Here is a 72089-nt window from a genome sequence, read left to right on the forward strand (position 1 = left end):
CTTTTCTGTTCAGTCCATCAATTCCCTAAGAGCCACATGGAGACTTCCTATTTATTATGAAGCTTAGCAGATAGTTTAGACTTGTTTATAACTAGTTTTTACATCTTAAGTAATATTTTTTAATCTATGTTCTTCTATGTGACTTGATTACCTTTATTTTGAAAAGCCCATGCTGCTTGTTTTGAGTCCCTAGTGTCTCCTCACAACTTCACCCTTCTCCTTTCCAACATCCTCTTTGTCTAGAGATCCAGCCTAGCTATTGGCTATTTAGCTCTTTATTGAACTGAAACAAGTAGCATGGTTTTATAGTACACAAAAATATTATTCCACAACACAGGTCAAAGAGTGGGAATAATCAGAATATATCATTCTGATTAATAAATTAATAAATCAGAATATTTTATAGGCAAATTTTATATCACTTATAGCTACTTTAAATTTTCAGAGATAACAATACATGCAAATTTAAACTAGTAATCATTAACTGTAAGTTTAAAGAGTATTTTATTTAAATAATATTAAACACAAGGCCTTTATATCTGACAGCATTTACATAAGAGCCTTTAATAACATCAAGATAATAATAAAATTGTGTTCTTAAATAATGGGGTAAACGTCAAGTCAGGATATCAGACAATAAAAACTAAATAAAGTTACTTCCCAACTGAGATGCTGATATACATATTAGTATGCTTTCGGAAGAGGAACAGAGTCTCAGAGAAATCAATGTAAACCTGGTTCCATATTTTAGCCATCATTTCCTATCTTAGGAAATAACCTACATCTATTCATTAAAACCTCCATCAGGACAGTGTTGACACATGCCTTTAATACCAACAATCAGGAAGCAGAGGTCAATAAATCTCTGTGAGATAAAGGTCAGCCTGGTCTATAGAGCAAGTTCCGGGACAGGAGATAAAGGCAAATCCTGTCTCAAACAAAAAAGCAAATAACTCCCTTAATTTTTTTTTTTTTTTTTTTTTTACTGGTTTTGGATTCACTTCTCCCGATCTTTGTCTACATCTCCAACATTCTGGATACCCCCTTAGACGGCTTATGTATCTAGGGTTCAACTCTAGGGTACAAGAATTTTAGTGGACTCCACTTGTGTTCCATGACTATCCAGAGACATTCTTTTTTTTCTTTCTTTTTTTAATTGAGAAAAGGAGAAAAAAAAAAAAAACAAGTTTCCACCTCCTCCCAGCCTCCCATTTCCTTTCCCCTCCTCCCACCCTTCTCCCCCTCCTCCCTCCCACTCTTCTCCCCCTCCCCCCAATCCTTTCCCCCTTCCTCTCCAGTTCAAGGAGCAGTCAGGGTTCCCTGCCCTGTGGTAAGTCCTAGGTCCTCCCACCTCCGTCCATATCTAGGAAGGTGAACATCCAAACTGGCTAGGCTCCCACAAAGCCAGCACATTACTACGCTGTGGTAAAAAACAATGACTTCTCGAATTTTGCATGCAAATGGATGGAAATAGAAAACACTATCCTGAGTGAGGCAACCCAGACCCAAAAAGATGAATATGGGATGTACTCACTCATAATTGGTTTCTAGCCATAAATAAGGGACACGGAGTCTACAATTGGTGATCCTAAAGAAGCTAAGTAAGAAGGTGAACCAAAGGAAAAACATATAGTTATCCTCTTGGCTATGGGAAGTAGACAAAGTTGCCGGGGAGAAAATTGAGATCTTGGGGGTGGGGTGGGATGGGGGTAAGGGGAGATGGGGAGAGAAAAGGGAGAAGGGGAGGATGTGGGGAACTTGGGGAAAAAGGAGGATTGGGATAAAGGAAGGTTGGATAGGGGAGGACGGAAGCACAATTCTTAATTAAGGGAGCCACCTTCGGGTTGGCAAGAGACTTGAACCTAGAGTGGCTCCCAGGTGCCCAAGCCGAGGTCCCCAGTTAGTACCTTGGGCAGCTGAGGGTAGGGAACCTGAAATGACCCTATCCTAGAGCAATACTGACGAATATCTTGCATATCATCATAGAACCTTCATTTGGTGATGGATGGAGATAGAGACAGAGACCCACACTGGAGCACTGGACTGAGCTACCAAGGGCCCAATGAGGCGCAGGAGGGAGAACATGAGCAAAGAAGTCGGGACCACGAGGGGTGCGCCCACCCACTGAGACAGTGGAGCTGATCTATTGGGAGCTCACTAAGGCCAGCTGGACTGTGACTGAAAAAGCATGGGATAAAACTGGACTCTCTGAACATGGCGAACAATGAGGGCTGATGAGAAGCCAAGGACAATGGCACGGGGTTTTGATCCAGAGACATTCTTACGACATCTAGTAAATATAAACAAGAAACTGACATTCAGTGCATGAAACTCAGACTTGTGAGTAGTTTAAAAATTAGCAAACATTATTAGTGATTAAGAGCTTACTTACAATATTATATTTAAAATAATTTTCTAAAATTTCTCAATAATTTTAAATCTCTTAAATCATAATGGAAATTTACATCATTACTTTGTAGATGAGAAATTTGACACAGGTTTTATATATCAAACTGAAATGTGTAGGCCACTGTAAAGTGTGATAACAAACAATTTGTCATCTAGTAAACCATAATAAATAAAAATAAGGTTTTATAAACATAAGAGATATAAGCACAAAGTTATATACCAGTATTTACATGCACACATTTATGTACATAAGCATATAAATACTTACTTCGCATGGGCATGTTTATATGTAAAAATAAAATTGCTAGTTACTGAAGAATATATTAATAAGCTTTAATTTAAAATTAAAAAATAATTGATAGCAAAATTCTCCTTATAAACTATATAACAAGTTTATTTAGACTTGGTAAATAGTAATTCTGGATATGAATACATGAGCCTTATGTAAACTCACAAGAAACCATGTGAACAACTGAACAGGGTCTTGAGTGCTCCAACAAAACTTGATACACATCTCACCCCTGTACATGATGAATGGCACATACACATGCATAAACATACAAGCACAAACCCACATAAAAATACAAACAAAATAAAACATAAATATAGAACCAAAAACATAACATTGAATAAGATGAGAACAATTTAATATACTTATACATACTCATACACACAGAGATATGCAAATGGATAAAATACTTAAGAAAATGACCTGTGTCATTTTCATATGAGCAGTGGAAATGTATATTGAAATCACATTAATGTACTACTACTTGACCATCAGAGTGGTTAATCATAAAAATATAAACAAACCAGGGGTTTCAGGTTGCTTCAAAACAGTTACAGTCCTAGTATATTGCTGGCATAAATATAAATTTGTGCAACTAATTTGGAAAGCATTTTGACAGTTTCCTAAATATGTAAATATACACTTACCATATGCTACAGCATTACATTCATAAATATTTAAGCACGATAAATGAAAACAGATGTAAACAAAAACCTGAACAGGCCTGAAGTTTTAAATTTTCTGATTTAAAACACTGTAAATACTCATAATAAGAGAACAAATTGACCTAAATATACATTCCAAAAGGAAATAATTGAAAGGCTTAATTATGAAAGGTAGCTATTGATTTCACAGTGATATAAACTTATATCTAAGCTATGATATTATTCTTTAATTAGACAATTAGATTTATTAATTTCTGAAATAAAGTGAAATGGGTCATGAAATCAAATCAGTGGTTTTCTGAGATAAGGAATGGGGAAACAGCATAAAACAGTCTCTTGGAAGGATAAAAAAAACTCAGTGTCTTAATATTCATATATTTTGCCTGGGTTTATAAAACCATTGATATTCTTGGGTACAACAGTATGCATTATATCAAAGAAATTTAATATTTCATTAAATCATTTTTATGAAAATTAATGACTTGCAACTATGTTGAGATGGAATAAATATCAGTTGAACTTTGTTTACATTGCTTATAAATCAATTGGTTCAGTATGGAAACAAATGTTTGGCGTTTTAAAAAACTAATTTTTGTGAGATCAATGAACAAAAAATATTTTATTTAGTATTTGATTATGAATGTGAAAGAATGCCTATACATTACTACATATAACAATAATGCGTGAATTTAATGTAAAAGAGTATACAAAAATAAAAATAACTAGATGTTATAAGCATATGCACAAACTTATATCAAAATAAGAATAATAGAAAATAATAAAAAAATTATCACCGTGTGTTTTTTAAAATTAATGTGCAAAGAACCTAGAAGCTTAAAATTTTTTGGTACTGAAAAGAATAATTCATCCCACAAAACTATGCTATTAAAACAAATTTTTACTTGTGCATGTTTCATTTTTAGGTATATGATTTTAGGATTGTTAACTTGATGTTGAATATGTAACTGGGGGCTATTTCCTGGGAAAGGTATTAGCATTACTCTTACTCTTCCTTAGTTCTCTGTCTAGGATGCAGGATCCTCGGAGAATGTCTGTTGCTACTGCCTTACTCACCATTTATTAAGGTGGCCATGTTGATGAGAGTCCACGACTTCAGTTTCTCTGAAAATTTTAATATAAAACAATTTTATATCAAACTTACGGTTCCTCTCACTTTGCAGCTGTCTGGCCCTGTCCCAAGATGTTTCTTGACTCTTGTGTTGTAGATATCAGTGTAAGTTGCGTAGTGTCAGGGTCATTTACTATCTGCAGTTTGGTCAGATGGTGGTGTTTTACATATTAAGTTTATATATTTAGGTATGTGTGTATATTTATGTAAATATATTTCAACAACTCATGAAATGAGGCCATAATATTGAGAGAGAGCTGGAGAAGATGTATAAGTGCTTGGAGCGAGTAAATGGATAGGGGAATATGATTTAATTTAATTTCAAAAGCTAAAATGTAAAAAAAAAAGTAAAAATATAAGTAAAAAATATTTTTCAATGAAGATAACAGTTTTCTTCTTCTTCTTTTTTTTTTTGTTTAAAACTATATCAAATCAAGCCTGGAGTACTGTCTCAAGACCCTGTAATACCACTTTTGGGCATATACCCAAACGATGCTTAACCATACGACAGAGACGTGTTCAGCTAAGTTCATAGCAGATTATTTGGCATAAGCAGAACCTGGAAACAACCCAAATGCAACTCTGCTAAAGAATGGATAAGGAAAATGTGGTACATTTAAGTAATGGAGTACTACACAGCAGAAAAAAATGACATCTTGACATTTATGGGCAAATGGATGGATCTACAAAATATCATATTGAGTGAGGTAACCCAGATCTAGAAAGGTAAATATCATATCTACTCAATCATAAGTGGCTTTTAGATATAAGGCACAGAAAAACTAGTCAACAATTCACAATCTCAGAGAACCTAGACAACAAAGAGGACCGTAAGAGAGACATACATTGATTTAACCTATATGGGAAGTAGAAAAAGACAAGATCTCCTGAGTAAATTGGGATCATGGGGACCTTGCGAGACGATAGAAGGGGAGACGAGAAGATGGGAGGGGAGAGGAGAAAAATATATTGCTCAATAAAAATAATTTAAAAAATAATTACACATATATGCTACCAGAAGAGGCACAGATGAATATAAAAGCATATGGATGGTTAAAAATAAAGAGAAGAATATTGGCTGTTCTTTCAGTGTACCAGTCTTTGTTTTCCTCTACTCAACAAGCATCTATAACCCCAGTTCTAGTAATATAGTTATTTTATTTTGTTCATTGTGTACCAGGCTTCCAAGTGGTGCAGACAAAACCTCTCAACCTACAAGGAGCAATAGTGACTGGCAGGAAAGACATTTCCAGAGGTGAAGAAGAGCTTTGGAGAACAAGGGGTAACCTACCATTTTCCCATTGTGTTTAGGCCCTGCTCTAAGATGAAATCTATAATTTGTACCACTATCCATCCAAAAATCTATGATTATCAGGTCCTAGATCCTAGGTGATATCCTATTACTATTTTACTGCTAAATATCTTAGTATAAAACAGACCTTTCATGACTGATTTTTATACTCATCCTTTATTGCTTCTCTTAACTTTTGTCTATTTGTAGTATATGCTAATTAACAAAGATGCCAACAACTCCTCAAGATGCAGAGAAGAAAGACTACCAACTACTTAGATCTAAGTGAAATATACATAATTCATTCTACCCTTCAAAAACTCTGGTATCATTCTTTTTTCTAAAACATTTTTATTGATTTTATTGGGAGGCATAAGAGCCAAAGGCTGTGGAAGTCTATGAGGAAATAATAGGAGTGGATGCAGCAGGACATATTAATCTGCAGTGGTCTTTCAGCATCTACAAGGTCTTTCAGATTGAAGCCAGACCATATGCCAGCATGAGAGGACAGTTGGTAAAGAAATCCCACCCTTGTTCATTTGGAAAGACTAAAATAATCATAAATGATCAATATATGCTCTTCCATGGCAACATGATTTTAGTTCATATGACAGTGGAAGCTCCTCAAATTTTCCATTACAATTCTTTATTACATTTTGATATTTGGAGATGCAGAGGACTAGAGGATGAAATGTGGAGATCATAGGATAACTGTACAACTCTGTGTTCTTTTTCTTGTCTTTGGTTACGGGGGATCTAACAGCAGCTCATCAAGCCAATCAGCAAAGTCCCTTTACCCACTGAGCCATCTTGGTATCCAAGTCTCAATATGTAGATACAACGTTTTATGTCGTTCCAAACCCCTGAACTCAGATGTTAAAGTATTGAATGGTGCTGAGTCACTGTTGAAAGCTGGTAACCCTTTAACAAAGCAACTTAATACTTTAAAAAAAAATGTCAAATTAGTTTTGAAAAATCTTAAAAATCTGGATTATAGAGATTGGTACAATATAATAAACATGTTTCAGAGAGAAAACGTTAAAAAATACTTAAATGCATCTCCAATTTCTTTAGATAATCACACCTGTTTTCTAAACGTATGCCTCTATGACTTTCCTCTCTGATTTCTTTCCTCATCCTTTCTGCTCCAATATTGCAGCTCTTACATGAGTGATGCTTGTTTGTTTTTTTTGTTATCATGTATCACTTGTTTTAAACTTGTGCTAATCTTGGCAAATACAAATGAGGGTGGCTAGTGATACACAAAATCAAAGTTACTTTATTATAGTAGACACTAAATCATCCAAAAGAAAGGTGATATACAGTCTTTCTTGCCCTTAGAAGGTAATGTCTCATATGGTGTCCACAATAATAACTGTTTATATATACACACAAATAAAAAATGACCTTTCTTTTTATCATTTGACAGATAAAAATAATATTCGCTATACTATTGAAAAGTGATGGCTCTTATATCCCAGAGAATTTTAAGTCTAGGGAACCTACAGTCAAATTACAAATGAACTCTGTTACGCTTTACAACACTTGAAAGCAGCATTTGGAAATTTTATTATTTTGTTGTTAGTGTTGATATTATCATAGAAACAGGTAATTCTACCATTCACTGATGAGTTTTCATCAATTACATTTTAAGTTCTGTCACTACAATTAAATTTATGCTTAAATTTGGTTTTACCTGGCAGAATTCACAAGCAATATGTGCTTACCCTATATCCTTTATAAGATAAAAAGAAATTAAAAATATCAGTCAAAATGAAACAAAAATTAATTTTATTGAATTGGTCACCAAATATATTTTTAAATTAGACTATTCTGGATTCACAATGGTGGCTGATTGTTTAAAGATGAGGGTCATTTAAGGACCATCTTAACATTTGTAAACCTAAAATCCTTCCATCATATAACCTGCCAGTCTCAGTTCGTTTGACAATGAACTGCCATATACATAAAGTGTGATATAATCTGTTTTCTTTTTCAATTGCTTGCACACATAAAAACCTTTCAAAAATGATCCAATCCAATGAAATGACACAAGAAACAAGTGTACAAGAAACCAAAACCAGAATAAAAATGGGCAAGGAATCAAGTACACCATTGCAGTGATTCAATTATACTCTGATTATAAAACTATTCCTTGCACTGTTCATAGTATATTCATTCTTTTTGTTAAGAATAATCCAAAATCGATCCTGAACTTAAATGCGTTAAAGTGGCAGTTGATGGGAATTACATTTTTGCCTAATTGAAACTCAAGAAGTCAAACTGAACATGTTATAAAACTTTAAAAAGATCAGGATCTATTATCAATGACTGTTCTTAACTGGATCTTTCTCACCATGACATACCCATCTCAGATAAGTCTGAACCATTTTATAAGTAAGATTTCCTTGGATGACAGTTTCAAAGACTTGTTTTTTTTTTTTTTTCATTACAATGCCTTGTATTAAAAACTGTACATAGAAAAGTAGGCAGAAAACTGTAAAAGCCAGAGATGGTAAAAAAAAAAAATCAAGAAAATAGCATTTTCCAGATACAACAAAATGGTTACACGTCTGAATTCTCAGAGATTATGATAGTATGTGTAGGACTTGTACAAGTTCAAATCAAACAAGACCTTAGCTGTACAAAAGAAAGCAAAACACAACAACAAGAACAACAAACCTCACTCCTAAACAAGAAGTTATTTGATATTGATATAAGCCAAGAGGGGAAAGGCCAGTTTTCTGCAGTGGCATATTAAGCACCCTCAGGCAGGCCTTATATTTGGGAGTAGTTTGGCAAATACAAACAGACTTTGCTTTGCTTTGTTCCCTCCATTACCATCCTGTCAGTGAGGGCAAAAGTTCATGCTTTCGCTTAGGTAAGTAGGATTATGAAGGTATTATAATGCATTACTAATTGACTATACTTTCCCTCTGGAGTCATTCAACAAAAAGCAAATCCAGATTTTAAATATCTACATTGTTTTCTCTGTCTTCCAGTCTCTTCTAGTCTGTTGCACAAATCCAAATCTGTATGCGACTAAGGCTGTCTTGTTTGTCGGTCTGTCCCTTTGTTTCTCTACTACAAATACTAAGTAGATAACAATGTGCGTCATTATGTCAGCAACCTGTCAGAGGTGTCTGTCTGGCCCTCACATAAAACTTCATTCTGTATTTCATGAACAGAACAGGAAGCTTCATACGAGGTAAGAAATGAGTATATTACTTTATCTTAATATAGTGTAGTCTATCTCCAGCTGATTCAAACTGGCTAAATTGACAAATATCATTGTTTGTCAACCAATATTCATAGATGATTGCCTTTAACCTGCTTTATGTTAGATTTTAGGAAGTCATTTTCAACTTATCTATTTGCTGCTTTCAGAAAAATCATTTACATGCATTATCTGGACCATGGGCTTAGAAGGAAACATAGCTTAAACTTGCAGCTTTGCACTATCTTAATGTGATTATTTAGGAAACCAAAGACAAGTGATAGTGATTGTTAAATTGTTATCTTAAAGGCACGTAGTGCAAACAGTTTAAGTACACAGAAGACTGGCAGTTTTAACTTTAAAGTAATTTTAATATATACTATAAACTCTGACTTTGAGGTCCAGCCAAAAGTTCTGGTCTCTTAAAATGTAAGGGATATTTTCCGAATAATGCTTTGCATGGGGTCAGAGTCTATGGAGAGAGTTGGTGGATGGAAAATATGAAAAATAATTTCTTGAATAAAAAATTAAAAATAAACCGAAACAATTATACCTTAATATACACACATATACATATAAACATACACATAATACATGCACACACATATATATACCTCTCCAAGCAAAGAGAGGTGCCATTGCACATCTCCTAAAAATCTATGCACACTCACAGACTGTTTCTCTGTCCATTGTAATGGAGAAAATAACAAAACACATAAAATTGCATCTCTAAACTAATGGCAAGAAAATCACTGTACTGTAATTTTGCTTTCAATGCACAACCTCTCTTCAATCAAAACGAAATATACAATCATAGTAAAAGAGATGGCTCTGAATATGTTTATGGTAACAATTTTAAGTTTAAAAGAAACAAATATATGGAAAATTTGATTCATATAAACATTATAATAATGTCATTGGGAAAGTTATCAAGGTGTGTGACTCTCTTCATTCGCTTACAAAGGTACGTTTGTCTCACTGCTGTTGTTGGAGAAGATAATCCTCTGCTGAGCTTGCCAAATCACCATGAGCACAATTAGAAAAAGTCAAAGAATTTGTTCCAGAATTTTACCTTGTGAATTATTAGTTATTACTCTTGGTAAACTACATTCATTTGCTACAATTTGTTAATACAAAGAATAAAACCTAGTTACAGTTTCTTACAACAAACTTAAAGAACAGCTATATAAATGTTGTGCACTGCAATTACACAATAAAGGAATCTTGTAGCCCCACACTCTCTTGAGCAAAGGGACTGGCTTCAGTAACTGTGCAGTATGTCAAATCTTAGGAAATTATGAAACTGAAAATCTATATGAAAGCAACAATGGAGTGCCAAAGATGTGAACATTTAAAATGCCCCTGTCTAGAATCTCAAGAAACGTCATATTTCAAAATGTGCACATGGAACAGTGTGATCCATAATGTATTGAAGTCTCTAAATACAATTCTTAAGACCTATAATCAAGTGTTAATAACTACACTATAATCAATGTACCCCTGAGCAGTATTTCCTAAAGTGAAAATCTGGCAGCTTTCCAAGGCCTATACAAAAGGTCACAGTCACAGACATAAGAGAGCTTTGTGCTAGCATTCAGAGAAGACAAATCACAGAACCCAGCTCTTCAAAGTACAGCCATTAGTCATACCATTCTTTCCTCCCTCCCAGGGAGTGATGGGGGGAGAGAGAGAGAGAGAGAGAGAGAGAGAGAGAGAGAGAGAGAGAGAGAGAGAGAGAGAGAGAGTTTTGGTAAGCAAGCTACAAACTAAACTCTCTACATACATAGTCATTTGATAAGAATCTTTAAATAAACTATGGGACTTCTTAATTAGACAATGACCCAAAAACTTGTTTCTAACGAAGAAAATGTAATGATATCAAAATAGTGTTCAGTTTAGTTTGACCATTTGGTAATCAGTGTTTAAGAGGGCAGTTTGTTCTCTATTTTGTTTAAACCTATCTAACTTGTCATCTAAACCAGACTTCTCCAGACAAATCAAAACCCTTATTAGCAAAGTCATTTATAACAGATTTTAACCCTGATGCCATGCTTCCATGGCATTCTATTGCCATACATTATTCATTATCCATGCTTGTCAATTTGAGTCATCAGTGTCTTTTATAGAGGACAAGAGAAAAATAATTGTAGAGAGAAGTAGATGGGAAGTAGTTACTCAAAAAAAAAAAATCAGGTCTGTGGAGTTTTTTCCTTCTTCAGTACTTGATAATTATACATAGAATTGTGTCTTTGAATAGAATAAGATAAATACTCAAACAAAAGTTACCAATGGTGATGAATGTAGCAGTCAAGATAGATAATGGCAAATTGAGTTTCAGAAAGGAAGAGTTTGGGTAATTTAGCAGAAGGGGAAGATATGAAACCTTTAACTGATAGATAAATGAGACACTAGGAAGCGAAAATATAGAATTCATCCTATTTTGAGAAGGTTGGATGAAAACCAAAACAGCTTGAGCAGCTGGAGCAACCATGAGTCACAGAGATGGATCTTTGACTTACATTTCAGTTTTGGAAAGAAAGAGAGTTTCATAGTGGAACAGTGGCTATGAGTTGATTAATTCAAGAGGATGTCAGGGCACTGTGGGTGGACAAGGCATTTTAAGAATGGAGGAAGAAAGCCAGATGGTGGTGGCACATGCCTTTAATCCTAGAATTTGGGAGGCATTGACAGATGGATTTGTATATGAGTTTGAGGCCATCCTGGTCTGGAGAGTACATTCTAGGGTTGGCTCCAATGCTACAGAGAAACCCTGTCTTGAACTCCCCTCCAAAAAAGAAAATGAGAAAAGAATGGAAGAAAATATGATACATTTAGACAAAGGAGTTTACTCAGCTGGTAAAATGAATACACCATGCAATTTTCAGGCAACTGGACACAATTAGAGAAAAATACCCTTACTGATGTAATCCACAAGAAGACAAACACTGTATGTATTCGCTTATAAGTGAATATTAGCTATTAAGTAAATAAAAATCAAGCTACAGTCCTCAGCATTAGATGTTCACTAGGCAAGCGTTTTGTGGTTTTGTGTAGTCAGAAAGTAAGCAAAATTTACCTCCTAAGTTTTTCTCTTACATCACCCATGAAGTGACTTTCAATTGTAGTGATTTGTGCTGTCTGTTGGGATTCCCATTAGTAATTCACACTCAGAGTTCTTCTGCAAATTTTGAGTAGTGATATTATTTATTATTCTTTCTTTTGGGTAAATGTAGAATGCATTCATCGTTTGTTAAAAATTTGTTTAATTTTATAACTAAAATGAAAATATAGACAGAGTTCTTCATTAATCTGGTACCAGGGACAAATGCTAATAAACAGAATTATACCAAACTAAGGTTCTTCAGTGTCTGAAGGGAAAGAATAATGTATACAAATGACTTATTGACTAGAATATATATGCAAAGTACATCAGACAACACACTAACACCCATAATATGAAATACTACATAATAGCAAGAAAACAAATAAATTGATTTTAAAGTTGACTAAATGACTTTAGTTTTGTTGAAAAAGAAACATACAGATGGCAGGAAGAAATATTTAAAAATTATCCACTATACTCTTCATTAAGGTAGTGATGGAAAACCAAAGGAGATATCAATTTACCTCTCAGAGAACGTTTGTTACAAACTTGGCACACAACTCATAGTAAAGCTGTGGAGAAAAGGATCTCTCAAATACTGCCGAGAGAGATGTAAATTGGTAATTCAGTATCCACAACACCTTAGAGGTTCATAAAAAAGACATTTCTTTTCTAGATATTCAAAGTAAATAAAATAAGTATGACTAAAGATATCTGTAGAAAATGTATATGACTGAGTTATTCCCACATCAAGACCTAGTATCTATCTTAGCATGCACACCAGTGAATGAATAAAGGAAATGTACATTACATATTGAAAGATGAGTCAGCTATTAAAAGAGGAAAAACCTTTCAGTTGTCAAAACTTGGGTAAGTAGGGAACATTCAGTGGAACAAATCAAGAATTGAGAGATACACGTCATATAATCTTACTTACTCATCTGTGGAAATGTTGAACACTTCTGACACAGAAGCTGGAAGTATAATGGGTTTTACTCAGGGCTGAATGCCTGGGTGTGGATGGTATTCCAAAGGTATAAAATTTCATTTTGGCGAAATAAGTTCAAAATATACATTGGTTAAACTCATCTAAATGACTCTAGGATTTAAATAACTTTTTTGTATTATATTCTTGAAAATGCTGCAAGTTGATGTAAGGTTTCCCTACCACAAATGAGTTAATTGAGGCAATGTTTATATTAGTTAGTCATATTTGTTCACTTCATAATCAATGTATATTTCAAAATGCTCTATTTTATGTATCAGCTTAGGATGCAGAAAGGAAAGTAGGAAAGGATTGTAGAATAGTAGGGAAGAAAGTAGGGTATGACAGAAGAAAAAAAAAGAAGTTCTTGCTAGTAAATGTATATTTTTAAACATTGTTGCAAATTAATTTCCACAATAGTCAGTTTGTGTGGTAATATTGAGAAAAATATTTTTCCAAGCCTTTAGTTTATTTTTTTATCATTTAAATAGTAAACAAATAAATAAGCTCTTCCTATAATATATGCTACAAAATTTTACAACATATTTGGTTTTATTGTAAAGATATTCATTTGTAAAATATAAGTCATTTTAATATATCACACTGAGATATCCTTCATAAGGAACGATGCTCAGAAGATATTGAAAAGAATTTGTGGTAATCACACATAGGTTACTTATTTAATTCTACGTTCAGTTTGTTACGGGGGAGACCTCTTAATTACATGAAATAATTCAGAAAGAGGCAAAAGCCATTCTTTCAAATTCTAAATGGCCTCACAAAGGAAATTTGAAAGCATTTGTTAAACTAATAAGAAAATTATGTATCTTTAGTGTATGATTTTAATTTCTACATTTTACTTTAATTGTGGTACATTGTTGTGTTTACCTTGTTCAAGTTTATTTCATAGTCTACCACACAGATTATTTCTGCAATCAGTCCTTGATTCTTATCTACAGAACACAATTATCACACAGTAGTTCTTGGTGAGTATAAAATGTTTCATAAAATAAGGAAGAAGCAATGTTCTACAGGAACCAAGTACTGTCTAATAATTTTGCTATTATAAGTTAACCACTTTCAGAATTATTTTTTCTTTTCTCATGGCAGACATACAATTGCTACACAAAAATTTATATGAAATTGTATTAAGTAAAATATATATTATGCTTCAATTTGATATACTTATTCTCCAAATCTCAAAATATATACCTTATAGGAACACAGTTTAACTCATAGCATGATAGTTGAATAAAATATTTATCGCTATATATGTTTAAAGTATAAAATTAAAATCTAAGTCATAAAATGAACTTCCTACTATGGTATATTTTAAAGAGAAAAACATGGGTATTACACTCTGATTTGCAGCATTTTGTCAAGAAATATTCATTTCACCCCTAAAGTTAAGCCCAAGGCTTCAGAATTTGATGTGCAAAGATCCCTGGGTACAAACAAACATTTCCTAGCTCATTCCCATTCTAGATAAGGGAAACGAGCTAAGGATTCCTAGGTCATGTGATTCATAGAGTGACATATTAGGAAGCTAAGTAAGGATCAGATGAAAAGTTACCTCTGCACATTCTCCTGGTGGTAGGTTTTTAATGAACAGCAGGAAAGACAACCTAAATTAATGTAATGAACAAACAGGTGAGCAGCACTCTCTGAAAAAATCCTTTAATCTAGTTTCCAAAGAGATGACAATTAGGTAACAAGCTGCAGCGTGTGAGCAGAGTTACACAAACCCCCCGCCTAGTGAACTGACTGAGCTTAATCAGGCATGATTTCTTGCATAATAATAGGAACTAGGAATGTGTTATAGATGGGCATACAATCTCATGGAAATATCCTAAAAGCCGAAAGATAAATTCCAGACACAGTTCCTTATTATATAGACTGACTATTCAGAAAAATCTTGTGGGTGATTTAAAAAGCAGATTAGGAAAATCCTTGCTTATCAAGTTACCTTTATTTTTGAGAAAAAAAAAAAAAAACAACCTCTGTGGTATCTTCTAATGAAGACTAAAGATAATGAGGTCTATTCACAAGTGCTGATAATCTCTATTCTTTATTTTTAAAATATGGAAAACAGTATTTACTCCATTACTTACAAGGATACTTAGGAAGTAAACAGAACTGACATTACATTTGATTTTGCCAGCTTCTCTAAACACATCCCGAACAGCAGGCCAAGACATTTCCAATTAGGAAAAATGAACCTTTATTAATAAAATAATGTTATCATCGCAGATGCAGGCACGGTAGGAAGACAATAAACCTAGAATCTATCCCCCGTCACACCTGGGAGTCTCTATGAAACATGATGTAGTTTTTCTAATGCCACTTTGTATTTGTAGAATAATTTGTCTTCACAACGTATTTTAAATTAATCTTAATCCGTTTGGTTTTTGTTTTATATCTGAATACTTAATGTGTAACTAAGAATTACAAATGTGCACAAATAGTCTATAGAAGCATATTTCTGGAGAATTACCCTTTAATGTGGTTTATTTCCATTTTAATATATTATCACACAAAAGATATTTATCAAATACGTAAACTATGTGTAGTACTCTGAGATAAATACTATTAATATACAAGAGATTACAAATGAGCATTTTAATCTTCAGTTTTAAATATGCTGTATTTTACAATTTAGCATTAAATATCGATAGCTCATCATTAGATGAAACATATTTCCAAAAATTAATCTTATATGGATAAACACCAACATATTTAAATGAGTACAGTATCAAATAACCCCTGTATTTATTTCTATATTTTCTTTTAAAATACATAGAAAGACAGTTTTGCGTTTTGTCTATCTTCCACTTAAAGGTTATGAAAATACTAAATATCAATTCTACATGATTGTGCACTATGTGAATATCTGTATTGACACAAAATTTTAGTATAACTGAGTACCACTGCTGCAAGATTTCAAATGGCTGCATTAAAACGTCATAAGAAATGGCCAAATAACTTAAAATTCTTATGCAATTATTATTCAATTTTGTTGCCCCTCTTTCTTGCCAGTTTTTATGAATTCAGCCATTCTACTAGTCTAGGGGTGGCATTTCATCTTTTTATTTGTCATGTCTTTTTTCCTATCATTCATCATGATCAGTTCTTGGGGAAATATAAAATTGGATCATTTTCTATGGAGTTATTTTCTATCTAGATAATCTGTTTGGCAAAATGTCTATTTATTTTAATACTTAGTAGAAAATTTTGGGGCTTATTCTCTTATTTTGAGATGTCAGAGGTCTTTTTTCCGTATTAAGTATTAGCACTTTTAAAGTGTACAGTGAAATCCATGTTTTGTTACAATGTGCTGTAGTTATTTTTACATCTATTTAACCGTGCATTTTATACACCAAAATCATGTTCTTACCTTTCAAATAGAGCTACAGTTGAAGCTAAGACTAAACAGAAATTTGTCATTCTCTGCCTCAGTCACCCAGATGTTGACATTAGAATTGTGTGCCACTATCCCTTTCTCAAATACATTTAGTTTTGCAGACACCAGTGAATTGTTCCATTTATCGAAATTTTGAATTTCTATCTAAATATTTGTTACTGAGTATAAAGTGGTTGGATTTCCACTTTAATTATTTCTGTTTTATAATCCTAAATTAAGATTCAGCAGATTATATTTTTCTTTCCGATTTTTAAAACAACAGGCACTTTTTAAATTCCCTATATGTATTTGCATCAATTTCCCTGTTCTTTTTCGTAACTCTTCTGGTATATCTTTGCTTCCTCACTATCCACAATCTCATTTTCTTTAATTATTACTGGTATACATACATATAAATATGAATACATATATAACTACAACCTAGTAAATTCATTAAGTAAGCTCATATGAATTTGGTTTCGGACTGAGCAATTGATATTGGTTAGCCCAATTATGTGTTGCTCATGCCCAGAAATAACTAATTCATCTCTCTCAGTAGTGACTAGTTGTTTATGGCTCTTTATATACAAGCAGGACCTTCTGAGATTTAATCCACCCAAATTTTTCTGTCAATTAGTGTTGTCATTGTTCAGATCTTGTGTGGGTAACTATATTGTTGACATTTTATGTGTACAGCTCTCCGATCAGATATTGAAGGCACAATATCCAAGCCGATGTCCTGATCCTCTGACTGAGGATTCTTCCCACATGCTCTTCCTTGAGCTGTAGGTATAGGGGTTGAGTGGCAGCCTTATCAATTGCATATAGACACTAGATCACCAGTTCTCTACATTTTACCAGTTGTAGCATAACTCTAAGATTTAAAAGTGTTTTTAACCTTTTCCTGGCAATAAAATAATGTCACTTTTACCCATTATGCAATAAATTAATTTCATAAAGACAATTATATGGGTTTTATTTTTGCTCTAGTATTTCAAATGTAGCTCAAATTATATTTACCAAGTGCTTTAAAACACAGTCTTTCTGAGGGAAGATCCCCAAGATTAGTTATGCAACACCAAGAGGTCAGTGAAAGCATATAAAATAAAAGTAATTTTGTATAAGCAGAGTAGGGTATGTATGTATACATGTGTTTAATAGTTAACAATTTATATATTATATATGTAGAGAGAGAGTTAGGTTTAGAGCTAGGGTTAGGATTTTTATATATTTACATAAATATATAATGAATATATCTATAGTTATCGGCAACAATTTTAAAACACAAGTCACGAATTTGATATATAGGAAGAGTTGAAGAGAAGAAAGGAAAGGAGAAATGATATTTTAATTAAAAATATTCCAAAAGCCACCATGAAAGCTGTTTAAGCCCAGCATATTTGTTACAACTTCTTGTTTTGCAATGTTGTATGAAACATAATATATTTATATAAATAAGGAAATTGTTGTGTTCAGCAAAATCTTCAAAAATAAAGACTAGTGGTTAGTATAAAATATAAATTAATGATAATTAGTTTGGAATGTTCTGTTAAATAGGCTTTCTTCATTGGTAGAAATATTCTATATGCTTTTAACTCCACAAAAGAAGGCTTATTTGAATATTGAATACTATACATATATAACACCAATGATAAGTGATATTTCAAATTTTGTTTTAGTCAAAACCTAAAAACCTAATGTTAATGTCTATCTAAACTATAGAATTCATTCAGACATGAAAATTGTTAGTGAAGAAATGATTTTTAAGCAAAATGATTTCTACTGTTTCTGGTTTAAAGTTTGCTATCTTCTTTCTTCACATTATAAGTATGTTCATTTATGAAATATTAAATTATACCTTTTATGAAAACTTTATGATTTGTGAACAATCCTAACCAATGCCAAGGTAAATTGGATATGTGTATAGAATCAACTCAATCCAGAGTCTAGTCTTTAATTTTAAAGTTTAATTCTGACTCCCTGAATCAAATGGAAAACAAATAATTTAACAAACTAGAAAAGCTTCTTTAAAAAAAGAAATAATACAATTAAAGAACTGTATGTCTTGGGAAGGAAAAAAAATAGGAACGCCATGCTAATTCATGGAACTCATTATGGACAAGCAATATTAATAAGTGATATCAGAAAAATGCATTGCTTTTTTGATATAATTAGTGACTAGCATTGATTCATTTGATATAATGTAAGTTGACTATAATAAAGCAGTTGACACCAGGTCTCAAATATCTTACTAATACGCTAATTAGAATTGGCTTGGATATGAACACTGTCGTGGGGACTGAAACTGACTAACAGACCATACACAAAAACTAACTGTAAGTGGCAATGCATGAAGGAGAAGTGAGTAGTGTTTCCTTCTTAGAAAAATTAACATCTTTATGATACAATGAAAACTGCAGCTTTAACAGTGTGAAGTATAATTGAGGTTTTCCAAGAAAATAAACAAAGCCAAATTACTTCAAATATTCTTTACATCATTTAATTATTGCTCAATTTGTTTTTGGATGTTTAAGAAGAAATGTTGTGATTATATCATAATATGTTAAAATATTTTTTTAAGGTAGCTAGAATAAAAAGATGGCACATATCGTTTTTCTTTTTCTATAGTTTTGAACCTTCCTGCAAAGGTTAGGCTTGTGTATTCATGGTTTAGAAGATATTTTCCTTAAGTGTCTTTTCTTTTGTAAGTCAAAGTGTCAATGCCTTTGAATAAAGGGGTTATTCAAACTGTCAAATTTCTGTACCTGGGATTGTTTTCATTAAATTTCCTTTTACATTTCGATTGCAGTTCCTGCCATATCCTCTGGTTATATAGCATGAGCTTAATGTTTATTGGCTACTTTGATAAACATGCCAAAAATCGCTTGGAACAGAAATTAAGAGACAACCTCTGCATTCTTGAAGCAACACATACCGTGGGAAACTCTTTCTTTAATAAATCTGTCCTTGAAACCTCTCCTTAAGGTAAAATCAAATAAAGTATGAAAGCAAAGAACAAATAAAAAAAAAAAAGAAAAAGTAAAGTAAAAAAGAAAAAAAATCTCATCATGGAAGCTGTAGTGTGATTCAGTGTGTCACACAGTAAACCCTTTAGCCCATTGCAATGAAGCATTGGTTTAGTTTGCTAAAACCTAACCGATTTCTACTACAACATTGACACGGGTCCCTCACTGGAACTACTCTTGGATATCCTATCGTTGTCCCGTGGCACACCTTTGGACCTGAAGGACCAGGCCCTTCATTTGCTCCAGCAGATAATAGATAGGGTAAGCTACCAGATCTCCCCCATTCTCTTCACAAGGGTGAGCTCTCCAACACTGCCCCCCCCCCAACCAGCTTATCCTATGAATGAAGCAGTAAAGAGCAGAGCCAGTTCTCCTCTTCGCAGGGCCTCGGGGCAAGCTTATCCACACCTATACCACCAAGCCCATTTCTACCGTGTTGCCCAGGTGAGGTGCAGAGGTCACTCTCCCGAGTGCTGCAACTGGCGAGAGGCAGGGACAACTCTAGGTCTTGCGGCATAAATACCAACATATGGGAAAGGGGGAGGCGTCTGTACCCAACCTCCATCCACATAATAGCGGGGTAGTGAAGTCAACTCTTGCAACTCATGCCCTTGAGGCAGGCTTACCCGTGCCCTCACCAACAGAATCAGTTCTACTGTGTTGCCAGGCAAGGTGCAAGGGCCACTCTCTTGTGTAGACAGTCAGTTAGGTACCTGGTCAGCTTTGCTGTTCTCGTCACCCACCTCAGGGTCAGCTCTCCGACTTGCCTCAGGCGATGAGGAGTGGGTGAGGAGTGGGTGAGGAGTGGGTGAGGGGTGAGGGCATCTCTTTCTCACTCACACCACCTTATGGTAGATGAGAGGCAGGACTACTCATCAGTACCCATTGCGCCAGGTGAAGTGTATAACCAACTCTTCCAAGTGCTGACTGGATGAGTTTCTGAATCAGCTCTCAAGCTTGCCAGAGGTGGCAAGGTATGAAAAGGAATCATTTCCCTTGCTCATGCCACCACATAGCAAATGGGGATTGGGGGATCGGGACCAGTTCTTTCACTCTTAGACCTTCATAGCCAGCTCACCAATTCTCCTACCATCAGGGTAAGCTTTGCTGTTTTGTCCAGTTGAGGTGTAATGCCAGCTCTACCGAGTGCAGAGGGTGGTAAGGGGTAGAGTCAGCTCTCCCAAGTCTTGCAGCCTTGGGGAGGAGGGTAAGATCCATGCAACTCTATCTGGGAGAAAGAAGGGCAGATTTAGAGAGAACTGCGATGTAGCCCTGCTGGATTGCCGGTAAGCCGCAAGCATGTGGCAATACACAGGTTAATGGAAATAGGTTAAATTAAGATGTAAGAGTTGGCCAATAAAAATCTAGAACTAATGGGCTAAAGAAGTGATTCAATTAATACAGTTTATGTGCGATTATTTTGGTTCTGGCCAGGACAAACACACGGCCTCCTCCTACACCATGCCAGTAAGAAGAACAGCTCACCACTGGATCAAAGGTCATGCCAACCACCAGAATTCCAGGCCACAAAGACCAAAGATACAGAGACAATGGAATAAAACAGCCATCCAGCTAAGAAAAATATAAGAAATCAGCACTCATACCTATAATCATTCCAAACCTAGATATCTAACTGCCAGTGTGACAACAGGCAGGGCAATATGGTACCAGCAGAGCCCAGCTAATCTATGACGGCATGATATCAATATACCAACACACATGAAACATTTAAGAAAATGACCTTAAAACCAACTTCATGAAGATGACAGATGTCCTTAAAGAAGAAAAAAAGAAAATCCTTAAAGAAATTGAGGAAAAGACAACATAAAAATTGGAGCAAATCAACAAATACCCTAAAGAATGCCAAGAAAACTGAGAAAAAGAAAAACGAAGCAGGTGAAAGAAACTCTTCAAGACCTGGAAATGAAAATAGAATCAATAAAGAAAATACAAACTGAAAAAATTCTGATTATAGAAAATCTGGGTAAACCAGTAGGAACTACAAAATCTAGCATCACCAACAGAATACATGAAAGAAAGAGAGAATCTCTGGCACTGAAGACTAGGTAGAAGAAATAGATTCGTCAGTCAAAGACAATTTTAAATTTAAAAAGTTCCTGATACAAAATATCCAGGAAATCTAAGATACTGTGAAGAAAGGCCAAATTTAGGACTATTAGGAACAAAAAAATTTAGAAGAATCTCAGCTCAAAAACTCAGAAAATATATTTAACAAAATCATAGTAAAATATCTTCCAGACCTAAAGAAAGCATGCCTATAAAGGTTCAAGAAGCTTACAAAAACCATATTGATTGAACAAGAAAAGAAAGTCCCCCTACTCCATAACCATCAAAACAGTCAACATAAAGAACAAAAACAATAAAAATGTTGTCTAGGTGAGTGGTAGTGGTTCATGCCTTTAATCCCAATACTTGAGAGGAAGAGACGTTTAGAACTATGGGAGTCTGAGGCCTGTTCTACAGAAATAGCTCTAGGACAAGCTCCAAAACTACTCAGAAACATTCGGTCTTGAAATGTCAAAAAAATGTTTTTCTGATGATGTTTTATTTACCTTGGGAAAGTAGTAACAGATACATTGCTCATTAAAAACACTGATATAAACCTCATATATTTGGAGGTGAATTTAAAACTAATAAGTAACTAATAAAATACAAACTTTTAAACTAATGATCAAATCATTTGGGAAAAAATACATTTCAAAATATGAATCATACGTTTTTATTCCAACAGTATAAGATGAGTGAAAATAATGTGCATTAAACTATAAATATGTATAACTGATACACCGATTGTTTTGGAGTATGTATTCAACTGATAAGGATTCTTTGAGAGAATCAGGATTGTGTTTCTTCTATATATTTTCCTTGCTGAATTAATTTTGAATGAGACATGACACTCATATTCCATAGAGGATAATGTGAGTCATTGAACACTTAATTAATTTGAAAATTATATTTTAAAAAGAACCTCACAAACATATGTGAGACATCATGTACTCTACTCCCTATTTTAAATTTCAGTAAGCAATTGCTTTGGTAATTACGAATCTTTTCTATGAAATATTACTTTTTTGATTTTCTTTCCCCACTTGTTTTTTATTTTTTAAACAAACTATTTGTATCCTTTTACATACCAATTCCAGTTTCCACTCCCTCCTCTCCTCCCATTACCTCCACATCCTCTGCACCCCACTCACTAACCATTCCCCATAGATTGCAAGACACACTGCTCCAAGAAAGGACCAAGGCCCTTGCCCACTATATCCAGGCTGAGCAAGGTACCCATCCAAAGAGAATGGCATACAAAAAGTCTGTACGAACAGCAGGGAAAAATCCTAGTGCCAGTGGCCCCGCAGTCTACCCCAGCCACACAACTGTCATCCACATTCGAAGGGTCTAGTTGGTCCTATGCTGGTTCCTTTCCTATCCTGCCAGAGTTGGTTAGATACTACTATCTCAGGTAAGTTGTTTCAGTGGGTGTCCCCATCATGTTCATGACCTCTTTGCTCCTATTCTCCCACTCTTCAACTAGACTTTAGGAGCTCAGCCCAGTGCTCCACTGCGAATATTTGCCCCTGTCCCCATCAGTTGAAGTCTTTCTTTCTTTCTTTCTTTCTTTCTTTCTTTCTTTCTTTCTTTCTTTTTTTCTTTCTTTCTCTCTCTCTCTCTCTCTCTCTCTCTCTCTCTCTCTCTCTCTCTCTCTCTTCTTCTTTTTTTTTTGTTTTTGTTTCTGTTTTTTGAAACAGGGTTTCTCTGTATCTTTTTGAGCCTGTCCTGGAATTAGCTCTTGTTGACCAAGCTGGCCTCGAACTCACAGAGATCCACCTGCCTCTGCCTTCTGGGTGCTGGGATTAAAGGCACGCACCAGCACCACCAGGACTTGGATAAGGGTTTTATGGTGACATTTATGATAGTCATCAATATGACTACAGGGCAAGGCCAGTTCAGGTACTCTCTCCATTAATGTTTGGGTTTTAGCTGAGGTCATCCTTGTGGAATCTGGAATCCTGGAAATTTCTCTAGTATCAGTTAGTTGTTTTTTTGTTTGTTTGTTTGTTTTTGTTTTTGTTTTTGCTAGCCCTATAATGGCTCCCTCAATCAAATTATCACTTCCCTTGCTTTCTATCTCTGTCCTTCCTCCATATTGACTATCCTATTCCCTTCATGTTCTCCTCCCCCTTCCCTTATACCCTCCTCCTCCTCTTCTCTCCTCCCTGTTTCCCCCACCTCCATGCTCCCAATTTTGTTAGGAGATGGTCTGTCTCTATTTCCCTTTCCCAGGAGTATCTTCCGAGCCTGGAAATAACCTAGATCACCCTCAACTGAAGAATGGGTAAAGAAAATGTGGTACATTTACACAATGGAGTATTACTTGGCAGTAAAACCTAAATAAATAAATAAAGATGTCTTCAAATTTGCATACAAATAGATGGAACTAGAAAAAAATCATCTTGAATTAAGTAATTCAGACCCAAAAGGATGAACATGGTATGTACTCATTCATAAGTCAACACTAGCTGTAAAGCAAAGGAAAGAGAACCTATAGTCCATGACCCTAGAAAAGCTAATTAACAAGGTAAACCCTAAGAGGAATATTACTACTATAGAATAATATTTTACGCATATTATTCTCAAGTTATCATTTAGGAGCGACTTCAAATTCCTTTCATTCTAAATCTTAGTAAAGACCCTGATTCAAAGGATTCATATTAAAAGAAAATGCATGATCAAAAAATATACATATGAAAGATCAAGATATCGTACCAATATAGTTTGATAATTAGAAAATTGTTATAGGTTTCCATAATATAGTTTCCTGCTTAATTCATATTTTGTTTAACTATACAAATTGTAACATAAGAGGAAGTCTAAAAAAGTGTTTTACATTATAATAAATATTAGGCTAATAGAATGTTTTATTGTCTTGACCTTTATACAAATAGAGATTAAGTTATCTTTAAGAGATAATTATCACTGTCGCTTCTCCTTGTGTAGTAGCTGTGTGATTTATTTATGTAGAGGTCTCTCTTGGAGCATCAGAATAAGTATACAAATTCCTAAGGAGTCTTATGTAAGCTTCACTTGACATTGTGATGAACTGTGGACATTTTATAGAAGAAAGTATACTTTTAATTCTGCCCTTCTGAGAGAGTGACATTGGAAAATGAGCAAGAAATATCTTGATTTTTATTCTTCATTATATAAGCAAATATTTCCGTAGAGAAGGCAAGCTTGCATTTTACCAGCTTGAGATGTTTCTATATATTTTATCATGAACTGTTCAAAATATTAACACTCTTTGGTATTTCAATATTTTTTCACAATTTAGTCATAAATGAATATATAAAAGTATATATTTTACTTCAAATGCCAAGCTGTAGTAAAGTATATTATACAACATTAGCATAGGTACATGAGTGCATTTTCTCGCAACTTTACATGTAAGTTAAACCACACATTAAAATATGGATGGCACCACATAATACAACATGTATCCTGGCCTCATTTTTCTAGTTCCAACTAGAAATCTAGTCCTGACTAAGTAGGGATGCAATGGTTCTTGCTGTGCCTGTACTGTGGACCACCATGCAGGAGCTGAATAAGGAGGATGGATACCTTTTGATCACCAAGTACACTGTTCTGATCCTATGCAAAAGGAATGAAACAAACAGTAGCAAATAAACAAACAAAACAATCAAGTAAAACTACTATAAAATTCAAACTTTTCCATAAAACATTGTAATATTTTGACGTTTGAGATGGCTGGATCTGGAGAAAAGCCCTTCCTCATGGGTTAGAGTTAGGGTTAAGTTCTTTCTTTTACCCTTATTACATTTCCACAAGGACAACACATGGCTTGCCTTCCTTTACACAACCCTCCAGTTCCAAGAGCAATTGTTGAAGATCTCTGTAATGAAGGCTCTTAAGGTGTGAAAATAAGAACATTTATACAAGCACGAACATGGGTCCTGCTACATTTTCTTCACATGTTGCTGTGGACACCAACACAATGGAAGAGATAAGAGTTCTATAATCTGCTTTGATTTAAAGAGAGAAGACAGGAAACATCCTTTATTAAGGACTGGGCATATGGCTCATTGGCAGAGCATATAACTAATATGTGAGAGACACTGAGTTCAATCCCCATAGGAAGCTGTTACAGAGAAACCTTAGGAATAGAGGGGTGGAGGGGAGGGTCTGTGGAGGGAGAGGGAGGGGACTGGGAGGAGGGGAGGGAATGGAAATTTGGATTTTTATTATGTAATAATAATAAAAAACAGAGAAAAACAAAAAATATATATATAAATAAATGAGAATTAAAAATAAAAGAAAGAAAGAAGACAGGGAATATCCTTTATTGATGAGGGTCTCAAAGATGTATGCCAGTTTTAATTCACTACTACATAGTATCTTTTACAGATTCTACTATCTCGTTCTGCATGAGAGTCGCATCTGTGTGACATAAAAACACCCTTGTAGTTTAGGCCACTGTATTTAGCTATAGCACCTTTGTTATAAAGAATATTTTTGTTATATAAAATTTTAGGGATGCATTATTTCTAGGCGCTATATAGCTTTTTATAGTTTTGAGATGAAATTTCCCCCTTTTCTTTCTCTAAAACATCCCATACAACCTTTTCCTTCAGCTGTTTCAAATCCATAACCTCTTATTTATAAATTGTGTTGTAAAATATATGTTTGTACATATTCATACATATATATGCACACATATTATGTATATGTATATATATGTGTGTGTATGCTTATATACATATAAATATGTGTGTATGAGTACTGATTAGTTTGTGTAGCAACTTGACAATAACTAGAATCATCAGAGAGAAAGGAGCCTCAGTAGAGAAAATGCCTTTATGAGATCATCTGTAAGACATTTCTGAATCTGTGATCAATTTCAAGGGCCTACGCCATTGTGGGTGGTACCATCACTGGCCTGGTGGTCCTGGGTTCTATGAGAAAACAGGCTGTACAAACTATAAAAAGCAAGCTAGTACACAGTTTCCCTACTTGCCCTCTGCAACAGCTCCTGCCTCCAAGTTCAGCCCTGTTTGAGTTCCTGTTGTGAGTTCCTTCAATGATGGACTATGATCTTGAAATGTAAGTCAAATAAACCCTTTTCTACACAATGTGCTTTATGGTCAGGATGTTTCATCACAGTAATAGAAACCCTAACTAAGACCACCTGCATGTGATTGTATGTGTGTGTGATCATATATACATACATATGGTTATATAGAAGCATATACATGCATATACATATATATGAATCTATATAAGAAAATATATATAAGGAAAAATATAAAAATACATATTCAGCCTAATCATTCAATAAAATATTACTTGTATATATAGGTTCTCAGTGATGATTACTTGGTATTGACTAACTAATCTGAACCTTTTTTCCCTTGGAGAAGACTATTTCTTCAAATCTCAGTATTTCTTAGATGACTGTAGTTCTTAGTGTAGGATTGATGCACCATGAAATTTCTCTATTTAGTGTTAGCATGTCTATAACACGTGTTCCTGTTCAGCTCTTGTTTAGGCATCCATCTTGGCAAGAATTTATATGTACACATTCTCTGACATCTAGAGTATTATTATAGCTAAAACACACTTTCTGCTCCTCTTGTTATATGATTCTTCTACTACTTCTTCCCCATTGACTCATAAGACCTAAATATAACTACAGGATGTTTCTTGTAAATTTATTTGTTGGGCTTGAGCACCAAAGCAACAGTTGTTCTTTGTATTTTGATTGATGTCATTTCCAGACAGCTCTCATGACTGTGAAATAAAATGAAGACCACCATGATGTGATAACTCTCAGAGCATGCTACGGCACACAAACTTTCTAATCAACAGGTCTCTAATAGACTTAAAAACTGTTCAACAAAAGAGAAACCATTACTGGTATGGAAACTTAGCCAATTACTCAGGGATAGTGAAGGACTAGCAGTTGGAGAATGTACAAAATATCAATGCAATCTGTAATTGCATTCTCAATCTTTCAGATAAAAATAGATTTTACCTTTCATCAAAGAAACATCCACACTTTTCTCATAAGTAATTATATTTTAATGATCATAGGAAAATGTGTAGAAGCAGTTATGTGAATATATGTTGAATATGTATTTGTGAATGCTTCTTTATCCCAGTACAAATACATGTGAGTTCTATTTATATTTGTTATTATCATTTTGTGAGAATAATGAGACACAGCAGTTGTTCAAGGCATCATCACTGGATTTCTGTAAACAAAAGTCACATACCATGAAACACATCTCCCCAGGTGAGTGAAATGCTCATCCATTTAAAACAATCAGTTATTATGACTGTAATTTGTAATGCATTTTAATTAATCTGCATGTATTTCCATTCATGAGACATTACTTTTGTTCATTGCATGTGATGGAATAAACATTGCAATTCCATAGTTATTTAGTCGCTCATAATGTTTATTCATAAAACATCATATAGAATTTTAGAGACCTCTACATTTATGGATAAAGCACAATTTACCTCTTTATTTCTACATTAAAACACAATTATTGGTGACATATTTATATAATTTTTCTTCTTACATAGAATAAGATCTCTAGTTATGCTTTTGTTCTTATTCATCAGTTAAAATAATTACTATTTTATTACTATAAAACATTTTGTAAGTGTACATACAATTTTTCCAAGTTCTGTTCTAGGTATTGTTTTTAGAAAATATATACCACACAGTGAGATACGTTTGTTCAGATAGCATTCTAGAGATTTGAGTGGGATAATCATGTGTTTGAGGCCACCTTAGGCTACATAGTGAGAACTTGGCCCAAATACAAAATCACAAATATAGAAAATAATGAAAAATGTCTTTGGGTTATATTTTGTTAATTGTTAACTTACTTGTTTATCAAAAGACAACGATTGACTAGTAAATTTTAAAGAAGATAAATAATAGATGATATTTTACATTTATTGAGTAGGACACCAATCTCAAATTTGTTCTTTTACAATGAAATAAAATAATATGTAGAGTGATCAAAGATATGAAAGGAATACAAGCAACTAAATGTAAAGACATTATGTCATGCAAAAGAGTTAAGGACTACACCAAAATACTTTAATAATACATGATTTCAATAAGGTGAAAAAAATTGAAAATTATATTAACACATGTAACATATCTCTAAAGCAATGAAACTCTACAAAATTAAAGGAGAGATTAAAAATTCAAGAGATAATTCTTGTTTAAATCCAAATCTACTTCTACCTATTCAGTCAAATTAAACCATGTTGGTACTTTAAAATATCTGTCCATTGGGAATTTGGACATATTGAGAAATTAACATATTGCCGATGAAAAAGAATATAGCATATATTTTAGAATATTGTGTAAATTATCTACACTTGAAAACTTTTATGATTTATGTTTTTCATTCCATCACATTTAGCTTTTGGCAACTATGACAACAATGCAAACTTCGTTTATCATATAATTTAAGCAAAATTATGCTTTTGAGAAATTTTTAAAATTTGGATTGAAATTACAGTTTTTGTATACTAGTTTCAATTTTTGTGATTTTATTTTATAATTAAATCTATAAATTTATTTACATGTAAATATAGCATTATCATTGTCTGTAAAAGCATGTGATTTGCTGAAATTTTAAAATTGAACTGTGTTGATACTGCTTTTTACAGCTGTTCAATGTGCATTTTGTTTTCAGAGTGATTTAAACTTCAGGTTATTATAACATTCTTTCTCAGAAGCCAATTTATCACTTTGGATCTACAGGACTTATTATTTTAAATTTTCACTGAAATTTTTTGACACATAATGCAATAATCTTACAAAAATGAAACCATACTCATGGTGTCTTATGTTCTAATTTAATTTCATATTGTCATTTTTAATCTTTCATGGTAAAGTGGAAATAGTGCCTTAAGCTATGATAGATTTATAGATGATAACATTTAAAATTGGTTTGTTTTTATAATAATATTAAGATTCTGAGTTTTAAGATCATATTTATACACATCCCTCAAGAAATTCAAGCCTTATACATGTGGGATTTACAGGTTTTGATTAAGAAGATAAATATTTGTGTTGTTGGAAGAAGTATTTTTTAAAAGTAACTGTTCATCACTAGGGTTCTAATTATCTATGTGTGTATGTAAACAAAGTTACAGAGTCTATATAACTTCTTTACTGCTAAATAAAGTCAGAGTATTTGAAATCTGGTAGATCATCAAAGAATTATTTCTTTGTATATGTAATATGTAGTTCTTGCTCTTATAGACCTAAGGAGAATTTCATTACTCAATTTGATGTGTTCATGTTGGCCAACAAATGGCCCCTTTAAGCCTCTATTTGCTGTTTAAAAATTTATATAAAATTATAATGTAATAGCACACGATTATTCAGTGTGACAATCTGATAGTTTTTCTAAAATGTATATACTGTTTAAGTAAAATACTGTATGAAGAAGTGATCTATCACCACAGAATATGCATAGCATGCCAGTCTATCTCTCTTGTCTTCCTTTGAGAAATATATAGCATAGAGGTGGGGAAGTACCAATAGATCTTTACAGTATGCATTACAGATACATGGTATTGTATGAATAACGCAAACTGCACCAGTAATCTTCAGAGCCATATACACAAGCTAAACTCTAAAGAAGTTTATGAATTCAACAAAGGGAGAAATGGATAAAGATATATCTTTTTCTGTGCCTTGTAAAGCCATTAAGAAAACAGACAAATTAGTTAAAAAATGACAAAGAAATTAATTTTCTGAAAGAAATTTTCCTATTATTTACCAGCTTATTATTTTCACAATAAAATATATTAATGATTTTCAATTGTTTCATCACTTCCTACTGGTTAAGTATCTATTTCAACAACCTGTCAAAGAATGTTTTATTATGGCTTTCTTTCTTAGATGTCTAAAGGTTCAGCTGACAAAATAAAATGAAGACTATTTTATATAGTCTACAAATAATTTTATTGAAAACTCTTACAGGAATTTAAAATAATTTCATTTCTTTACTTTAATTGAAATTTATTACAATATTCTATTTTAATTTTTGACCCACTTTTGTTATAGGTATGTATATGTATACATGTGTCTTCAAGTTGTGGTAGGTGTTAGAGGGCTGGTTTTCTCCTTCTGTTATGTGTGTTCCAAGTATTAAACTCAGGTCATCAGACTTAGCAGCAAGTTATCATCCCACTGAGCAACTCACCAGACCCAGTCTTATTTTCATTGCATGTTCTCTAAATTGGATTCTCTTTTCTGATGCATTTTTTTTGTTTTTTGTTTTTCGAGACAGGGTTTCTCTGTGGCTTTGGAGCCTGTCCTGGAACTAGCTCTGTAGAGCAGACAGGTCTCGAACTCACAGAGATCCGCCTGCCTCTGCCTCCCGAGTGCTGGGATATTAAAGGCGTGCGCCATTTTTTACAAACACAAATATTATACATATCAAGTTTTTCACACTCCATATTGTTACATCACCATGTACTATAAGAAATAAATCCACGTAGTCATTCAATTTTATAAACATGTTTTTAGTTCGAATTATTCTTACTTGTATATGATTGTAAGATCACTATCAATTTATCCTAAATACCACAATTAACAACTTCTCTCCCTTTTTTAAAATTTTATTCCTATATTGTAAATATACAATGAATATCAGGAAAATGATCATAGATAAATGACTGATATGAAGAAAGATATATGAAAAATATATAGATGATAGATGACAGATGTTAGATGAAAAAATAGAGTAGGATGATAGATAATAGATAAATAAGAAACTTAGCTATATAATAGATTATAGATGATAGATATTTGAATACATAAATATGTGATTGATAGATTATAAATGGATAAATAGATGAAGATTATGATATAAAGACAATATATAGATGATATACAGATATAGATAGATTACACATCATACATAGATAAATACATAATAGATTAGATAGATAAGTAGATAGGTAAGAAGTTAGATAGATAATAAATAGATAAAAAGATAGATAGATGATAGATAGATAGATAAATGATAAATAGATAATCATTAATACATTTTACATAGATTTTTTTTAGTACACATTGTGTTTATTTTACATGTATGGATAAGAATGTGCATGTATAAGTGTATGGCTTGTGTTTATAAATATATATATGTTGTACAAGTAATCAGGAATGGCACAGAATGCTGTGGAGAGATATGTGTCATGGGAACCAAACTATAGTCTTCTTTTAGAGCAGCAATCACATCGAAGCTATAGCGCCATTAAACTTGTGAATGTTTGTTTATATATATATATAAATATATATAATATATATATATATATATATATATAATAAAAATCTAAAATAAAGTTTGATGTAGACCTATTAAATCATAGAAAAAAAACTAAACATAAATCTGGTTATTTTCCTCTTTACTTAAAAATAAAAGATTTATAACACATAAATTATTTAATACATTAAATTCAATACTCTTAATATGTCTGCAGAGTTTCATGAATACAGAACTTTAAGCTTTGTCAAATGCCATCATAGTGTTACATTTCACTTCTAAACACTATTCAAATGCAAATAGTAATATTTTTGTCTCCATTTGTAATAGTGAACATTTCATACAAATAAAATGACACAATATGCATTATTTTGTGATGGTAGCACTATATTTTCCAAAGTTCATCCATATTGTGACACATACTAGTAAAATTCATGTTTATCAAAGTGCCATTTGGGACATGACTTTTATTAATTAAACCATCAGTTTGTAGTCATCTGATCCCTCTAGTTTTTGGATATGTCTAATTCTACTGTAAACATGATTATACAAGTTTTCGGGTAGACATATGTTTTTATTACTCTTGGATATATACAGAGCAGCAAAATTGCTGGATCATATGGCAGCTTTATATTTTTGAAGAACTGCCAAACCTTTAAAATGTTTCTACAATCTTCCATTCCCATATGCAATCTATAAGAGTTTTAATTTCTCTCCATCGTTGCCAAGCCTGAACACCATCTGTCTTCTTCTTCTTTTACTCTGCATGCCCATGTATGAAAATTGGTATCTCATTATGATTTTGAATTGTGTGTTCCTAATAAATAATTCATTGAATATCTTTTAGGTGCTCTATTAAAAATTGTCATATTTCTTTTAGGGGTTATCTTTCAGATACATTTCACCTTTTTTCATTTTTGTAAAATGTGAATACTTTATTTTGCATTTATTTTTCTGTTATGATTCATCTTCTTTGTGAGTCATATGGGATAAAATAATCATTGTATGCTTTTTAAATTCCAATCATTACATATTTGATTAAATTATTTCCTTATCACAACAATAAAATTTGGTTTATATCTTTTTCTTTTCTTTGTTTGGTTTTGTTTTTATTATCTAAAAAAGTTTTGCCTAGAAGCAAGTGAGGATAGTATCTACTAATTTATCTGAGAATTTTATACTCTTGTCTCTCATATTTTGATTCATGAATTTCATATATGTTCACAGGAAAAGTTCTAATTTTAAAATTTGTAAATACAATTCAGTTTTCTCAGAAACATTTAAAGAAAGGAATGTTCTAATAATTATTTTCAACTAAGCATTTCATGGAAAATTTAATTGATTACAAAGTGATTATCTTTTCTTAGACTGCTCTCTCACCAGCTAAAGATACAATATAGGCACCTGAAATTATTACTTATATGTGTAGTGATTTAAGATTCTCATAATTTTAATAATATGGTGTTACAACCCCTGGGTACCAGGGTGTGTTTATCATATACGCTCACAGGATTTTGTTCAAATTCTGTCACAATCTATGGAGACAATCTTTTTTTATTCTATTTATGTAGAGATTTGGCAGTTTGATTATACTAGTTGATTTTGAATGCTAAAGGATAATTTTCTATGGTGTCAAGATTCTGTGATTAATTGATATTGCTTAATGCTTACATATTCAGTTACCAAAAGAACCATTTGAGAATATTTATTTGTGCGATAATAAGTAAGTCACTAAATGTTACAATCCTTTTCTGGCCATTTATACAGTATGCCTTTCATGCTTCCCTTTTGGTCCTTGTAGTCAATAATGGCCAGAAGATGCAACCTAAAGATATAATTAATGGAAAAATTTAGAAACAAACAATTGTTAATTAAATTTTCTTGCCTCTTGGAACAGTATGCCAACACCAATCAATCGATCCTACTCTATCCTGCTCAAGACCCAGCTCTCAAGCACTTTTATGCTGTGTGTACCACCTGAATTTCATGAGACAGATTTTTTTCTTCATGATAACCCTTTGAAAATTAGTTTCTCCTCCTTATATTATAGAAGAGAGAATACAATTAAACCCTGCTTATTAATTATTCTCTCTCTCTCTGTCTCTCACATGCACGCACACACACACACACACACACACACACACTGATTATGTGCTTTTCCCTTTGCCAGCTTTACCGAAATCCTGCCTATTGGGAATGAGATCATTGTTCTTTGTTGTTAATGTGATTCTGTCGTGTACATTGTGCAGTCCACCTAAATGGGATCTTTTTGTCCCCATTCTATTTTCATGCTTGCATTCTCCCTGTTTTTATTTTAATTCTTATTTTTTCTTAGTATTTAACTTAGTGTAAGTTTGGTCTTTGTTTTCCTTTGTCTATTACTTACTAAAATTAAAAATATATGCTGCCATGCTTGGCTTCATTTAACTTCATCTTGGATTTTTTTTTCATTGTGCAAAATTTTTTGCTATTTTTTTTAAATGTACCAATCAAAATTCCCACTCCCTCCTCTCCTCCCATTCACTCTCACTTCACCCCGCTCTAATCCTATTTATTCATTGTTGCTCTTATTGTCTGTGCTACTGGGGTTATACGTAGGAAGTGGTCTTCTGTGTCCATGCATTGCAGGCTACTTCCCATTTTCTCTTCTATCAGGTTCAGTGTGGTTGATTTATATTGAGGTCTTTAATCCATTTGGACTTGAGTTTTATGCTTGGAGATAAATATGGATCTATTTTCATTCCTCTACAGGTTGACATCCAGTCATGCCAGCACCATTTGTTGAAGATGCTTTTTTTTCCATTGTATAATTTTAGCAACTTTGTCAAAAATCAGGTGTTCATAGGTGTGTGGATTAATATCTGGATTTTCAGTTTGACTCCATTGGCCAACATCTTTGTTTTTATGCCAATACCAAGGTGTTTTCATTACTGTACCTCTGATGTCAGGGATAGTAGTGCCTCCAGCAGTTCCTTTATTGTACAGGATTGTTTTGGCTACTCTGGGTTTTTTGTTTTTCCATATGAAGTTGATTATTTTTCTTTCAAATCTGTGAAGAATTGTGTTGGAATTTTGATGGGGATTACATTGAATCTATAGATTAATTTTGGTAGCTATGTTGATCCTTCCTATCCAAGAGCATGGGAGATCTCTCCATTTTCTAGTAACTTCTTCAATTTCTTTCATAACAACAGATACTGAGGAAATACAGAGAATCATTAGGTCTTACTACAAAAACCTATACCCCACAAAATTGGAAATATAAAAGAAATGGACAATTTGTTAGATAGATACCATATACCAAATTAAATCAAGACAAATGAACAATTAAAATAGACCTATAAGTTGCCAGAAAATAGAAGTTGTCATCAACAACCTCCAAAAAAAAAAAAAAAACAGGCCCAGATGATTTTAGATGATTTTAATGCAGAGAATTCTACCAGAACCTTCAAGAAGAGCTAATACCTATAGTCTTCAAAGTGTTCCACATAATAGAAGCAGAAGGGACATTGCCAAACTCTTTTTATTGAGGTTACAGTTACCCTGATACCAAAACAACACAAAGACTCAACCAAGAAAGAGAATTACAAACCAATCTCACTCATGAACATGGAAGCAAAAATTCTTTTTTTTTGAGACAGGGTTTCTCTGTGGCTTTGGAGCCTGTCCTGGAACTAGCTCTTGTAGACCAGGCTGGTCTCGAACTCACAGAGATCCGCCTGCCTCTGCCTCCCGAGTGCTGGGATTAAAGGCGTGCGCCACCACCGCCCGGCGAAGCAAAAATTCTTAATAAAATACTGGCAAACTGAATCCAAAAACACGTAAAAAAAATCATGATCAAGTAGGCTTAATCCGAGAGATGCAGAGCTGGTTCAACATACGAAAATTTATAATTTAACCCATCATATAAATAAACTGAAAGAAAAAAACCATATGATCATTTCATTGGATGCAGAAAAAGCTTTTGACAAAATTCAATACCCCTTCATGATAAAGGTCTTGGAGAGATCATGGATCCAAGGATCATTTTTAAATATAATAAAAGCAATATACAGCAAGCCGACAGCTTGTAGTTCAATATTTCTGTATGTGTGGCTCTGAAGCCATAGGCCCATCTGAGGTCCTGTAGACCTGCATATAGCCTGTCACTAACCTCAACAATAGCCAGGATGTGCTATTCCTTGTCTTTTGTTATAAATGTAGATCGCCTGGGGAGAGGCATTTGCTGAAGCTGATGACCTAATGGCAGGTGCTGTCCCTAGGCACGTTCTAGAAAGAGAATATTAATGAGGTATCCACCTAGGTTGAGTGAAGAGATGTTGGATAATAAATGCAGGTAGATCTTCAGGAGGGGAGAACCTTGAGATGCCCTTCCATGATGACCATGTAAGCTGTGTCTGGTTATTCCTTGCAGCTCCGTACCTGTCCAGTTAGGAAAAATTGTTATCTATATTGAGGCCTATAGGCTCTAACAACAGCTAACATCCAATCAAATGGAGAAAAACTCAAAGCAATTCCACTTATATCAGGAAGAAGACAAGGCTGTCCACTCCGTCCTCATCTCTTCAACATAGTTCTTGAAGTTTTAGCAATAGCAGTAAGATAACATAAGGAGATCAAGGAGATTCAAATTGGAAAGGAAGAAGTCAAACTTTCATTATTTGCTGATGATATGATAGTGTACATAAGTGACACCAAAAACTCCACCAAAGAACTCCTACAACTGATAAACAGCTTTAGTAATGTGGCAGGATACAAGATCAACTCCAAAAAATCAGTCGCCCTCCTATACACAAAGGATATGGAAGCAGGGAGGGAAATCAGAGAAGCATCACCTTTCACAATAGCCACAAACAGCATAAAATATCTTGGGGTAACTCTAACCAAGGAAGTGAAAGATCTATTTGACAAGAACTTTAAGGAATTGAAGAAAGAAATTGAAGAGGATTTCCTTTTTTCTTTCTTTCTTTCTTTCTTTCTTTCTTTCTTTCTTTCTTTCTTTCTTTTCTTTTTGGGACAGGGTTTCTCTGCAGTTTTGGGATTAAAGGCGTATACAAGAAACAAATATAGATGCAGAGATACACAGGTTCACACACACATACACACACAGAGGAGACTCATAAAGGCAAAAAATGGAAGTCATAATATACACACAAAGGACTTGTAAGTAAAAAGAAAATAAAATGAAAAGAAGAAAAAAAGTAAAGAAGATTCCCTGACATAACATTATGAAACAAAGGTGTTCATGAGATAGCAATGTTCTTACAGAGATAGAAAATAGCACAAAAGAAATAGGTATTTCTTTCTTTGATAATGATAAAACAAACACTTATGTATTTATATATTCTTTAAATTTTTGAATTATATATACATGCATATATAATTTTGAAATACCTTTGCAAAAACATTTCACTAATTTATTTATATTTCCACAAACTCAATTTGAGTAAGTTGATCTTATTATCTATTACCAATGTAGGTACTTTTTAAATGGGCATACTTAAAAGAATAAATAAGAGTTTATCTTTGCTTTTTGTCACATTCTGTGTGGTAGACCCCTTCTATTTCAATTTCAACCACTAACTTCCTTTAATATTTGCCACTTTATGCTCTTAAGGTGCAGGTCAAACACAAGGACTCATTCACACTGGTCCCGATATTTAACACTCAACAAACACCTGAGTCTCAATCATTATCACTTTTCTCAGTGAACAGCACCTACTTTTGAAAACAGTAAACACAAATTTATCTTATTATCTCCATAAATCAACTGAAGTATAAATGCACAGCAATGGTGACATTTTTGGTAAGTCAGTTCTTTGAAATTAAAAAAAAAATGGATACTGTTAATAAAAACTATGATTTAGTAAACTACTAAATTTGTAATTTTTAGAGGTTTAGTATGCAAGTCTCTGAGTTACATATTACAAGTCTCTGACATAATATATAAATTTGGAACAGTAATTAATGACAGATATTTTCTCTGTCTTTAGATTCAGTCATTTCGTTATACCATATTTGATTTCCTGGACTGAAGAAGACTGAGAGAGGATTTTATTTTGTTTCTAAGTTTAGATAGATGAACTTCTACTCACTCCAGGATGACAGAATATAATTGTTCTAATGGAACCGTGCTATGGTTTTTGTTGCTGTGAAGAGATACCATGACCACGCAAATCTATTAAAAGTGGACATTTAATTGGGTAGCTTTATGTTCAGAGGTCCAGTCCATTATCATTGTGGGAAATGGAGTAGAGAGGCAGATACAGTGTTGTGAAAGGATCTAAGACAGTTACATTTTGATATGCAAGTAATTATAAGTGTTCTGAGATATTGGGTATGACTTGGACATATATGAGATGCCAAAGCCCAGCTCCACAGTTGGCACACTTCCTCTAAAAATGCCACACCCCCAACAAAGTCAAACAACAGTGCCACACTTAGTGAACTTATGGGGACAGTTACATTTAAACTACCGCATTCCATATGCTCTCTCACAAAAGCTTTAACAAAAATCATATTGTAAAATGCTTTAAGTTCAACTTGAAATGTCTCCCTAATCTATCACTGTCACACAATGTTTAAAAGTCTAAAGTTCAAAGTCTCTTCTGAGATTCATGCATTTTCTTATTTGTAATAAGACAAACAGACAACATATTTACAATATATACCAATATATAATGGTACAGACTCTACATAACTGTTTTAAAACAAAAGGAAGGGAACACAGTTAAGAAATCCTAAATCAAAGAAAGACTGAAAATCAGATGGGAAAACTTCAAACTATGTATTTCCATGTCCGATGCCAAAATGCTCTTCAGATATCAAACTCCTTCAAGCCTTGTTGAATGCAATATACTTCTTTCTCTTAGACTGGTTCTGCTCCCTGTTCTCACCTTTCCATCCAGGTATCCTACAACTGTGGCATCTCCAACATCATGGAGTTTCCAGGGTAGTCCAGGCTTCAACTTCACAGCCTTACAAAATGACCTCCCTAGGTCTTAATTCAGGGACACCCTTGAGGCATGCCTGGTCCTAGTGTTTTTCCTTAGTCAAGAAGGCAGATTCTGCAAGCCCTTTTTTCTCTCCTTAACCCTAGATCCAGAACCTCATGACAGAAGTTTCTGCTACTTGCTTGGGCTAGAACATGGCTCCTTTGTTCAATAACATCTTCACCAGATTTCTGTTTTTAATGGTTACCATCACTACCTAAATGTGACTATCCTAGAACTTGCTCTTATACCAAGTTGGCCTCAAACTCAAAGATCAACCAGTCTCTGCTTCTGGAGTACTGGGATTAAAGGCATGCACTACCACACTGGGTTCTAATTTTTTTCTTTTTTTCCTTTTCACAAGTTAGAAAATTTAGCTAGGTGGGATCTTGTCCTGATGTGTTCATCCGTTTATCTCAATGAACACAGGATTAGTTCCATTCTAACTACTTGTTCCCCTTTCCTCTCTACTTGCTCTTTTTCATTATAAACCTTCATAAGCACTAGTAATCACATGAAAGAGACTCTAGTAGGCTGTTTTGAGGTTTCCTCTGCCAAAAGAATTAATTCAATTTTCTTCATTTTAGTTACAGACAGACTCTTCAGACAAGATCAAAATGTGGCCACTTTCCCTACCAAAATATCACAAGAATGATCTCTAGGGAAAATACTATAATTCTTCCCTGAAACTTATTGAATCAGCCCCCCCACCCTCACAAACACATTTAATTTGTGGTTTGCAGTTTAGAGGTTCAGTCCATTATCCTCATAGTGGGATATGTTGGCATGCAAAACAGATATGCTATTGTGAAAGGCGCTAAGAGTTTTACATCTTGATATATATGCAACAGAAAGAGATCTGAGACATTGGATATGGCTTGAGCATATACAAGATCTCAAAGTCCTCCTCCACAGTGACACATTTTTTCTAACAAAGCCACACCTTCTAATAGTGCTGCTCCTAATGAGCTCATATGGAAAATTACATTCAGAATACCACAGAACCTCATAATGTAATGAGACATATATTCCAAACTATACTTTTGGAACATAGATGAAATCATATTGCATATAATATCTTCAGTGATTTAAATTCTAGACAAGTTCAATGGAAAATGAAGTTTGCTCTATTACAATGAAGAAATCATAATTACATACACATACATTAGAAATGATTAAATTATATGTCTACATTCATATCTTTTTATATATTTCAAATTGATTTGAATTTCTGGAAAAAATGTGGGTTTTACAAGTTTTTTTCTTAAAAGACCATTTAAACAAAAGGTCCAAATCAAAAGACACTCACTAAAGGCGGTCAATATAAATGCCAACTTTGGGGTCAGGATACATGCCCTTCCTCTTCACTGTATGTAATGGTTTTTTTTCCCATTCAAAGCTAATTTTCTTCACTGTGCAGCTCTACTGAGCTTTGCTATTTAGCAAACTCTCTGATTTTGAGCAGTTTTATTTGCATCCTATTCCAAAATTCTGCTTATTGTATCTAACAGTCAGACGTGCAAGAGCTGCTCGTGACTTTTTCATGGTTTTCTGTCTCCTTCAAATTCACTGTGCTTCACAGCCTCAAGCCTTAGGTCAAAAGTACACATAGAGATTATTTATGTACATAGACTTTATATGTTCCAGAGAGGATATTATTTCTGAAAGTCAATCCCAAAACAAATGAGAATTGTAACACAGAGCACCACTCGACTCTACTGTTAACTGAGATAATGACTACAATGGAGATATTCCAAAGCACTGTGAGATTTCTAAGAAGATACATGGGTGGTTTAGAGTGATTTTTATTTTATTTTATTGCATTTCTTAACAATAAAGAGTCAGCTATAGCAACGTGCTATAAAGAATGGCTTTAATATCATATTTCAAAATATTTGACTTAGGCTCACAAAATAAAACATTTAAAAGTAAGTTATTAATCCTTTATAATTTTGAAGAATGCTAACTTATTATTTCTCTTAGATTCTTTTCTTTTAATGTTGAAACATCATGAGTAAAATTATCTTACTCTGAGTAACCAGTTAAATTTCTTATACTTAAGCAGGTGATATGGGATAGACATTTTCTGAGTGGGTGAGTGTTTTTCATTTGCTTGAGATAACTAATATGAAGAACTCTCAAGAATACAGTCAATATTTTATGAATAAAACATAAATAAATTAAAATAGATGTACCATTTATGTAAAATTATAAAATATAAGAGTCAATTAAGGATGCATTTCTTTCAATCAATACAACTACGTATCTATTCCATTTATTCATAACTTTACATTTCTAGTTTTGTGTTACAATTATAGAACATGACTTTATTCTCTCCCCATATTTATATCATTACTATGAAACACTGAGACTATCTTATCTTAATAAGTATTAAATGGAAGCCAGCAAAAATGATTTGACAAGAAAGTCAATACTGAATATGGTGATGGACAAGTTACTTGTTCAGGTTTATATGTTCAATCATAACTACTTGACAATTAAATTTTCATTTCAGTAGTAATGGATATGATCATCTGAAAGTTTACTGCTCACTATGGGATGGTACAAGGTAACTGTTAATCAAAAATTATGGGATATGAAATGTATTTTCATGAAGAATTAAGTAAATGGCTTTTTAAAAATTTTATGAATCGGTGTATAGTTGATTTAACATATCAATAAGTAATAGTTTATTATGTGCATGAGCTTAAAACAAAAAGTGGACATTACTAGGCTTCTTGTATTTTTCTTTTAAAACAAAACAACAATTTATTCTTATCATATCATCTAACAACCATGCAAAGAATTGCTCTGAATAAGGCATTAGAACACTGGCTACTTTCAGTGTTCATGAAAGATGGGCTTCTTCAGGAGAATGTACTGACACACTAAAAAGGAGGAAGTTACCATTGGTAATAAGACAACAAAACAAAATGTTTATTTAATGCTGCCAGGGAAGATGAGAATTTTGTTTGAATTAGAATATAAGTGAGATGTTGCTCCTGATACAAAAAAAATAATTCCACTGATGTATTCGCCCTAAGTCGCATAGACTAATTTGATATCTGAAAAGGAAAAGATAGACTAATTTGATATCTGAAAAGTAAAAGAGAATTATTTCCCACTTTTTTGTAAGTTAAACATAAGCATTTTCCTTAAGTAATCTACATTTGAAAGTAATGGAGCATAAATAATTATAAAGATTAAAGCAGTATTGATTAGTAATATTTTTAAATTAACTAATATAGAGGAATATAGATAGGCTATGAGACACACAAACACAGAGAAAGAGTCAATGAAGATAACAATGAAATCATACCCAAATATGTTTCAGATAATATTCAGTTGTAGACAAGCCAAGCAAAATCATGAATACGAACATACCTAGAAAAATGGTAAGTATAGAATTCACAAAGTAAGAATTAATTTGAAGCAATCTCCTTTTTATATTTATGAAGCAATCAGTAATAAAAAAGTTTGAAAGTTAGTAAAAACTAAAAAGTTGAAAAGTTTATACTCTCCACTTACAACTCAGCAGTATGTCTTTGACAAATAATTCAATAATAATAGACTTTTAAAATATACAAAATTTTCAATCAATTGTTTTTTTCCCTTTCATTTTGTTTTTGAGATAAAATTTCTCCATTTAGCCCAGGTTGACCTAGAGCTCACTCTGTAGACTAGGCTTGACTAGAATTCAGAGACAGAGAGCACTGGACCTGCCTTTGTCTTTTGAAAACTCAAAGTCCACTCCTAGTGACACACTTTCTGCACCAATGTCACTCCTCTTAATCTTTCAAATTCTATCAAAAAACTTTACTTTCTAGCAACTAAACTTTCAAATATATGAGCTTATGATAAGGGGAACATTCTTATTCAAATCACCATATTGGGCATGTATAAAATGATTCTTCTAACATAATCACTCAAATATATCATTACCAATGAAAATAGCAAGCATAAATGAGGTCTTTATTTCATTAGAAGACCAGAAATAGTACCATTTCTAAAGAATTTGTGGCGCTAAATATTTCAAACTTTTTATTAAATTACTTTCATTAAACTATTGTGATTAAACACACTAGGTAAAACATATAAGGTTTTAGTATTTTTTCTTTTTTACATTAATGTCTAACATTTCCTCTAAGAAGGAAGAAGAAAAACTTTTTTTTTTTTTTTGGTTTTTCTAGACAGGGTTTCTCTGTGGTTTTGGAGCCTCACCTGGAACTAGCTCTTGTAGACCAGGCTGGTCTCGAACTCACAGAGATCCGCCTGCCTCTGCCTCCCGAGTGCTGGGATTAAAGGCGTACGCCACCACCGCCCGGCTGAAGACAAACTTCTTAATCGCATACTGTTCAAGTCCGGGACGTGTCTCTCCGTATGATGTAATTTGCTTGGCCAATTCAATTTCTGTTGCTCCACCTCCAGGTACAAGACGCTTATCCCTTGTGAGAACTTTGAAAGTATTAACTCCATCATCTACCGCCCTTTCTATATCATCCATCAGATTATCTGGAGAACCTCAAAGAACTATAGTAGAAATGGCACCATCTTCTTTTTATGCTTAAAAACAACCACCTGTGTGTCTCCAACTTCTGAGAGGTAAACACTGTCACAATGTCCCATTTCCTCAAGGACCGGAGGAATCAACCTAGGAGGAGCTGTAGCACCAATTGGCCACTAATGCTGCCTTCACTGTGCTTAGAGTGGATCAGATCATCATGGCAAAACCGGCTGGTGGGCCCATACCTCCAAGTGGGAAGAAAGACTTGGGATGATGACCAAAATGACTGAGGGACTTTTTGTTGCAGGTGAAACAGTTTATTTGTGGAGTGGAAACATCCTTAATCTTTTCTTAGTCTCCCTAAATTAAGAAATCTTTGTGTTTGTATTCTTCCTGGATGGTAAAATAAATGTGTTACTGTTAAAAAAAAAAAAAGAAAAGGAAAAAAAAAAGAAGAAAGAAGACAAAGATGCAGCTTCTGCCTTTCTAGCCTATGTATGTAGAAATATCTGAAGAATTGTGTAAAAGAACTTACAGAAGACTGAGGCCATAAGGAAATTATGGCACCATGAGTGAATTAGTCAATTAATTAATTACATCTAATAGATTATTCACATCGGAGTCCATGGATAGGTTAAATACTCTATACACAAGCTACAATGCATTGACTATGTTTTAATTAATTAGAAAACTCTATAATGTTTAGTATGTGAGAGAAAGTGTTTTTAAAAATACCACATAAAGAGTATGTAGGATGAAATGATGATTCAGCAGTTAAGAAGATTTGTTATTTTTAACAAGAACCAGATTAGATTCTTAGCACTCACATAGCAACTCACTGTCATTTGTATCTTCAGTTTGAGGAGATCTTATACACTCTTCTAACCCAGAGACACTGGGCAGGCATGTGGCACAGAGATAAACAAGCAGGTAAAAACACCCTTACACATACAATAATACTACTTAAAGAAAAATAATGTATGTTTTATTTATGAGAGCATTTAATATTCAATTTCTTCTCTTTCCATTCTAGACTGCATTTTGGAAATATACACCTTTCCTGCTATAGCACTCATGATTGCTTAATTGCATGTGTGTGGTCTCTATGTGGTAAAACCTTTGCCAGAGTCTCTTTCATAAACCAGCATGGATAATAAGGCAAATCTCTCTTTACAGCTTTTAAAACCAAATTTGGACCCAAATTAGAATTGGTATCATTCATTATAAAACAGTTCTTATAAAATATTAAACTTTAGTGCCTAATTGGTAACTGTATATTATCATTCATGTCCAATTTCCTCTGTGTGTGTCTCTGGGCATGTCTTATAAAAACCTGGGTAAATGGAGAATATAACAAACTGAAATAGTCCGGGATGAGCAAACACATTTTTTGCAAGAAATTTAATGTTTAACTTTGTTTAAAATAAATCATAATTAATATTTTATATCAACAAATAATTTCTAAACAACCAAGATTAGAATAACCCTTCAGACACATTTAATTTTCTGATGTAAATGATGTTTAAGAAAGGAGAATTTGTTCAAATCACTGGGTCTTTCTAGATATTGTGGGCTTGCACAGCTTATCCTGAGGCAGTTTTTTTTTTTACCTCCTACTGTTCCTTATATATACAAAAAATTATCCGTGGTTCTGAAAATCAAACTCTTTCTCACCCAAACACATTCCTTTGAAAGCTAGTAGGAAAGCAATTGGAAAAAGAGACAGGGGTTCTCCTCCAATATTCTCTCATCCTCTCAGTTTGAAATATTTTCCTCATACTTGGATTTATTTTACCTTCGTTTGGGACCACATACTAATTTGCACACATCAGTTCACCCAAGCAGAGGGCATAGTTTCCTAGGGGGTAACAACACATTTCCTTAGACACCTTTGCTTTCTGCAAGGTCTTGTGGTTTAACTGTCCCTAGGACAAACTTACTGAAACAGCAGGCTGTTAGTACTCTCACTGTTTGTTAAGTTACAAAAGTGTTTCCTACATTCTGCTTCCTATCATGCACCTCCTGTTTTGCCAATGAGTGTCTTGCTAACTCTAACAATATCAAGAAAAGAAAAACTCTCTCTCTCTCTCTCTCTCTCTCTCTCTCTCTCTCTCTCTCTCTCTCTCTCTCTCTCTCTCTCTTTCTCTCTCTCTCCCATCTATATCTTTCTATCTTCTTTTCTTTTCTTTATTTCTCTCTTCTTATATTTGAGCTGTTTTTAGAAATTATAGAAGTATTGTGACATTTTCAAAAAGTTTTCTATGATTTTCATAATGAATGCATTGTCTACTATTATTACTGTGATCTGACTCTTGTAAACAGCTTGTTCATTTCTGGCCACCCAGGCCTGAATAATCACACACAAACCATACTAATAAAAACACTGCTTGGCCTATTAGCTCAAGTTTCTTATTAACTTTCTCTTACATCTTAAATTAACCCATTTCTATTAATGGTTAATGTATTAATGGTTAATGTATAACCACTTGTCTGTGGTCTTCTGGTAAGGTTCTGGAGGTGTTTTTCCTTCAGCAGCTACATGGCATCTCCTTGACTCTGCCTACTCTCTGTCTACATCTCTGTTTAGAATTCCTGCCTGGCTTTAATATGCTAAGCCATTGGCTAAAATGGCTTTGTTATTTAGCCAGTGAGAGCAACAAATACACAGAATGAAATTCCATATAATCTCCTCCTTTTCTCTAATTAAAAAGGAAGGTTTTATTTTTTTTGGAAGGTTTTAATTTTAACATAGTAAAAATCACATAATAAAACAAGTGACAAGAAAGAATTATATTTATAATATTTCTTTATGACTCTAAAACTTCATATCTAACTTATATTTTATCATGGCAAAGAAAAACTATAATTATAACTATCTGTTTTCTACTCCATCAAAGACCACAGAAGATTTATATAGTAAATATGAAGAGCATTGTAAGCAACTTCCAATTCCCTGAAATTGACGGTGACATCTCATTGCCTGAACAGCCACTCAAAGTTCATCTGTAATTTGAGATATCCAACCTCAGCCTACACGCCCATAGTATTTGACAAACTTTTCCATAAAGCAGAAAATCTGAATATCTGTTCTGTCTTGTAATGGCAAAGTTCATCAGTCATTTCTGTGGGTCCTGTATATCCAGTTTATATAGTATACCTTCATGCAGTCCAGGCAAGTGCAATTTCTTGCCCAGATGGCTAGCAAACTCTATAAGGAGACTATTTGATGTAGACCATCTTCCTTTTAAGGTAATTCCCAGGATCAGATATGGCTTACTGTTGAGAAAAGTGTAAGTTCTTAAAATATTTTAAATTATATATTCTATAGGTCTTTGAAGTGTTGAAGATTATCTAACTAAAATATACCACTGTATATCTAGAAAACCCAACTAACATGACTACAATTTAACGATTATAGATGACTATCAGTTGACCTTTAATTTTAAATTATGTATTACATTTTTAAATGAGTTGCACAAACACAATATCATAAACAGGAACATACATATGCATACATATGCAAAGGGTAACAAACTTCATCTTAAATTTGTATCAATAGACCAAGATCCTTATCAATGTAAACTATTCATCTTTATATCATACACCCTTATTTTGATTAACCATTTATATCTAACCTTTTTGAAGATTATATGTAACAGAAATATATATATATATATATATATATATATATATATATATATATCTAGAAAACCTAACTAACATGACTACAATTGACACAACATTGGGTGCCATTATGTAAACAGAGACCACTCATTCATTGCCAATCACCCAGGTCCAAATAATCACACAGAAACTATATAAATTATAACACTGCTTCACCTATTAGTTCAGGATTCTTATTACCTACTTGTACATCTTAAATTAAACTATTTCTATTAATCAACATATCACCATAAGGCTGGGGGCTACCAGTAATGCTCTGGCAGCAACTTTCTCCTACAGCAGCTGCAAGGCATCTCCTTGATGACGCCTACTTTCTGTCTATAGTTCTGTTCAGATCCCCTGCCTGGCTTTACTCTACTAAGACATTGGCCAAAACAACTTTATTCATTAGCCAATAAAAGCAAAACTTATATAGAAGGACATCCCACATCAGACTCTGTGATGTTGTGTTTTCTCTATATACTACATAAAGAATTCCTTTCTCATACCTCCAGATCAACACATTAATGGGACGAAAGAGGGTGGATTTTTATATAGCTGATTTGGCTAATAGTAATCATATCTAATTTTTTGAAAACCTTAGCATTATTTTTTTAAACATAATCAACATATAGTGGGATGTTTAAAAATTAGTAGTGATAGTAATTGGATATTTTAGATAATATTATTAATATCTCACTACAGCAGATTAATTTTTGGAAAAATATGCCGTTACTAGGAAAATAAATAACATTTAAATGATATGTCTAGCAACAAAAGAAAACTCCTTTTTATAGAAAAATACTAAACTGGCTATTTCAAATAATCTGAAAAACTGCATTTGATCAATATTAAATATAAATTCATTACAATGAAATTCTTGCTTGGAAAAAAGAAAAGTAGTCACATTTCAGTTTGATCTTAGTCATTTAACCAGGTGTGGACAATTTGGCAAGCATGGAAATTTTGCAGAGATTAGGGAGAGAAATGATGTACACCAAACAAACATATGTCACACATCAGAACTGTTGCTTCATAGTTAATTAGTAGAAAGTAGTATTCTGTCTTGTGACTCAAAATCCAATTTTTTATGTGAAGTATATAGCTTCATGCTGACTTGTGAACATATACTAAATGGAATACTGGGAGGAAGAAGTCAGAGTCACACACTGAGACAATGGGGATGTTCTATCGGGAACTCACCAAGGCCAGCTGGACTGGGTCTGAAAAAGCATGGGATAAAACCGGGCTCACTGAACATAGTGGACAATGAGGACTACTGAGAACTCAAGAACAATGGCAATGGGTTTTTGACCCTACTGCACGTACTGGCTTTGTGGGAGCCTAGGCTGTTTGGATGCTCACCTTACTAGACCTGGATGGAGGTGGGTGGTCCTTGGATTTCGCACAGGGCAGGGAACCCTGATTGCTCTTTGGGCTGACGAGGGAGGGGGACTAGATGGAGGGGGATGGGAGGCAGTGGTGGGGAGGAGGCAGAAATCTTAAATAAATAAATAAATAAATAAATAAATAAATAAATAAGAAGTCAGAGAGGAATGCCATGGAGCTGCCAGAGACAAACACTGGGAATTTTACCTGGTAAGCAATTGTCACGTGGCAATACACAGATTACTAGAAATGGGGTACATTAAGATGTAAGATTTAGCCGATAAGATGCTAGGGCTAAGGGGTCAAGCAGTGATTTAGTGAATGCAATTTCTATGTGATTATTTCGGGGCTGAGATGCGGGGCAGCTGGGAAGTAACAAGCAGCCCCTCCTGTTATATGTTATGCCTAAAAATATAATTTTACAACTGCAGGAATGTTTCCCGAAAATTATGGAAGTGTACTGTGAATATGATGAATATAAGCATTTTAAAAAGAAAAATGTAAATCAAAATAAAAGAAAAAAAAACATTTTAATACTTTTCACTTTTTAAGCAAGACACATTTTGTACATTGTTTTCTTCTGTTTTTCTTAATTTATCACTTGATTGGGGTAGAATAAGATAAATTCACTAGCTATTGTTAATACTTTAAAAATATTTTTCATATATATTTAAACACAGATACATATATGAATTTCTGAAAAGTTTATGTATATTATAAATGACGCCCAGTATGTGTTAATTTCCTATTGCAGCAAAAATACAATTTTTCCCATAATAAATGGATGATATTCTCTCTTTGTTGGTTACTGGCATTCATTCTTTCTTAATTTTTGAATGCTTGCTTTTTTGGTTAGAAATTCAATCTTCAGTTGAAAAAGCTTGTATACATGAATACCAAATAAACCTTTACACAATTTATTGTGAATGTTAAGGTATTACACATAAAAAGCTTGAAATGCAATTATATGATTTTCTTGGAATTTTTCATTATTTTACAATGGAAAAAAGTAATTGATCCAAAATAAAAATTTTACTCTTTGGACTCTTTACTCTTTTCGGGGGCCTGCCACCAAGCTCCCAAATAAAAACATGCCTAGACTTATTATTATTTATAAATGCCAGTTCTTGTTTCTGGACCTCTTTCTTGCCTGCTACATTTTACTTGAATAATCCCATATTCTTTTGCCTCTGACCTTTTTTCTTTTCCTTTATCTCTTATTGTGTGGATGGCTGTGTAGTTGGGTGACTGGCCCTTTCATTTTTCACTCCTTCATCTTTCTTGTTTCCCAGATTCTTCTTCAATTTATTCTCTCTGTCTCCCAGTTCTATTTATCCTTTCTCCTACCTAGCTATTGGTCGTTCAGCTCTTTATTAAACCAATCAGGTGTTTGGACAAACAAACTATCACAGCTTCACAGAGCTAAAAATAAATGTGACATAATTCATTCAACACAATTTGCATCATTAAAAGAAATGTTTCACAGCATAAAATAAGTGTAATATAAAACATCTTAAAATAATATTCTTCTACAAAAAATGAAATCAAATTAGCTTATATTCCCAAGTATAATATTATGAATTAAATATATAGTGGCATCACATTCAAAGGTATAATTAAAAGATTAGCAAATAATATATCTAAAATGCTACTCATATGCTGAGTTATGAAATCAGCATTTAAAGCTATAAAGGAAAGTGATGTGTAATTGTGAATTATGAATAATTGTAAAGTAAAATATTGCAAATAATAAGATAGTCAAAATCAAATTTAGAAACCATTTTAACATGATGAACTACCACGTGAGTAGAAAAAAAATCAACCTCTATAAAAATTTTATGGGTCTTTTTCTTAAAATACAGAGACATCTTCCAACCATTTTTCTATAGGGAATACTTAACCCTATGTCATGAATCCCATAGGATTGTTAATTAATCAAACTGTCATCATAATATACGTTTTTATTGTAAAATACCAACCTTATGAATAAATAAGGTATTTTAGATCCATTCAGCTTCTTTCCATGGAAACATTCATGCTTCCACTCTTGGAAGATGCTGATAAACTAAAGAAATACAGCAATAAATACATATGCAGCTTTGTATTGTAACAATAATTACTGAGGAGAAAAATAGTTATTTGCAGTCAAGAAAGTCACTAATGTATTTTATCTAAGCACTTTTAATTGGATATGATAAGCTGATACTAATTATAATATAAATTATCATCTTATTTGAGATTTTTGGGTATTATTGTGATTACTTATATAGACCATAAACAATGCCCATATTCAGAAACTCTTGAAACCTTTAGTTTCATTATTTTATAAAAACCAGTCAAACTTTTTATAACAAAAGGTTTTCATCCATGATATAAAGTAGAGTAAGTCATTTCCATGATGAATATCTGCAATTGATCCAATAGAAATATATGACTTCTAGTGAAACAAATTCCTTGAAAAAATTATCAATATAAACAATAAGCTGAAAATGTTATTCCTTCTGATTTTATATAAATAGTATATAAAATTCTCCATGTGAATGTAAATATAATTTTAGAGAGAAGGCTAAATTATTCATACGCTTAAATAATTTTCATAACGAGGAAAATTTGTGTCTGTGTCAAATTATGCATTTTATATTCAAACTTATCATCTAGAATGAGTCGCTGATGACAATAACACACCCATAATTTGTACATTGCTATTCAGTTAAAAATTGCTCCAAGTATTACAATTAACTGTTTAAAAAAAAACCTTTAAATGTGTGAATATATATTAACATTAGAAAGACTCAAATTATAAGTCAGAGCATAAAAGAACCCTACATAAAGAATCCTGATTACTAACTTCTTGTGAATAGAATTGTGTAAATAAATGACAAACTCAATCCTGTTTTTAAATTGGAAGATTCTCCGAGAATACACAGATTTGTAGAAATGGATTAATTAAAGATGTAAGGGGTAGCTAGGAATATGCCCAAGCCATGGACCAACAGTATTGTAATTAACATAGGTTCTGTGTGGTTATTCGGGTCTGGGAATCCAGAATATGAAAGTGCATTCTTCGTTTACATGAAACACTGATCACACAAGCAGTGAGGAGGAGCTGTGGGGATTCGCTGCTGAATACTATGTTGAAAACTCTAAAGGTCCCCAGTGTGCACATACAGACTCTAAGGAATCTACTCTAACCTTGTTCTATAGAGATCACTAATTGAGTGTTAATCAGAGAGTGAGACACTGGAAGGAGCGTCGACCGAGTCCTGGAGGATGAAAGTCTTGTCCTCTCTCCAACATGTGCCTTTCTTCTCAGGGCTTTAGAAGTTTCCGAGCTTAAAAGTAGAAAAACCAGTGATGAACTTTCTTTCCTATCGTTAAATGTTTCTGATAAAACAGCAGCTGGGTTCTGGACACGAAGTTCAGGGAAAATTAAATCAATCTAATCTTAACTGGATTGACCTTTAAAGTGTTAAACCTTGGCAGAATTGCGAAATCATCATTAAGACATAAAACACTGTGATCTGACAATACTTGATTAAATTCAGTGAATGGAACAAAATGAGGGCTCCCCAAACTGAGCATCCTTGCTATGCTAGTTCAATATTTATAGCATTCCATTACTGTAGCCTTCATTTTAATGAAGCTACGTTACTTTTAATATACTATGAGGGCTTTGAAAATGTCCACCTGACTTTATATGGAGGAACCAGAAAGGAAACATAGCCAATGACTGTTTTTCTTGCAGGTAACAAAATATTTTAGAAAAAACAATGCTGTGCCAATTGTTATTCCTTAGATTTTGTCGTAAATAGATGAAAATATTCAATACAATGTGATCTTGCCTTTATTTTTCACACAAACCTCTTACAGAAGAAAACAAAGACAAACCTATCATTGGAAGAAAGGTTTGCTGAATAAGCAAATGTTCCATAACGTTTAAAAAATTAAATCCCTTGGAGCAAATATTTATATGATTGATTTTTTCTGCAAATTAGCAAATATTACAAATATACAATTACATATTTGTTATCTTTTTAATCTAGATTCTTAAATGAATCAACTAGTACACAATTACTAATGCAGTAGGAGAAAGCATCATTTATTTTTAAATCAATAGTTTTTTGTAAAAGATACTAAATTCTATACAATTTCTCAAAGAAATGTCTTTGATACTCTGATTTTCAAAAACTAGAACCATGGTTACCAATAAAAATAACTATGTATGTTTCTATACTTGACTTATGCGATAATATTTTCATAATTTTTATTATGTGTCTAAGAGAAATTTCACATTAAAGTAAGTCATCAGTAATATTAATATCCTACTAATTTTAAGAAATTTAAATAAAATTTTAAGTAATTATCATTCTAACAAATCTAAATAAATGCAGAAATTATCATTGAATTGATAATATTGTTATTGAATATGAAACAATATTTTGAATCATACTTTGAAAATCTTTCTTATTTCATAATATTAAATAAGTTTTACAGCCTATAGGACTTTATCTGAGGAAAAATGTAAAGGAAACTCTTTCCGTTGGAATAATCCAAAGCAGTGATTTCTGAAGATTTACAGACAAATTTAAGGGATATAGGATGAATGAACTAAGATCTGAGAAATAGAATAGATCACACTGCTGCTGTTCATGAGCATTAAGGTACTGAGATGACATTCTGATTCTTGTAACTAAAAAAGAATTGCTCAATCTGTAAACGGGTTATCATCTTTTCAAACGTCAGATATTCTGAAGAAAATCTAGTACAACCTCAGAGAGAAAGAAGAATATAAGACAGAAGGAGACAGTGCAAAGACATGGGGTTCAACCTGAAGATCGGACAAGATTGCAGGGCAAAAGTTGGCAGCACAAGGGTGGGGGTGGGGTGGGGGAAGGGGAGATGGGGAGAGAGAAGGGAGAAGGGGAGGATTGGGGAGAGCTTGGGGGAATGGGATAATTGAGATGTAGGAAGGGTGGATATGGGAGCAGGGAAGTATATATCTTAATTAAGGGAGCCATTTTAGGGTTGGCAAGAGACTTGGCTCTAGAGGGGATCGAGGGGTCAAGGCAAATGTCCCCAGCTAGTTCCTTGCACAGCTGAGGAGAGGGAGCCTGAAATGGCCCTATCCTATAGCCATACTGATGAAACCAAAAATTTCATGCTCTTTCTATTGAGTATCTGCTTAAGAACTTCCAGATTGGTAATCTTATTTTATGCACTATTTTCCATTTTCTTTTTATTTATTGACATTAAGTGACGGTTACTCTGTGGTTCTTTAAAAGAAAATGGCATTGAAATGACTAGCCCTACTAGGAAGCATAATCTTGTTGGAGGAAATATGTCATTGTGGGGGAGACTTGGATGTCTCTTTTGCTCATGTTTACCTCAGTGTGACTGACTGTCGACTTCCTGTTGTCTCTGAGTTAAGATGTAAGGCTCTCAACTCCAACACCATATCTGCCTAAATGCTACCATGCTCTCCACCATGATGATAATGACTGAACCTCTAAAACTGTAAGTGACCCCCTCACTAATATATTTTCATTTGCAAGAACTGCCATGATCATAGTGTTCCTCCACAGCAATAGAAAATCTTAGTTAAGACATAATATGTATCAAAAAGAAAACCAGCTACATATTACAACTATGACTACAGAATTTTCTGAACACTTTTACTCAGTCATCATTCTTAAAGTATTTTAACATGAAATGGACAATGGGCCCCCAAAGTTTTGGTTTGGTAAAATGAAATATATCACAGGTTACATACAGTTTGGATTTTTACCGAACACAATACTATAATTTAAAAACTAATTTATATATTACAGTCACATATAGGGCTTGTTAAATCTCCAATTACTGGTTTTTCACTCCAGAGATTTCTATTTTTAAATCAGGAGAATTGACACAGATGTGGAATTGGGGAAATATATGTATGACATTGTATTTATTGGGTAAAGTGTGACATTTAAATCTGTTTACTTAAAGCACAGTAATCAGGATATATTATTTGTCTCATTATGTGCCTTTTGGGTTATGAGAATTTGCAATTTTTTCTACTAGATATTTTATATGTTAAATAATAGTCAATTAAATAATTCTAAAGACTACAGAACATCAGAATATTTTCCTTCTATACAGAGGTTTTTATATGTATAATACTATGTAGGTTATATAAGTTATAGGAATTACACTGAGAATCCCCAATTCAGAATAAATTTATGCCTTTCAAAAGTTTTGAAAATGAAAAAGAAAGCACTAAATTAACCTTTTTTCTTTATAGGAATATCTTTAGATGTTGGGGATGGAGAAAAGAGCCATTGAGTCCGAGTACTGACTACTTTTCGAGAGTTCTCTGGTTTGATTCCCATCAACAGTTTCTTACCCTTTTAACTAATTTCAGGAGGCCCAGTTCCTTTTTTTTTTTTTGGTGTCTGAAACCACTTTGCACATTTGGTACACTTGCATATATGAAAACAAAATATCCATATATGTTAAGTAAAATAATAAAAATAAAAACATCTTTTCATGCAAGCAAAATTGTCAGCTGCTTAAAATAAATTTACTTAGCTTTTAAGATTCATAGGAAGAAATTTTTCCTGGAAAGTTAGCTACCAATAAATATTAACAAAAATAACATTTGCATTGCAATACCAATTTCCTAAGAGGGAAAAAAGAATCCCACAGAAGGATCAGATAGATAATTTCTTGATTTACAAAGAAAGAATGTTTCTTCCTACTTTCAAAATAGGAAAAGTAGAAAATCTAGTTTAGAAGATTTTATTTCTTCCTAGCTACTACATATTCATAAACTGTAGTTTATATTCGAATTCCATGATATGCACTACTTTTAAAAGTTAAATATCTTCAGAAATTGTGAAAATGCATGGGTATGCTTCATATACAATTCCATTAGTTATGCATTAAAATTTTGTTCGATAGCTACATAAAGTAAAAAGGTAGTTTTTTAACTGTTTGGAGGCATCAAAATTTAAAGAATATAAGGAATTTTGTGACCTTGGTAAAATACTACCAATATTTATTTATAATAATAGAATTTGAAATAAGCTTACATGCTTATACAATCTAGAAACCACACAGAATGATTCTAGGGTATAGACTGTAATCAACAAATAGAGATAAATGCTACAAAACAATGCAAATTCCATGTTTCAAAACCCTTTATACATTTATTTAATCTTTTTCTTTGATATTTTATACATATATGAATGGCATTTTGATTACTATAACACCTAGTGTCAGTAATCTCCCTTACACCCCATAGTTATCCATTTGTTGTTGCTTTTTTAATGTTGTTATAGTTGAATATATCTATGTTATAGAATGTACTGGGTACTTCAGTGGATGGAAACTGAAGGCAGTGATTTCTTCACCCATTAATCAGTAGTAATGAGTACTTCATCATGGAGAACAATAGCCCATTCTGGTATCATAATTTACATGAAGACTGTTGGCTCAGTCTTGTGTGAACCAGAAGTCACCCTTACACAGTCCTTTTCCCTCTGTTTCAATTTAAGCTTGCTTACCTTCTTTTTATTCCACAGATGTTCCCAGTCTTAAAAGTCATCATTGAAATATCCTATAGATGGCTGAACTTTCAACTATGGCAATGATATGTCTTTGCATTTACCTCCAGTCATTACAAAATTGCCTGTTTATCGCTGGAGGTTGGTGAAGGAGGGTCTTCTGTTCATGAGTTGCTTTCATTGGCTAATGGATAAAGAAACAGCTTTGAGCCTGATAGGGCAGAACTTAGGTAAACAGCGAAGACAGAAATGGATACTGGGAAGAAGGGAAATGCCATGGATCTTCTGCCTGAGACAGACGCTGGTTAGAATCTTGCCAGTAAACCATAGTCACGTGGCAATACACAGATTAATAGAAATGGATTAAATTAAGATGTAAGAATTAGCCAATAAGAAACTAGAGCTAATGGGCCAAGCCATGTTTTAATGAATACAATTTCTATGTGGTTATTTTGGGTGTATGGTAGCCAGGTGACTGGGACAAATAAAGAGACCCCTCTCCTTGTGACAGGACATACCTCGTATTCCAGGGTAGGAGCATGAGGATTAGAGTTATTAAGCCAAAGGAAGATGGATATAAAAGAAATAAAAGACAGAAACAAAGAACAGCATTGGGAGAGACATTCAATAAATACTGAATTTGCCTCATTTATTTCTCACATGCTTATATAATTAACTCCCAAAGGGGAGGAGGAATGCAACAAACTTCATTCACATGATGTAAGAAATAGACTTGATTTTGTCTCTGATCATTGGTCCATGTGGAGCTGATCTACCTCTGTGTGTCTCTCTTATTTCTCGTATACCTTTGTTCCTTTTCCTTAAAATTGCTAATCCTCACACTCACGCGTTGGAATGCATGAGTTTTGTCAAAGCTGGTCTCAGACAATAATGCTTAGAAAGAAGCTTGGCCTATGACAATTTAGCTATAGAATAGTAGCAAGTTCATTGCTAGTGTCTCTGACCTCCTCAGCCACATGCTTTATGGCCCTCCAGTGTATTTTTGATGAAGTATGTAGAAATATTTAGATCAGATGAGTACTTCATGATAAAAAAGGTCTTGTGCGTGACAAAGTTCCTGGTGATTTTTGCTTTTATTAAGTTATACACAGTTCTGTCAGAAAAAGGAATTACATATGTTTGATTCAGAACCTCGCAAATAATGATTGATATAAACTTAATCAGAAGCATGAATCATGAAATCCAATTCTTTTTCATGAGTAGCACGTTGACACTGCTTTTCTTTCATCACATCTATCACTATCTGTGGGAGTAGACGTCATAGTCCCTGAGTGGCGTTCCTGCTCTGAGATTTCTGTATTCAGGGGTAGTGATGCATTTTTAAGTAAGGATATTTGAAAATGCATGTTTAATATTAGTATCTTTTTAGTATTTGAACTAAACAACATTTAATAATGGCAGAAAACAAGTCTCTTCTTTAAGACAAATGAAAAGTTTCATATCTCTCTCATCAAAAGTAAATCTTGCGATGATGCTTTTATTATCCTTTAATATTGTGGCTCCTTATCTAAAATAAAACCAAGTATATATAAAAAGATATTACTGAACTTGATATTCTAAAGTTTTAGTTCCAAAAAAGCAGATCAAGTAGTGGAGACTATTCTGAAACAATTTTTTAAATTATCATTTATTTAGTGTTTTTAAATTAGGAAACATTAAGCATGAATGCTATTTTCATAGTAACTACCTTGCCAAGTATCTAGAAAATTTATTTTGTTGGGTTATACAATGAATAAAGAAAATTCATCATTCTTTCAGTGTATGGAAAAGAACAGTGGATATTTATACATCCTGAATAATTATTTTAAAACTAGAATTCACATTTTTTTAAAAATCATCAGTTATTATTTTTATCTTTATGTATAAACTCATAAATTTTGCAAAATTCATCTGAACACTGAATCACATTTACAAGCCTTACAATTATTCTTAGATCAAACTTACATTAAGAATATAAAAAATATTCCATAAAATACATCCTGTTATTGTGGAAACTTTTGATAAATTTTACATTATGGAAAAATTATATGTATATAAGTTCTATTTGGGAGAAGTTTAAAAGAAGATGTTATCATTCTGTTCCCACAGAAACATTTTATTTTTTTGTATTATTGTTTTTGTCATTTATGTATAATTGTTTTCAGAAAAGAAAATATACTTGTTTTTCTAGATAAGAAGCATCAGCACTGCTGTAGCTAAATGTACATGTATATTTCAAGCCAATTACATTTACCTTGGAATTCTAATGCAATAGCATATTTATATCATTTCAAATCAAGCTTGAAAAGGTTTATTTAATCATTGTAAAAGAATTGTAAACCCTTTCTGAATGGTGTATATTTTCAAGTTGAGTAAGAACAATGTATTAGGATCAATTGCTCCTAATAAAATTTCATACTGAGAGTTCCCTAATTTTCTCCAGGAAATGATTATTGTTTGAGATAAATGTTGTGGTAGCCTCTGATTGGTCATTTCAAATATTGTAATAAAGAAAAAAAGAACTTCTTAGCATTTATTTTCTACTATGAACAAAAGGTCAATCCCCCAATATTTGCACCATTAGCTCAAATATATCACATTGTTACCATTCTGGCTAGTTTTACATGAACTTGAAACAAGGTACAGTTATCAGAAAGGAGGGAACCTCTATTGGGAAAATGCCTCCTTAAGACCCAGCTTTAGGAAATTGTATTAATTAGTGATTAACGAGAGAGGGTTTAGTCCCCTTGTGCAAGGTGCCATTCCTCAACAGGTGGTCCTAGGTTCTGTAAGAAAACAAGACAAGAAATCCATGGGATGTAAGTCATTAAGTAGGACTAATCCATGGCCTCTGTATTTATTCCTACCTCCGGGTTCCTGCCCTGATTGAGTTCCTGCCTTTATTCATTTGATAACTTACTGTAAAATGGAACGCTAAGTGAAATAAACTCTTTCAACCTCTATTTGCCTTTGGTCATGGTGCTTAATTACAGCAATAATAGCCTAAAACATCTACCCACTCTATGTCTAGCATTATATTCCTTTAATAGACCTATTTCTGCAATTTTGTTTCCCAGAATAAAGAATCTATCCTCCATCAAGATTATAGTTGTGTTTGATGATGCAGATAAAAAAATAAAAATTGAAATATTTATGACATGTGATTATAGTGGTCACCAACAATTCATTAGAAGTTCTAGAAATATAAACTTTTACCATGGGCCTGCTGGCTCATGCTTATAAGCTCAGCTCATGCAAAGGTGAGGCAAGAGAATTACAGTGAGTTTGAGGCTAGTGTGGTTAAACAGCAAGTTCTAAAGAAGCTCGAACTGCAATAGCATGGGACTCTATGTCAAAAAAAAAAAAAAAGCCCTAGCATGGTGACACATCTATATAAAAAAAATTCCAAATCAGTACTAGGTGTAAGAGTCACTGTCTACACACAACTATTAAAGAATTTGAAAAATATAGACTAAAACACGGCACTAATTTTAGTTAAAATCAGTTTAAAGTAGATCAAATATTCATTAACAACAGAAAATTAATGATTACTTATTTGCACAGTATGGATCATAAATTAAAAAAATAGGACTGGATGATTAAGAATTAAAAATAAAGCATTGTGTGCTCTTTTCTGTATCTATTTAAATTCAGTTCAAAGGAAAATATGGAAGTAGGTATTTGGGTGTTATTTTAGTAGTTCATTAATTAAATCAAAAACTTTTCATGTTTCATCTCCGTATTATTAGAATATTTAACAACAGACATTTATAGCCATTTGTTTTTCAGAAGCTCTAATAAACTAGTCCTCACTAAACTGTATTCAATAGAGAAAGGAACTGTAAAGTCTTCCCATGTTTTGAATAGTAAAATTGGTTCCACTTTCTCTCCTGTCAATAATTAATAAATAATCAAGTTGTTTTTGTGGTTGATTAGAAATCATATATGCAACAAAATAGAGCAGAACACTAGATTTTCAATATACTTAGAATAAGAGTGATGAGTGTATTACTTTATGAATATGCCAATTAGTAAGAATTAATTGATATAAAATTATATATGAATCAAAACATTGCATTATATTCTATAAATATTTTCAAATACTTAGCATCAATTTACAAAAATAAAAATTAACAGTTAATGCATATTAACAATAATCTCCTACTCATTGCATTCATTTATTTTTCTCAAATTATTTTCTGAGATTTAAGCCAGTGATGCCTAGTAGAATTAATTGAAAACTTGAGAAGAATGTAAACATATTCTTTCATTAAGTGTTTCAATTTCTTCAGAGAAATTGCTTTTAATTACTTCCACTTTAACAATGCAATTTAACTGTTTATGGATACTTATTGTATCAATGTGAATATTTTGATAACATTTTTAATTATTTTCTGCTTTTAAATTCAGAAGCTAGCCAGTTCAATATGTTCATTAATTTCAGCTTCTCAGAATAATTAAACAGAACACATCACAAAAAACCTTATTGTCTTTAATTAGTGACTTTCTTCGGGAAACCTGAATGGGAAATCTTGGAACAACTGAATGGGATACCAGAAAGCATAATCAGAAGTGGATTAAGCTGACTTTTTTTGGTCTTTCAATTGGTAAATGATTAAAAAGGTAATGCCAGGGCAGTGCTTTAGGAAAAGCTGAAAATGTATCAGAAGAAATTTGAAAGTGTGTTCCTGTGCCAGAGTAAGAGGATAAGCAAGAAGGCAGCTGTTGCATAGTTATTCAACCAACAAAACAAAACACCAAAATAGCCCTTTCTCTTTCTTAAATCAAGAGGTTTTAATTTTTACATTTAATGTAACACTATAAAAGTAGTTCTTGAGAAATGCATGCAAGCATGCAATATAGTTTGAACATATTGAATATTGAGCCTTTATTCTTCTTTCCAATTCATTCTGGATGCATTTCCCACATCTCTCTCTAAAATAATGCCCTCTTTTTTTGTTGATTTTATTTTACAACTCACAGAGTTTAGTCAGTGGTACTCATACAAAAAGGGGTGTGGGCTATCCATTGCAGCATGCTCAACCTATCAGCAATATATTCCTAGAGGAAACTGACTCTGTATTATCAGGGAAGTAATTTAAATTTGATTATGCTTATGTATCTTATGAAATATGTTAAGCGCTTAAGAATCTAAGCTGTGACATTCCTCGGTCAAAAACAGGTACTGCCAGCGTGCCCCGCCCAGTCCAACATGGCAGAGCCACTCGTGCCTCTGATCCTTGCACATTGCACCAGTAGCATGGAGGAGCTGCTTGTGCTTCTGAGCCACAGCAGGCAATGACTTCCTTTTAGGCACATAGCAAATCTAGTTGCCATCAAACAAATTGTAGCACTTTACTCCAAATTCTCCATTCAAAAGCTCTGTCTCCCGCAGGAGCCAGACAGAGATCACAATGGCGGCACAGCCCAGAAAGCCCGCATTATAAAACAGCCAGTTTTTTCCTGCTGCTGAGTCAGGAAAATTTCTCTCGGAGGCACGCCACCCTAAAACAGCAAAAAGATGCATTAAACTTTCTTTTCCTTATTTTTAAGCCTTCTCAGGTTTTTAAGTGGATTTAGTCCATCACGTTGGACTCCACTCTGTTGTAATGAAAGGAGCAGCGGGCTGTGTTCCTGCCACCTCGGCTCACGGCCACCTGGCTACCTTATGCCCCGAAATAATTACACGGAAACTGTATTCTTTTAAACACTGCCTGGCCCATTAGCTCCAGCCTCTTATTGGCTAGCTCTTACATATTGATCTAACCAATTTCTAATATTCTGTGTAGCACAATGAGCTGGATTACCAGGAAAGATCTTAACCTGCGTCTGTCTGGAGTAGGAGAATCATGGCCACTCTGACTCAGCTTCTTTCTCCCAGCATTCTGTTCTGTTTATTCCACCTATCTAAATCCTACCCTATCAGAGGGCCAGGCAGTTTCTTTATTAATTAACCAATGAAAGCAACAAATAGACACAAGACCCACCTCCATCAGTCATTCCCAGAAGAAACATTATTTCTAGGAATTTCCTATCTACAATCCCTTCTCAGAAGGCCTATTCTACCAAAATTAAAACATTTGTTATTTTGATGTCTCTTCAGACCTGTTTAAATCACTTCTTCTACCCAAGCTTGAGTGTTCTAGTCAAAGTACTCAACATTGATTATATTTTTGATCCATTCATCCATTAGTGCTGATTGGACTAATGAAAGCTAACCATGTGTAGTAATTTTATTTCTTGAAGCTTATGTCTTTACCAACTACCACACATATGGTGAATGCATGTCATAAGATACTAGTGCTTCCTTATTATCTTTTAGAACTTTCATATGCATAGACTTCCATCTACATTCTGTATATCCTTTTGCTATTTGCTAATATATGTATATTTACTATTTGCTGGCTTTTAGAAATAGTAACAGGACAAGTAGTTAAAGCACTTGGTAAGTCATCTCTGACTCTGAGAGTTACTGGAGATGTTAAGTCTTTACTATTGTCTTTGGTCTGTAACTCATCTCTTTGCTTATCAGCTCTGACAAATTCTTCAATAGTTTTTAATCTATGAAGAGTGATATATTCCATAACTCATAACTTTATGAAAGAAGTAGGAAGGTAGGATCTAAACTTCATTAATAAATAATGAATGTTAAGTATCCCCAAAATATATGGAGGTGAAGTAGTGTTAAAATAGTAATAAGGATAGTATGTAAAGAAAGTCGTGTCTAAAGAGTTCAAATGGAAGTCCAATGGGAGTAATCAGTAACTATGGAGGAAATAATTTTGTGTGAATTTATCATTTAAATATTTTTGGTCATTAATTTCGTTGGCTTCTTAAAATATTGAGAACTATTAATGAATAATAAAATAAATGTTGAAAACAAAAGTATGTATATAAAATATAAAAGTTAAAGTCAGTGATACCTGTCTTCAAAATGGCTTTTTGATACCTTGCAATGTTATTGTTTTGTACTGCCTTTATAGTTCAGTTTCACTCATATATATGGCTCCAAAGAGATAGATAGAAATTCTTAACTGTCATTTGTAACTTTGACTGTGAAAAGAAAATTATTTGTTTGTTTTATAAAATACCAATAGCATCTCTAAAGGTATTAAATATTAAAGTTCTATTACTAAATGATGAATGAAGATTTATTAAAATATGAAAAATACTCCTGTTTGTTCTCATTTTTCCATTCAAGATTCAGTATTCATAAATTAATATTAGTTTTTATGTTTCTTAAATTGTTTCAAAGACATTTGTATGTTTTATATAACAGAAACAAAGATAGAATCCCTGTAATTAGAGTACATGTACCTGCAATATTTCTATATTTAAAATTCAAAGTATCCTTTTATATCAATAGCCACATAGTTTAATAATGTTCAGAAAAGTAATTACTTTTTTTAAAATCATTCTCCAAGTTATTATGTAAAACATTTGTCTGATCATCATGGCAGAATAAAAAATCCTTCAAAGAAAATAGATATGTCTCACAGAATGAGTATTTTATCTACTGTCAAAGAAACCTCTTTCTTCTATTTCGTGCAGAAGTTTTGAAGAAAGGATCTTTGAAAGAGACCTGCATATAATTGCAAATAATCACATTCTCCATAGGTTGTCTTATATAGAATGGAAAGAGTTTTGTTAGCCTTTTGTCATGCATATCCTTCCTAACAAAGGAGCTATTATGCTGCATGCTATTGAATATTCTCTATAACAGTTTAAAGCATACTTTTTCATCAAATTAGAACATGTATAGTAATTTTCACATGTGAAATAATTTTTTTCTTTATCTGAGTTTTTATTATGTTTTCTTTCACTCACTACATCTTTACATTCTACATGCAATATAATTGTCATTTACATATGGGGCTAATTCCATTTTGTCTTTCTTATCCTAGACTTATAGGTGGTTATTTGTTAATTTATTCAATTAACACTTGCTATACACCTTTAAAAATTTTATAACTAAACAAATATCACTATTTACTTTTTTAGTTTGACATAATAATAATACCGATTTTACCCATTTACTTTTTGAAAGTCTTCTTTGAAATATTTTCATTTTGTTTATTATATTAATAAACATATTTTAATTATTTTACACAAGTAGTATATTTATATATTGAGCATATATAAACATCTTAGAAAATGTGAAATTCATAAATATTTTGAATTTATTCATGCTATGATGTAATTATAATCTCAAAAGCAGTATTTTAAATGTTTGTGATGAAGCACCCATGTGTTTGACAGCTGGTGAAAACCTTGCTGCCAATGTCTTGACATGGCATAAGGCAGTGAAATGAGAAGGGCATGTAAAAGTAAAAACTTGTGAAGACTGGAAGCCAGAGCATCCTGGAACCACCCACATTTAAACACAAATATTCTGTACTTGTAAAACTTAACAGGGTACAATTAAAACCACATTAATCTCTTCTGTGGAAAGTGGCCCTAATTACCTACTATTCATCACACAATGCTGGCATACTAAGAATGGAGCCCCCAGAACAATAACTCAAGAGATGTACTCAATCAAAAGCACCTGCACTACTTACAAGTGTTCAAGTGCCATTAGTTACACAATTTACGTATAAATGTGTACCAACTTCATTACAGAAAAATTACTGTGTGTGTGTGTGTGTGTGTGTCAATGATTTTGCCCCATAAACTTATATCTGAATGCATGTTTCCAAGTTGCTGAACTGTTTGGGATGAATATGGATGTATGTCATTGTTGAGACAGGTGTGACCTTGTTGGAAGGGATGTGTCCCTGACAACGTGGTTTAAGTCTTCAAAAGTCTGTATCAGGCCAGGTGTCTGCGTCTCTCTGACTACTGCATGTGGGTCAGGATGTAGTTCACAGCGTGTCATCCAGTGCACCATTTTACACACCATTATGATAATAGAAAAACCCCGAGGAAGTATAGGCAAACCACCTTATAAAATCTTCCTTTTATAATAGTTGCCATGGTCATGGAGGAGACCAAGAAAACCAAACTTTCAAACATTTGAATCTATGGGTCCAAGCTTGTTTAGGCCACTACTGTGAGTACGTGTGTGTGTTTACTGAACATATAATGTAGAAAATAAATTTATGAAAAAAAAATTTAAAGGATTTTTTTTTCAGATGTTCAATATAGCTAAAGAAAACATTTAGATAGAATACTGGAACTGAAGCAGGGAAAGTGACATAAAATGGCAAGTAAATTTCACAAAGGAAAATTTCCTCAGCTCATTGATAGAATGGGAGAAAAGAAAACATAGAAGATTAGATGATATTTGAGGGTGGGTTACAGGAGAAAAGACTGTGGTGCTGGGCTTTCTCATAAAGAAAAAAAATGAGAAGATTTCAGAAATACAAATGTAGACAGAATATCTAAATTAAATAATAGCCTCAGAAGTAGAGTGTTACTTTTGCTGTCATGTAGCTAATATAAAGGCAGGAAACGGCACTTTGACAGGTTGGAGAAATGGACATTCCACAATTGTGAACACACCAAACAATTGTAAACTTGGCAAGTACTAAGAGATTCCAGACTTAAAAGTTCTCTGTTTTATCAGTATAGGTGCAAAGAAGATAAGAAGAGTTTGAGTGACAGAAAATTCCATATTGTCATGTATGTGTTAAGAATAGCATGCATTACGCTTTACTAAAAACTTGTGTATGTTACCAGAACTGGATTACAGATTGAATACAGGTTATAAATGTTAGTCAATCTGTTTTGATGGAAATGTTTTGACCTATAACCATAGCAGATGTTTAGAAGGTAGGTTTTTCTCTACTGTGATGTGTGGGTTTTGAAGTATGACTAAATACTGAGGATAATGGCCTGAAGAATGTACTATAGATCATTTTTATGTCAAGGTGACACAGGAGTATGGAGAAGGAAACAATTATGGGGTACTGAACAAATTCAAACGGATGAAGTTTTGACTTTCCTTTAAATTGGGAGGGGTGTTAATAATTACCTTGGTTTTGTTTATTTTGATTTTTTTATTTTAGTAACAGAAGCAAAATGTATGCCTAGCACGAAAAGATAAGTAATTTTTACAAAATTATATGCTCCCAGAGAACACATGGTTAAACAAAATTAGGTCAAAAAGAGTCCTTTATTTCTAAAGGAAATAGAGGCAAATGACATAAGTAACAATGCAAAGGAATACGAAACTTTGAGTGTTTTGGACAGGGTAGCTATTAAGGTTAGCCCATTAGATTTCCTCTATTTTTATATCAATTTTGTGTGAGTTAGACTGCTTGCTCCTTCTCATTTTCTATTCTAATATATTTATAGAGAAAATACAGAAATATATGTTCTATATTTATTCTCATATATATATGACACTTTAAGTTTTGTATTCATTTCCTTCACATATTAATAGAGTGTTCATTTCTACAGAAAATATTATTTTTTTTCTTCTGACATTTTTATAGGAATTTGTTTCTTGAGGATTAAAAGGGTAGTAAACTCCAGCCTACTTCTTCAAGTGATTCTATAGTTTCATTGAAGTTTTAGGGGACAAAAAATGACATCTGTTTAGGTAATTAAAGATTCCAACCACTTAATGAAAAATACAGTGAGAACATAACATCTGCATTAATTGTTCTACAGGAGAAGTTGGAGTGTGTTTCATAAGAAAGATAACTGGAAAACCTTGTATCTTTCTAAAATGATAGAATTTAATGAGTAAATATAAATTTATGAGCGAACTTGAGGCCATAGGCTACAATGTGCTAAATAGCTGATTATGAGTACACATGGATTGATTTATTCCAACCTTATTTATTAACATTAGATCTTCAATGAGATATTACAGTGTACACAGAAAAATACAGTATCTATTGAATTATCTAATGTTTCTTGGTTGACATGTAGGCTTCAGAGTGGTCACAAAAATTAAGAAGGACACAATAGAGTGGAAGGAGTTCATAGAAGCCTCACTTGAGGCAGAGACAGACAATTTGATAGCGATACAAAAATTAATTTACTATAGTCGTTTTGTATAATTCATAAGGAAACTAGTTGAAGAATTGCTAGCCAGACTTACCTAACAATTTCATGATTTATCTGAGCTTCATGGCTGAGTCAAGTTACAGATGTAATATGTGGGACCAGGAATCTGCAGAAGTGAGGCATAGGATATAGAACCATGAAGGAAAAATGTGAGCATGTGAGTATATTAAGAAGGAAGAAGCCATAGGCAGGTGTAACATTTATGAGAGGTGAGGGATAAATTGACCTAAACTAGGTGCAGTCATTTTTCTATTACTGTGGGTACATTGGTGTTACCATTGTCTTCTTTCTAATGAGATCCAGGTAAGAGTTTTTTATCTTTCCTTATTCTACTGTGTTATATGATTTCTCAGGATGTGTTTTATATTTATGGTTTTATGCTCTAAATATGCTAATATAACATTATCTTACTTTTATAAGTTCATGCGATAGTATGCTTTTTACTTTTAAGGATAATTTTTCAGTTGGTGCCTCATGGTTGTTACTGGATAGTAGGCTGTGCTTACTTCAAAGATACACACAGCATCATCTTGCCTTTCAGTTTGCACTTCATATGGAACTGAACGCTGCTTTTAAATGGAGATGCAAGGGCAAGGCACAAACTAAAATTTTCTGTTTTACATGTCATGGAGTCACTTTAAAAGAGTAAATAACTGGCTCTCAAGACACAGTAAGTGAACCTGAAGTTGGTTTGACTAGAGAGATCAGATCCTTTGAGCCCAGGTTCATATTCTAGTCAATAAATTAATTCATAGAATAACAAAGAGACTCATGGGCAAATTAATTAATAGGAAGAGGAAGTCTTTGAACAAATCAAAATATTCAGACTGACAAATATTGTGAGCCAAAATGAGAATAGTTAGCCCATTGTTTTATCATAAGATAAGAGATGTTGATAGGAGAAGTGTTTCATGAGAATTGTACACCTTTTGTGACAAATACAAGTTAGAAGGACTCATAAAAAGAGTTTGGCAATGTTCCTTCTGTTTCTATTGTGTGGAATAATTTGAAGAGTATTGGTATTAGTTCTTTTTGAAATCTTGTAGAATTCTGAGCTGAAGCCACTGGTCCTGTTTGTGTGTGTGTGTATGTCGGGGGGGAGACATTTGATGACTATTTCTATCTCTTCTGCAGTTATAGGTCTGATTAATTTGCTTATCTGGTCTTGATTTAATTTTGATAAGTGATATTTATCCCGAAAGTTGTCCATTTTAAGTTTTCCAAATTTGTGGAGTATAGTTTTTTTTTTAAAAAATGACCTATGATTCTCTAGATTTCCGCTATGTCTGTTGTTATGTAACCCTTTTCATTTCTGATTTTGTTAATTTGGATATTCTTTCTCTGTCCTTTGTTACTTTGGATAAAGGTTTGTCTATTTCATTGCTTTTCTGGAAGAACCAATTCTTTTTCTCATTGATTCTTTGTATTGTTTTCTTTCAGCTCTCAATTTGATTATTTCTTGCCATCTAGTTCTCTTGGGTGAGTTTGCTTCTTTTTGTTCTAAAGTTTTCAAATTTTCTTTTAATTCACTAGTGTGTGATTTTTTTTCCAGCTTATGTAGACCTTTAGAGCTATGAACTATCCCCCTTAACATTGCTTTCATTGTGTTCCATAAATTTGGGTATGTTGTGTGGTCATTGCTGGTGGGAATGCAAGCTGGTACAGTCCCTTTGGATGTTACTGTGGCAATTTCTCAGAAAATTAGAAAACAACCTTCCTCAAGACCCAGTAATACCACTTTTGGGTATATATCCAAAAGATGCTCAATGGTGCCACAAAGACATGGGCTCAACTATGTTATTAGGTTGCTTTAAACATTTAAATTGCCATTAAATGTAATATTATTTGTCCCAGAAGAACAATAAAAAACATTTATCCTGTTAACAAGGTTGAATTGTTGGACAGAGAAATTTTGATAGCAGTTATATATAATAGCAAATATTCGTTAGTAAAGTTATGTATGATATTCCTGAAAGTCATTTTTTAAAGCAAATTCATTCACCACATTTTTTTTCTTTTTTGTCTTTAGTTTGCTTTGAATGCGTAAGAGAAAGTGGCAGTTTGGGTTATTATTAGTAGTCACAATAGTCAGTATTAGAAACATTAATACTTTATCATATGTTAAACTTAAGTCTTCCATTGACTTTATCAGACATATTCTTTATTTAAATATATGCTCAATTTTATTCAAAGATTGAATTTTTAAAATTAAGTTTACATATTTGTGTCAGGATATAGGAATCTAGATGCTGTCAGAAGGTGTCGGGTTCTCTAAAGTTGGAGTATAGGAGACTGTGTGCTGGTAACCTAACTTGAGTCATCTGAAAGTGTAGTTTTTGCTTTGTTTTGCTGAATCATCGCTCTAGGCCTATAATGAAATATTTTAATTGGCTTATAGAATAATATATTCACAATTCCACATTTTCCTACATAAAGGTATGGGTATGTATGAGTTTAAAATAGTCTTCATAATTTGTTTGATTAAATCCTATGTTCACACAACAAGATTCATGATATTTATGATACCATAATAGGTAATGATACTAAAGTTATCCCATACTGAATGATAACAATCATAAAACAAAGCACTGCATGTGGTAGAGATTAAGGGGTTAAACAGTATTTCTTTATATCTCTCAAGTGAAAGCTGGTTAAACATTAGCAAACATGAATATGCATGCAATTAAAAATCAAAGTGTAATTATATTTAGTTAAACAATTTAGTCTTACATCTCACAATTTTACCCTTATCTTACAGAGATATAAGATCTGAAGTGATCCCCTGATAAAGGAGATGCCTCAGTGGATAAAGTATTTGAGAACTAATTTTAAATCCTTTGAACTCACATAAATCCACTCATATCTTTATATCATAACATTTCTGCCATAGCAAGATAAAAAGCAGAGAAGAGAGACTCCCTGGAAGCTCATGGAATAACTAACTAGCCTGGTGTAAATATCAGTAAAAAGTTAAGAGATCATATCTCAAAGTAAAGAAGAGAACGATGTCATTGTTTTTTACTCTCATCTCTACGTGTGTAACAGGGCATGTGTATACCTGTACTTGCACAAAGGCTGGCAAAGTATTACACAATCATAGTCACTACATCCAAATAAATTTATTAATTAAATTAATTGATATTGTATAAGAAAAATGTGGAAATATTGTGTACACAAGCTGGAGCAGGGAATAAAAAGGAAATAGATAAGTTGAATCAATGAATCAGTCCCTTTATCTAATATGATTGGATATAAGCAAGATTTCTAGTATGTTAATAAATAGTAGGGTTATGAAAGATAGCCTTAATGTATTGTCAATTTCCAAACCTCCGAAGCTATAAAACTTTTGAAAGTTTTCATTATAAAATTTATAAATATTTGGAGAGATAAATTTAAAAGATAATTTAAGCACTATATAATGTATATTATATAGAATTATAATATATACATGTCCAAACATTACATAGGGTATCATTAATTTTAGGCTGATGTCTGTTGGTTAATGCTGAGTCAATTTTTTAAGGAAGTGGTTCTTAAAGAGAAACTATGTTATGTTTATGGCCCCACACCCTTGTGTATATTTAACCTCAACATGAATTAGACTTAGTAGGCCATTTTATAAGAAGAAGGACATTGAGTTGAGAGGGAGGCTGAAAGGACCTGAGAGGAATTAGGGGGAGAATTAAACTACATGGTATGCCTATATGCAATTCCAAAATAATAAAAATATATTGAAAATAGAAAAGACATTTTCAAAGAATCAGAAGTGTTCATTTGAATATATTAGATTCAATTTAGTTCATATTCTTTCCTTTTCTGAATCATCTGCACTTGGGAGAGGCAGCAGGAAGCAGGATTATCAAGGTCTACACACTTTCCAAGTGTAAGTACAGGGGTGGCCAAAACATTCTTCCACCATTGTTGTGTGTGATAATCAACAGTCATTACTGGTATCATTGTTTTCTTTTATTTAAGGTTTATTCATTTATTTATCAGGTTCTTAATTTTTTCCAATATCTTTTAAATTTTTACACAATTTATTTTATGTATAGACTTATCAAATGGCCTACCATACATATGTGAGTGCCCAGAGGCCAGAAGAGAGAATTGGATCTCTGGGAGTTTGAGTTATAGGTGACTGTGAGTGGTAGAAACTGAACTCAGATCCTTTGGAAGAGCATCAACACAGGATGGAGGAGTTCATTGTAACGTGGGTGCTGCGTGGAGTTAGAAGGAAGAACAATCACTTGGATCCCCCCACCCTCAAGCAGGCATGTCACCCAGGCGATTTCATTTAATGGTGATACACCTGGCGCTGTTTATTGTATTACTCTGATGCAATCTCAGAAGAGTGACATGTTCCTCTGGGTGTGTCAGTCATCACATTTCTGGTGACTCTAGGAGAATCCATTCTGTGGCTTTTTTTTTTTTTTACTTCTGGAGGCTTGCTGCCACTCCTTGGCTTGTGGATCTTCCCCTTCCATCTTGAAAGTCAGGAGGGGTGGGTGGGCACAGTTCGTTCTTGATACTTGACTTTCCAAACTAGAACATAGTTGATGTCTTTACAACATCTACCGTTGCTTTCTAGGAACAAGTCTCCATTTACTCAAGTCCTCTTTATGTCTTCAGTAGCGTTTTCTCCATGTAACCCCACTCTCACTTCTCAAGGTTTTCATCCTGACACTTTATTCCTTCTTAGGCATTAAGGTTTCTAGTGTTTCCTGATTATTTAAAGTAGATAGAAGTGTCAATGGTCTTAGACATAGATCTAGACATGTAAAATGAATAAATGCTAATCTATTTTTCTTGTTAAAAAAAGAGCTCTTAACCCATCATATTCTTCATATTGATTTTTTAAACATATATATGTAAAGGAACTCGCTCATAAATTCATCTACATATTTTATTGAAGACACTTCAGTTATGTTTTATGAACTATGCAAATTTTGTAAAAATAGGCAAATGGTGTACATTCATAAAATGATAAATGACAATATGTATTGCTTTATATTTTCAAACATAGAGCAATTACAACAGAAACGATAAACTGAGGAAAGTATAACAGTTAAAAAGATCATAGCTATAGACAATGTGTGGAAATAACTAAAGACTAT

The sequence above is a fragment of the Microtus pennsylvanicus genome, chromosome 15, assembly GCF_037038515.1.
Source record: "Microtus pennsylvanicus isolate mMicPen1 chromosome 15, mMicPen1.hap1, whole genome shotgun sequence".
Taxonomy (NCBI): Eukaryota; Metazoa; Chordata; class Mammalia; order Rodentia; family Cricetidae; genus Microtus; species Microtus pennsylvanicus.